This window comes from Salvelinus fontinalis, chromosome 5, assembly GCF_029448725.1.
Source record: "Salvelinus fontinalis isolate EN_2023a chromosome 5, ASM2944872v1, whole genome shotgun sequence".
Classification (NCBI taxonomy): domain Eukaryota; kingdom Metazoa; phylum Chordata; class Actinopteri; order Salmoniformes; family Salmonidae; genus Salvelinus; species Salvelinus fontinalis.
In genome coordinates this window covers 31,017,317-31,081,278 of record NC_074669.1, presented here as the reverse complement: position 1 = coordinate 31,081,278, position 63,962 = coordinate 31,017,317, and the positions used below count along the sequence as shown (strand labels likewise).

The 63,962-nt window shown below is 41.1% G+C and overlaps 2 protein-coding genes across 4 annotated transcripts; one reads left to right on the top strand and one right to left on the bottom strand.

Annotated features, from left to right (window-relative positions):
* Positions 1 to 23,905: 23,905 nt before the first annotated feature.
* Positions 23,906 to 26,340, bottom strand: LOC129855466 (proteasome subunit alpha type-7-like). Its single transcript, XM_055923169.1, has 7 exons — positions 26,121 to 26,340; positions 25,618 to 25,744; positions 25,352 to 25,476; positions 24,984 to 25,106; positions 24,650 to 24,769; positions 24,372 to 24,434; positions 23,906 to 24,271 (listed from the first exon to the last, which is right to left on the bottom strand). Exons 1-7 carry the CDS (start codon positions 26,220 to 26,222, stop codon positions 24,176 to 24,178), a joined length of 756 nt encoding a protein of 251 aa, XP_055779144.1. The 5' UTR covers positions 26,223 to 26,340; the 3' UTR covers positions 23,906 to 24,175.
* Positions 26,341 to 34,085: 7,745 nt separating this feature from the next.
* lrrc41 (leucine rich repeat containing 41) lies at positions 34,086 to 41,251 on the top strand. Of its 3 annotated transcripts, none has more exons than XM_055923165.1 (10): positions 34,086 to 34,509; positions 36,103 to 36,189; positions 36,416 to 36,480; positions 36,789 to 37,602; positions 37,830 to 38,063; positions 38,437 to 38,601; positions 38,948 to 39,049; positions 39,345 to 39,473; positions 39,932 to 40,004; positions 40,293 to 41,251. In XM_055923165.1, the coding sequence occupies exons 1-10, from the start codon at positions 34,365 to 34,367 to the stop codon at positions 40,510 to 40,512; spliced, it is 2,034 nt and encodes a 677-aa protein (XP_055779140.1). In that variant the 5' UTR covers positions 34,086 to 34,364; the 3' UTR covers positions 40,513 to 41,251. The 3 variants fall into 3 exon arrangements, with proteins under 3 accessions (XP_055779140.1, XP_055779143.1, XP_055779142.1); XM_055923168.1 differs by having other exon boundaries at positions 34,372 to 34,469; XM_055923167.1 differs by having other exon boundaries at positions 34,416 to 35,629.
* The last annotated feature ends 22,711 nt before the right edge of the window (positions 41,252 to 63,962 follow it).

Genomic DNA, 63,962 nt, shown 5'->3' with positions numbered 1-63,962 from the left:
CCATGGTAAATATCTCACTTGCTTCAGATTTTAAGAGGAAGTAGTTCATGAATATGCATCTCTCTTTATGAATCTCAATTATTCAGAATTGCTTTAGTCTTCCTGGATTTGACGAGCTGTCAGAGGAGGGAGGGGGTTGTCTTTGATCTGGAACAGCAACAGGAAGCCGGGGGGGACACATGATGATGCGCTTGTTAACATTACCGACGACAACAATCAATCATTTAACAATCACCTAATAAAACAGTAATCGCACAAATTAAAATACCCTCACACTATTTGCCCCTGCTGTAACCGGCAGTTATATGAAACAGTCTGCATAGCTGACCTCGATTAAGGGCCAACATTCATTTCTGCTATCAGATCCTGCTTTAACTGGCATACTGTCGATTTGCCTAGCTTACTGTTATGTTAGAGGTCAGCAGTCATGTCAGCTGAAATGATTCGGATCCATTTTATTCTCTCCTCCCTCTCTCCGTATTTCATAACCCGGGGTAGAGCTGCGCCTTGAGCTCCTCTCTGCCATATTTAAAGGTAATGGAATAATGAATCTCAAACACATCCTACATCCACAACTCTCCCCGACACACATTTCCAGACGCACACGCCCCAAGGGGTCACTATTCGTCCTCCAAGCGACCACCTAAAGGTGTCAACATCCAATTTAAATGACAATACGCGAGTAATGAGGCAATAAACAAAGAATCACTGATATACTATAAAAGTACACAATACAGTCAATCAACTTGGTTGGCTATAGAGTGATTCTAACCTCCTTCTAACCAACACACACATGAGACACACACATCAAACCATACCAAGAAACCAACTTGCGTATCAATTTAGTCATGGCTGCTAACATTTCTTAATGAGCCAAATCTAAAAGGAGGTCAAATCAGGAAGTGCAGTTGCTCTTTGAAGGAGGCCTGGGTAAGGTCAAAATGCCAACTTTGATGAATTATTTCTCAATTATGCTTTTAGATACAAATGTCAAATATATCTTAATACTCCTTCTTTCAATGGACCATTGTAAGGATACATTTTTGTGAAAATACCTAAAATCCTTGTATTTTTTTGTCCTGGTTTTGTATGGAATCCCTCCCTCCATGTCACAGGTTTACAATCATCAGGTGACCCATGTAAACATCAGAGTAAGGAATGGCTGTCACAGACATCAATCAGTCTGTGATATTATTAGCATGAAACTGAACTGAAAAACAAGGAAAAAGACAGTGACCTCACCGCAGACCCTTCTCTGAATCACACTAAGGGCAGAGTGCCACTGCTTTGGGCTGTAACACACAGAGCTGACTTATACTGCTCTGACCTCTTCTCTCACACACAGAATTGCCCTGTTCAATAAGTGCAATATTTCATTTTTTGGTCCTGCCAACATGACTGTAATATTTCTCAGCATGTACCAGCAGAGCTACGTGACATTGTTGACAGTGCTACAAATTGTTAGAAAATGAAATAACCATAATAATACAAACAAATATCAAAAACAAAAGGTGGAAGAGAGATGGATTGTGCTGTTTAATCACACTGTTCTCACTAAAGCAGAGACTTGAGAGAGTGTCGTAGAGGAGGGTCCTGTTCCAGGCAGAGAGACCCAAGTCATCCTCTGAACCCCAGCCCTCTGTAGTACTGACATACTGTCTGCTGGCCCCACCTAAGAGAGCAGGCAGGCAGGCAGGCAGGCAGGCAGACAGGCAGGCAGACAGGCAGACAGGCAGACAGGCAGACAGGCAGACAGGCAGACAGGCAGACAGGCAGACAGGCAGACAGACAGACAGACAGACAGACAGACGAAACCACCAAGAGATAAAACGTTCACAAAAAGAAATGGCAACACCACTATGCCAGACAGTTTCCCTTCTCCCCTGTTTCTTCTTCACATTTTGACAGACTGAGGCAATGCCTGAGAGAGCAGAAAGGAAGGCCCTGTAGCTCTACAGAGGAAAGAGAGAGGAGGCAAGAGAGGAAAAGCTCCTCAGGCAGCCGGGTTCTCTAGGTAAAGGAGTTCAAAGGCAATGGTTAATGTGTTCAATTAACAGAGCTTCATCTCTAAACCCATCGCCTGCAGGGCCAGGGAATTAAACAAACTGAGTACAATTAGAGACTCGTTAACCTAAACTAACAGTCCTGCGCATGTCTGCTATAATACTGTACAGATCTTGTCTCCCCTGAAGTTGTTTCTCAGAAGTGACATTAACGTAGGTGTTCCCCATAGAAGCATCCCTACCCACCATAAAACCACTGATAACCAAGGACCTCCATCCACTCTCTCAGAATAATCACACACAGACAGGCGAGTGGTGTACCTGTACCTGGTTTCCAGGGGAGTCAAGAGGTCACGTCCTGCGAGGTCCAATGGCAACCAGGGCAGTGAGGTTGGCTTCTCTGTGTTGCAGCTGCAGGAGAGAGAGGGTTGTAAAACCCTCTAAAGGACGGGTAGTTGAATGGTCATAAAGGAATAAGTGAAACAGTGTGAAGCTAGGGTAATTTCTATCAAACGATATACAGTAGGGTCAATAAAGTATCACACTAGCTAAATCTCAACAAATGAATATGTAAATGTTATCAAGGTCTCATAGAGACCTCACACGCTGACACACACACACACTCTATAGGTGCTTTAATTTGATTCAGCTGTGTGCCTGCCGCAGGCCTCAACTCCAACCTCAAAAACAGACTCCATTAAAATGAGCTCCAATTAGAGCTGCACCTTCTCTGGGATTTGGATGTGTGTGTGTGTGTGTGTGTGTGTGTGTGTGTGTGTGTGTGTGTGTGTGTGTGTGTGTGTGTGTGTGTGTGTGTGTGTGTGTGTGTGTGTGTGTGTGTGTGTGTGTGTGTGTGTGTGTGTGTGTGTGTGTGTCTAGGGTGAGTCTGACAGGGTGATGTGGGGAGACAGACACACACACAAAAATGAACACACATTGGCTGGGCATGGAAATGAACAGATTTTGTTGATTTCTGCTGTTGCCGTGGAGAGACCGCTGGGAACATTGTTGCTGTGAGCGATCCACCAACCAGAGAAAAAAAAAAAACTCTCAAACAGTATCTCCTCTTCTCGATCTATATAACTACACTACCTACATCTTCCTCGGTCTCATCAAGCTAGAGATCCATCCCCTATAACCCCCCAGCCAAACATTCACACTGATGTACTAAATGAACAATTACTCTGAAATATGGCAGGCTTTATAGAATTCCCAAACATTCATTCTGAAGTGTATAAACTCAGCAAAAAAAGAAACGTCCTCTCACTGTCAACTGTGTTGATTTTCAGCAAACTTAACATGTGTAAATATTTGTATGAACATAACAGGATTCAACAACTGAGACATAAACTGAACAAGTTCCACAAACATGTGACTAACAGAAATGGAAAAATGGGGGGGTCAAAATCAAAAGTAACAGTCAGTATCTGGTGTGGCCACCAGCTGCATTAAGTACTGCAGTGCATCTCCTCCTCATGGACTGCACCAGATTTGCCCGTTCTTGCTGTGAGATGTTACCCCACTCTTCCACCAAGGCACATGCAAGTTCCCGGACATTTCTGGGGGGGAATGGCCCTAACCCTCACCCTCCAATCCAACAGGTTACAGACACGCTAAATGGGATTGAGATCCAGGCTCTTCGCTGGCCATGGCAGAACACTGACATTCCTGTCTTGCAGGAAATCACGCACAGAACGAGCAGTATGGCTGGTGGCATTGTCATGCTGGAGGGTCATGTCAGGATGAGCCTGCAGGAAGGGTACCACATGAGGGAGGAGGATGTCTTCCCTGTAACACACAGCGTTGAGATTGCTTGCAATGACAAGCTCAGTCTGATGATGCTGTGACACACCGCCCCAGACCATGACGGACCCTCCACCTCGATCCCGCTCCAGAGTACAGGCCTCGGTGTAACGCTCATTCCTTTGACGATGAACTCGAATCCGACCATCACCCCTGGTGAGACAAAACCGCGACTCGTCAGTGAAGAGCACTTTTTGCCAGTCCTGTCTGGTCCAGCGACGGTGGGTTTGCGCCCATAGGTGACGTTGTTGCCGGTGATGTCTGGTGAGGACCTGCCTTACAACAGGCCTACAAGCCCTCAGTCCAGCCTCTCTCAGCCTATTTCGGACATTCTGAGCACTGATGGATGGATTGTGCATTCCTGGTGTAACTCGGGCAGTTGTTGTTGCCATCCTGTATCTGTCCCGAAGGTGATATTCAGATGTACCGATCCTGTGCCGGTGTTGTTACACATGGTCTGCCACTGCGAGGATGATCAGCTGTCCGTCCTGTCTCCCTGTAGCGCTGTCTTAGGCGTCTCACAGTACGGACATTGCAGTTTATTGCCTTGGCCACATCTGCAGTCCTCATGCCTCCTTGCAGCATGTCTAAGGCACGTTCACGCAGATGAGCAGGGACCCTGGGCATCTTTCTTTTGGTGTTTTTCAGAGTCATTAGAAAGGTCTCTTTAGTGTCCTAAGCTTTCATAACTGTGACCTTAATTGCCTACTGTCTGTAAGCTGTTAGTGTCTTAACCTGTTAGGGGTGCAGCCCGACACCGGTACACTTATGACAACATCCAGCTCAAGTGCAGGGTGCGAAATTCAAAAATATATTTTTTTAAAATATTTAACAAGTCCAAGACACCAGATGAAAGGTGCACATCTTGTGAATCAAGCCAACATGTCCGATTTTTAAAATGTTTTACAGGGAAGACACAATATGTAAATCTATTAGCTAATCACGTTAGCAAAAGACACCAATATTCTTACTCCATCAGTTTATGACTCCATCAGTAGCTATCACAAATTCGGCCAAATAAAGATAAAAATAGCCACTAACCAAGAAACAACCCCATCAGATGACAGTCTGATAACATATTTATTGTATAGCATATGTTTTTTATTTATTTTTTGCATATTTCAGGTATAATTCATAGTTTACATTTCAGCTACAATCAGAAATCGCACCGAAAGCAGCCATAATATTTACAGACACCAACGTCAAATACCTAATTACTCATCATAAAACATTTCTGAAAAATACATAGTGTACAGCAATTGAAAGACAGGCATCTTGTGATTCTAGACAATATTTCGATTTATTAAATGTTTTACAGCGCAAACAAAATGTAGCGTGATATTAGCATAGCCACAATAGCCAGAAACACTTGGGCGCCCACGACCAGTCAACATGCACGACAGATTTATTTATTTATTACCTTTATTTAACTAGGCAAGTCAGTTAAGAACAAATTCTTATTTTCAATGACGGCCTAGGAACAGTGGGTTAACTGCCTGTTCAGGGGCAGAATGACAGATTTGTACCTTGTCAGCTCGGGGATTAGAACTTGCAAATTTTCGGTTACTAGTCCAACGCTCTAACCACTAGGCTACCCTGCCGCCCCAGATATTAGAAATAGCATCATAAAATGTTTCTTACTTTTGGTGGTCTTCCGTCAGAATGTTGGATAAGGTGTCCTTTGTCCAGAATAGTCGTTATTTTGATCTGGAACGGCAAATATCCCTCTTCATATAGCATGGGCACTTGCCAAGTGACACGGATTACTCCAAAGTCAACAAAGTTAGAAAACGGAACACGGCAAAACTCCCGAAAAAGTTTCAATAATCTGATTAAACTATATTGAAAAAACATACGTTACGATGATATGGTGACATGTATCAAATCAAATCTAAGACGGAGATGTTTGTCTATCATAATGACAGCTAAAAAGAACCCATATCCGTGTCCTCTTTCGTGCGCTCCAGAAACAGGATATGGACGGTCACGTCAAACAAAGACCTTTTATTCCACCTCTGACCAAGATAGACGCGAAATTTCTTCTCTCACCGCATCTTGACAACCAGGGGAAGGCGTAGGAAGTGTTTGTAGACTCCTACGTAACACGCCCATGTATAGGCATGAGGTTGAACAGAGCATAGATTTCTGACATTTCACTTCCTGGTCAGGAAAAGTGCTGCAGAAGGATTTCTGTTTCACTCAGAGAAATAATTCAAACGTTTTTAGAAACTAGAGAGTGTTTTTTATCCAATTGTAATAATAATATGCATATTGTACGAGCAAGAATTGAGTACGACGCCGTTTGAAATGGGCACTTATAATCTGGCTACTCAATACGCCCCCTGCAGCCAAAATAAGTTTTAACAACCGTTCCACAGGTGCCAGTTCCTTAATTGTTTATGGTTCATTGAACAAGCATGGGAAACAGTGTTTAAACCCTTTACAATGAAGATCTGTGAAGTTATTTGGATTTTTAAGAATTATCTTTGAAAGGCAGGGTCCTGAAAAAAGGCTGTTTCTTTTTTTTCCCGAGTTTGTAAGGTTAGAGAAGGTAAAACAAAAAAAGCTCCCCGACTGCACTATAACTTTGTATAGGAGAACAATCTAAAATGGAGCTCACTCAGCAGAAAAAGCAGAAAAACCATAGAGCCTATTGAGCTGTGTCTTTGTTTGTGTGTTTGTGTTCTACTCATTCTTGCCTGGGACAATCCCTACTTCAACCTGTTTGGAAATCAGTTTGATTGAAGAGTAAAAGCTGACTCATGGAAGAGCTCCTGCACACCCAGTAGCTCTCCAGACACACACACACAGACTCGTGCATGCAGCGTGGCCGGTCTAGTCAGCATGTTAGTATCTTCTTAGGAACCTCTAACTCTGCAACATGTACCTTGGCGTTGCGGAGCAGTGTCTCCCTCTCCTTGTCTTCTCTCCTCTCCAGACGCTCCAGCTCTTCCAGAAAGCAGAGCTGGGAACGCACGTCACTGGTCTGCACATGACAGTAGTCCTCCTACACATGAAGAGACCATGAAGATTCTATAAAAGCTGTAGTTAAATAGTGCCATGGTTGTAGTAGATGTATTATGAGGGCATCATGTTGGTAATAATGTTGTGGTGAAGGGTTTCTTAACTTGGTGTGCAGGCTTTCGCCCCAGATCTTCGGTAGTATTTTTTGGGATCCCCAATTCAACGTTGCCAAGGCAGCGGCTACTCTTCCTGGGGTACAAAAAGGAAATAAAGCACAACAAATAAAATACGTGATATAACATAATATACAGTGGCTTCCGATAGTCTTCACCCCCCCCTAGGCATTTTTCCTATTTTGTTGCCTTACAACCTGGAATTTGAATAGATTTTTGGGGGGTTTGTATCATTTGATTTACACAGCATGCCTACCACTTTGAAGATGCAAAATATTTTTTATTGTGAAACAAACAAGAAATAAGACCAAAAAAAACAGAAACTTGAGCGTGCATTACTATTCACCCCCCCCAAAGTCAATACTTTGTAGAGCCACCTTTTTCAGCAATTACAGCTGCAAGTCTCTTGGGTTATGTCTATAAGCTTGATACATCTAGCCACTGGGATTTCTGCCCATTCTTCAAGGCAAAACTGCTGCAGCTCCTTCAAGTTGGATTGGTTTCTGCTGGTGTACAGCAATCTTTAAGTCATACCACATATTCTCAATTGGATTGAGGTCTGGGCTTTGACTAGGCCATTCCAAGACATTTAAATGCTTCCCCTTAAACCACTCGAGTGTTGCTTTAGCAGTATGCTTAGGGTCATTGTCCTGCTGGAAGGTGAACCTCCATCCCAGTCTCAAATCTCTGGAAGACTGAAAAAGGTTTCCCTCAAGAATTTCCCTGTATTTAGAACCATCCATCATTCCTTCAATTCTGACCAGTTTCCCAGTCCCTGCTGATAAAAAATATCACCACTGCATGATGCTGCCACCATGTTTCACTGTGTGGATAGGGTTCTCGGGGTGATGAGAGGTGTTGGGTTTGCGCCAGACATTGCGTTTTTCTTGATGGCCAAAAAGCTCAATTTAAGTCTCTGACCAGAGTACCTTCTTCCATATGTTTGGGGAGTCTCCCACATGGCTTTTGGGGAACACCAAACATGTTTGCTTAAAAAGCCATGGCTTTTTTTCTGGCCACTCTTCCGTAAAGCCCAGCTCTGTGGAGTGTAAGGCTTAAAGGTCCTATGGACAGATGCTCCAATCTCCGCTGTGGAGCTTTGCAGCTCCTTCCGGGTTATCTTTGGTCTCTTTGTTGCATCTCTGATTAATTCCCTCCTTGCCTGGTCCGTGAGTTTTGGTGGGCTTTTGGCAGGTTTGCTGTGGTGCCATATTCTTTCCATTTTTCTATAATGGATTTAATGGTGCTCCGTGGGATGTTCAAAGTTTCAGATATATTTCTATAACCCTGACCAGTTTGGAGAGCTCCTTGGTCTTGCTTACTTAGTGGTGTTGCAGACTCTGTGGCCTTTCAGAGCAGGTGTATATATACTGAGATCATGTGACAGATCATGTGACACTTAGATTGCACACAGGTGGACTTTATTTAACTAATTAGGTGACTTCTGAAGGTAATTGGTTGCACCAGATCTTATTTAGGGGCTCATAGCAAAGGGGAAGAATACATATACACGCACCACTTTTTTTTAACATTTTTCTTCTTTAGAATTTTTTGAAACAAGTAGTTTTTTTTTTTTTTTTCACTTCACCAATTTGGACTATTTTGTGTATGTCCATTACATGAAATCCAAATAAAAATCTATTTATATTACAGGTTGTAATACAACAAATTAGGAAAAATGCCAAGGGGGATGAATACTTTTGCAAGGCACTGTACATAATAGTACAACTAAAATTCCCACCAGATTCAGCTAATTATGGTGAAGCAGAGAGAAGAGCTTGATTAGTTGAATATTGAAAACAGGTGTGTGATGCAGGGCTGAATCGAAAGCCAGTACTGCCAGTAGCTATCCAGAAGTGGAGTTGGAGACCCCTGTTGTATTGTTAGTATATGTAATGATGCCAGAGTAGGGCAATAGGACACCATGAAGGCCATCTTGCGATGTTGTGCCACCATAGTGACTTTCTCCAGCAGGTATCTGAGATGCTCCTGTGTGGCCTGAAACATTGACTGACCACATCTGATCCCACCTCAGACACTCCAAACGCCTTGGGGGAGGGAGAGAGAGGGAGAGAGAGAACAAGAATAATAAAAAGAGAGAGAGAGAAAGAATGGGAAAGAGAGATAACTATAGATAGAAAAAAGAAAGAAAAGAGAAAGAGAGTGGAAGGGAAAGAGAGCAAGATTGATTGGCTAATCTCTCTGAGGTTAAGGTCCATTTCTATTAAACATTGCTCCCTGCTGGTGACCAAATGAATGACACCTGTCTAAGATTAAAAAGGAGTCCTGATATTTTTCACAGCAAAGGCTGTGCTTATACAGGAAACTCTATCATAAAGGCCTGATTGGTGAAGTGCTGCAGAGATGGTTGTCCTTCTGGAAGTTTCTCTCATCTCCACAGACGAACTCTGGAGCTCTGTCAGAGTGACCATCAGGTTCTTGGTCACCTCCCTGACCAAGGCCCTGCTCCTCCGATTGCTCAGCTTGGCCTGGTGGACATCTCTAGGAAGCGTCTTGGTGGTTCTAAACTCATTCCATTTAAGAATTATGGAGGCCACTGTGTTCTTGGGGACCTTTAATGCTGCAGAAATGTTTTGGTACATTTCCCCAGATCTGTGCCTCAACACAATCCTGTATCGGAGCTCTACCGACAATTCCTTCGACCTCATGGCTTGGTTTTTGCTCTGACATGGACTGTCAACTGTGGAACCTTATATACACAGGTGTGCGCCTTTCCACATCATGTCCAATCAATTCAATTTACCACAGGTGGACTCCAATCAAGTTGTAGAAATATGTCAAGGATGAGCAATGGAAACAGGGTGCACCTGAGCTCAATTTCGAGTTATTATGGGGGATTGTGTGTAGATTGATCAGAAAATCTTTTTTTTTATACATTTTCGAATAAGGCTATAACGTAACAAAATGTGGAAAAAGTCAAGAGGTCTGAATACTTTCTGAATGCACTGTACATTAAAACATTTTCCTTAAAGTATTATTTCTTGGAAGTACTAATGTTACTGTCCCCACTAGAACAACAAAATACTTAAATACATGTAATTTGCCTTTTGAAAGATTTAATTGAAATACTGTAGAATTCCCTTCATTCCTATGGAGGACTGCTTTTCTGAGGAGCGCCAATATGGCTGACCAATGGCTTCGAAGCGTGTCATTGGCCAATACATAACATCAGCAATCCAGGGTTTATATACATCATTGGCTAGGTCAGGCTCCTGTTCTGATCTGACAGGTATGTATGGGCTTGAGGATGTCACGGCAGGCTTATAGACCACACCTCCAGGCTGTTGGATCAAATAAAATTACTTTTAATTGTCACATCCTTCGTAAACAGGTGTAGACTAACAGTGAAAGGCTTACTTACGGGCCCTTCCTAACAATGCAGAGAGAAAATATAGAAAAATAATAACACGATGAATAAACAATGAGTAAAAATAACTTGGCTATATACACAAGAGAAAACAGTCTATGACCTGTGGGCAGAGGCACACACACAGACACACAAGTTTGACACTTCTAAAAGTCCAATTCAAACAGAACTACAGTCACTCATACAGAGCTTTTCAGAGAGTGGGTTATCTGTGTTCACAGTAGGAGAGGGGCATTCACACAGAGCTGTTAATAAAGTAAATAGCATTACAGAAAATCAGAATAATGTTGTGACTGCTCTCCACATTATGAGTTTTCCCTCTGAAGGTGAGAGAGCTGTATGTCTGCAGAGGATAACTGATGAGAATCCTAATTTTGGGAGCAGTAGCTGTAACCTAGTTAGTCCTCAACCTCTAACTGAATTGGGACATACCTGAGGCCTCTGCATGTTATGGGAGAGAGAGAAAGAAGACAACGTGCAGAGGAAAACCTAAGACGTGAGCTGCCTGCAACACGACAGGGACGGTAAAAATCCAATACACTTTAAAGTGGATTACTATGTAAACCTGTGGAGAAGATCTGAGGTACTTCATACAGGTTTGGACTCTACAGGACCAGATCATTTGAGTGGATATATTCCTGAGAATATAGGAGCCTTAACCAAGTCCCTGGTTGTCATGCTTGGGTGGTTGTGTTTTGTTGAATAAAAATGGATACCTTACATCCTGACAGAATCGTCTGCCTGAATCTTGGGTGAAAAAGGGTCATCGTTGAGGGGTGTAGCTTACCAGCTGAGTAAACTTGATTGGCTAGCCACTGTCAGTGATGAGATGGGCAGGCCTGGCATTGGTGGAGAGAAGTGTAGGGCCTGGAGTGGGGGCTGGAGCTTTGAAGGCTGCTGGAGCCTGTGGTTCGGGTTGGTCTACCTCCTGGATGAAGACCTGTGAGTTGGGGGTGAGCTGGGCGACTTTTCTGGAGGCATGGAGTAAGGACAGAGAGAGTGGTGGAGAGGAGAGATAGAGGATAACAGAGACAGAGAGGGAGAAGAGGTGAGGAGTGGAGAGGTGAGGAAAGGAGGAAGAGAAAGAGTAGATAGAGATGAATAAGGAAGAGAATGTCCAGTCTGTAATCTCTATTAACTTCTGTGTTCATAAGTGTAAGAAATTGAGAGTTCCGGCAAAAATAAAGTCTACACCCTCACAAAAGAAAACTCTCAGTCAATCCTGATACGTCCAAATAACCAGTGAGGAAAACCTCAAAACTGGAACGAATTCTGCTTGTACTATATCTCATTTATCCCATTCAGTCCTGGCAGATTTTCTCGGTCTACACGCAGAATCTGCTCACAGGACATTATCCGGTCCGTAATGAGCTGGTTTCAGTCTGTGGTCTGAAAATGTTGTTTTTTCTCTCCGATCACATCACCTTGAGAAAATGCACCAGGTAGGGCTGGGGAGAAGACTTGTGCTCACGGTAGAGTTGGTTAGTGAATTACTCAGGTTCAAATCTCCCATCCTGGAGAACAGAAGACAGCGTGCAAGGGAAAAGAAGAGGGAAAGAAAAGAAAATATCAACGCGACATGTAAAGTGTCCCATGTTTCATGAGCTGAAATAAAAGATCGCAGAAAGTTTCAATATGCATATTTCTCTCACATTTTGTGCACACATTTTTTACATTCCTTTTAGTGACCATTTCTCCTTTGCCAAGATAACCCATCCACCTGACAGGTTTGGCATATCTAGAAGCTGATTAAACAGCAATCTTTTTTAATAATACACACATGAGTGGCTACTCTGACACTGTCAAACAGATAAATAAAAATAACCATATATGGTTCTTAGATTAACTTCGTTTTTGGGAAAATGGTCTTGGTTTTGACCTGGCCCAGGGCCAATAAAAGAAAGGAGACACACATATTGTACTATATTAGGAGGAAATGTATAAATATTATAGGCTACAGTCGGCTACTAAATCAACTTCCAGTGCCACTGACTCATCCAATGATGAAGATAGCATGAATATGAGTAGCCTAGACTTCTCACTGTACTGGTGATGGTCTCAAGATAGGCCTGAGCTATTTTGAAAAACTTTGAAAAATGTGTAGCTTCTACTGACAAATTAGTCTTCTCTTTTCAGCAGTAGGCATTTGCTTACCAAATGTTTTTCCTACAATTATATTTAGAAATTTGCGAAAGTTTTTTAGCTATTTACTGACAGCGCTAAGAGAAATAGAATCCATAGAAATAGAAACCATAGAATGAAAGTGCCCATTTAAAATCAGGACTGACAGCCATGGAGTGGAACTAAGGCTTTTAGTTTCCCATTGGTTCTAGGAATGAAGCCATAAGTTTACTGACTGTTAAAACTGAAAGTTCATCGCGAAGAAGGGCATCTATTGATAGATGGGAGAAAAAAAACGTACATACATTAAATATCCCTTTGAGCATGGTGAAGTTATTAATTACACTTTGAATGGTGTATCAATACACCCAGTATTGATACACCATCTATTTTACCAGGAAGGAGAATGATGGAGTGCTGCATCAGATGACCTGGCCTCCACAATCCCCTGACCTCTACCAAATTGAGATGGTTTGGGGTGAGTCAGACCGCAGTGAAGGAAAAGCAACCGACAAGTGCTCAGCATATTTGGCAACTCTTTCAAGACTGTTGGAAAAGCATTCCAGTTGATGCTGGTTGAGACTATGCCAAGACTGTGCAAAGCTGTCATCAAGGCAAAGGATGGGAACTTTGAAGAATCTCGAATATAAAATATATTTTGATTTGTTTAACACTTTGTTGGTTACTACATGACTCCATATGTGTAATTTCATAGTTTTGAAGTCTTCACTATTATTCTACAATGTAGAAAATAGTACAAATAAATAAAAACCCTTGAATGAATAGGTGTTCTAAAACTTTTGACCAGTAGTGTATATACTGTATAAAAACGTGAAGAAAAAAATACAATAAATAATACTGGGCTGGATTGTGTTCTTTTTAACGTTTGCTACGCTGTGGGACGGTTTGTAAGTGTCACGCCCTGGCCTTAGTTATTTTTGTTTTCTTTATTATTTTAGTTAGGTCAGGGTGTGACATGGGGGATGTATGTGTTTTTTGTCTAGTCTAGGGTGTTTGTATTTATATAGGCGGTTTTGTAGAGTGTATGGGGTTGTGTTCAGTGTAGGTGTTTAGGAAAGTCTATGGTTGCCTAGTTTGGTTCTCAATTAGAGACAGCTGTCTATTGTTGTCTCTGATTGGGAGTCATATTTAGGCATCCATAGGCATTAGGCAGGTTGTGGGTAATTGTCTATGTCGATGTTGCATGTCAGCACTTAGTTTGTATAGCTTCACGGTCGTCGTTTTGTTAGTTTGTAATAGTGTTTGTTTCGTCTTCATTTCATTAAAGAAGATGTATTTATATCACGCTGCGCCTTGGTCCACTCTTCCACATAAAGATGATCGTGACAGTACGAAACAACACATTTCCCCAAAACGTTCTTGAACATTCTTTAACAGACTTTGAGTACGTTTGTTCAGTTTGGTGGGTGTGGTGGGGTATGGCTTGACGCAAAAAGTGACTATTTAAAGGGCAGCGGTGTGTTTTAACCTTCATATATAAATATATATATAAATATAAACTCAGCAAAAAAGAAATGTCCTCTCACTGTCAACTGTGTTGATTTTCAGCAAACTTAACATGTGTAAATATTTGTATGAACATAACAAGATTCAACAACTGAGACATGAACTGAACAAGTCCCACAGACATGTGACTAACAGAAATGGAATAATGTGTCCCTGAACAAAGGGGGGGTCAAAATCAAAAGTAACAGTCAGTATCTGGTATGGCCACCAGCTGCATTAAGTACTGCAGTGCATCTCCTCTTCATGGACTGCACCAGATTTGCCAGTTCTTGCTATGAGATGTTACCCCACTCTTCCACCAAGGCACCTGCAAGTTCCCGGACATTTCTGGGGGGAATGGCCCTAACCCTCACCCTCCAATCCAACAGGTCCCAGACGTGCTAAATGGGATTGAGATCCGGGCTCTTCGCTGGCCATGGCAGAACACTGACATTCCTGTCTTGCGGGAAATCACGCACAGAACGAGCAGTATGGCTGGTGGCATTGTCATGCTGGAGGGTCATGTCAGGATGAGCCTGCAGGAAGGGTACCACATGAAGGAGGAGGATGTCTTCCCTGTAAGACACAGTGTTGAAATTGCCTGCAATGACAACAAGCTCAGTCTGATGATGCTGTGACACACCACCCCAGACCATGACGGACAATCCACCTCCACCTCGATCCCGCTCCAGAGTACAGGCCTCGGTGTAACACTCATTCTTTGACGATAAACGCGAATCCAACCATCACCCCTGGTGAGACAAAACCGTGACATGACAGGGAAAAGCACTTTTTGCCAGTCCTGTCTGATCCAGCGACGGTGGGTTTGTGCCCATAGGCGACGTTGTTGCCAGTGATGTCTGGTGAGGACTTGCTTTACAACCGGCCTACAAGCCCTCAGTCCATTCTCTCTCAGCCTATTGCGGACAGTCTGAGCACTGATGGAGGGGTTGTGCGTTCCTGGTGTAACTCGGGCAGTCGTTGTATCCATCCTGTACCAGTCCCGCATGTGTGATGTTCGGATGTACCGATCCTGTGCAGGTGTTGTTACACATGGTCTGCCACTGTGAGGACGATCAGCTGTCCTGTCTCCTTGTAGCTCTGTTTTAGACGTCTCACAGTATGGACATTACAATTTATTTCCCTGGCCACATCTGCAGTCCTCATGGCTCCTTGCAGCATGCCTAAGGCACGTTCACGCAGATGAGCAGGGACCCTGGGCATCTTTCTATTGGTGTTTTTCAGAGTCAGTAGAAAGGAGGATGGCCTGGTGTCAAGAAGGGCAGCAAAGAAGCCACTTCTCTCCATGAAAAAGATATCAGACTGATATTCTGCAAAAGGTACAGGGATTGGACTGCTGAGGACTGGGGTAAAGTCATTTTCTCTGATGAATCCCCTTTCCGATTGTTTGGGGCATCCAGACAAAAGCTTGTCCAGAGAAGACAATGTGAGCGCTACCATCAGTCCTCATGCCAACAGTAAAGCATCCTGAGACCATTCATGTGTGGGGTTGCTTCTCAGCCAAGGTAGTGGGCTCACTCACAATTTTGCTTAAAACCTCTACTGCTTCTCTCTCCCGGATCCGGGATCCTCCTCATCAAAAAAGCTGACCAGCATAGCCTAGCCTAACGCGACAGGGATATTATATAATATAATTTTCATGAAATCACAAGTCCAATACAGCAAATGAAAGATAAACATCTTGTGAATCCAGCCATCATTTCCGATTTTTTAAATGTTTTACAGCGAAAACACAATATGTATTTCTATTAGCTAACCACAAAAGCAAAAGACTCAACCGCATATTTTCAGCATTTTTCTACCGCATAGGTAGCTATCACAAAACCGACCAAATATAGATATAATTAGTCACTAACCAAGAAACAACTTCATCAGATGACAGTCTTATAACATGTTATACAATAAATTTATGTTTTGTTCGAAAATGTGCATATTTGAGGTATAAATCATAGTTTTGCATTGCAGCTACCATCAAAAATATCACCAAAGCAGCCAGAATAATTACAGAGAGCAAAGTTAAATACCTAAATACTCATCATAAAACATTTATGAAAAATACATGGTGTACAGCAAATGAAAGATAAACATCTTGTGAATCCAGCCAATATTTCAGATTTTTTAAGTGTTTTACAGCGAAAACACAATATAGCATTATATTAGCTTACCACAATAGCCAAACACACAAATGCATTTATCAGCAGCAAAATGTAGGGATAGCAAAAACCAGCAAAAGATATAAAATTAATCACTAACCTTGACCAACTTCATCAGATGACAGTCCTATAACATCAGGTTATACAATACACTTATGTTTTGTTCGAAAATGTGCACATTTTGAGCTGAAACCGTGGTTATACATTGTGAATATGTAGCATCGATTCACCAAATTGTCCGGAGATATTTTGGACACTCACCTAATCTGACCAAAGAACTCATCATAAACTTTACTAAAAGATACATGTTGGACAGCAAATGAAAGATACACTAGTTCTTAATGCAACCGCCGTGTTAGATTTTTAAAAATAACTTTACCATAACAAACAGCTTACGTTATAGCGAGACAGCGCCCGCAAAAAGGGCGGAAAATAGGACTCAACATTTTCCACAGAAATACGAAATAACATCATAAATTGTTCTTACTTTTGCTGAGCTTCCATCAGAATCTTGTACAAGGAGTCCTAGGTCCAGAATAAATCGTTGTTTGGTTTTAGAATGTCCTCTTCTCCTGTCGAATTAGCAACCTTAGCTAGCCATGTGGCGCGAACATGCCCATCTTCTCCTGACGCAAAGAAAGGAAAATGCCAAAAGTCGCAATAAACGTTGAATAAACTGATACAACTCGGTTGAAAAAAAAAACTTTATGATGTTTTTATCACATCTATCAAATAAAAGTAGAGCCGGAGATATCCACCGTGTATACCGAACGCTTTTCAGAAGCCAATGTGGATGTCCTTCACGCGCCACAGAAGACAAAGAAATTTCCAGACCTCCAACTCCAAGAGCTCTTGTTCGACCTCAGATCAAGCTAAACACCCCATTCCACCTTCCACTACCTGTTGACATCTAGTGGAAGGCGTATGCAGTGCATGCAAATCCATAAATATAAGGCAATTCAATAGGCAGGCCCTGGAACAGAGCATAGTTTTCAGATTTTTCACTTCCTGTCTGGATGTTTGCTGCAAAATTAGTTCTGTTTTACTCACAGATAAAATTCAAACAGTTTTAGAAACTTGAGAGTGTTTTCTATCCAATAGTAATAATAATATGCATATTGTACGATCTAGAATAGAGTAAGAGGCCGTTTAAAATGGGCAAAAAATTTTCCCAATGTGAAACACAGCCATGAATAAAGAGTGGTACCAACACATCCTCCGAGAGCAACTTCTCCCAACAATCCAGGAACAGTTTGGTGATGAACAATGCCTTTTCCAGCATGATGGAGCACCTTTCCATAAGGCAAAAGTGATCACTAAGTGGCTCGGGGGAAAAAAACATTGATATTTTGGGTTCATGGCCAGGAAACTCCCCAGACATTAATCCCATTGAGAACTTGTGGTCAATCCTCAAGAGGCGGGTGGACAAGCAAAAACCCATAAATTCTGACAAACTCCAAGTATTGATTATGCAACAATAGGCTGCCATTAGTCAGGATGTGGCCCAGAAGTTAATTGACAGCGTGCCAGGACGGATTGCAGAGGTCTTGAAAAAGAAGGGTCAACACTGCAAATATTGACTCTTTGCAACAACTTCATGTAATTGTCAATAAAAGCCTTTGACACTGATGAAATGCTTGTAATTATACTTCAGTATTCCATAGTAACACCTGACAAAAATATTTAAAGACACTGAAGCAGCAAACTTTGTGAAAATGTATATTTGTGTCATTCTCAAAACTTTTGGCCACGACTGTACATGTCTACCATACCACTCGAGTATCGCTGCACATTGCAAATATGTTATTGGCACTGACCCTGGAACTGACCCTGTATATATACTGAGCAAAAACATAAACGCAACATGCAACAATTTCAACGCTTTTACTGTTACAGTTTATGTAAGGAAATCAGTCAATTTAAATAAATAAATGAGCCCCTATTCTGTGGATTTCACATGACTGGGAATATAGATATGCATCTGTTGATCACAGATGCCTTAGAAAAAAGTAGGGATGTAGATCAGAAAACCAATTAGTATCTGGTGTGATCACCATTTGCCTCATGCAGCACGACACATCTTCACATAGAGTTGATCAGGCTGTTGATTGTGGGCTGTGTAATAGAAACTCTCATTTGCAACTGTTGGACTAATGACTACACCCTGTATCAGCTAGATGCAGGCAAGAGTGTGCAAGGCGGTTTTTAATGTCACTGTCTGTCCATGTGTCACTGTCTGTCATCTCAAATGTGTCTCTTGTGTGCACTTACGTCGTAAACTTTCATTCATAGGCTAGGTTGTAGCAACCTCAAGAATATAGGGGAAATTTGAGTATCATGTAGTAGCCTAAACCTATCGCTGTTACATTGAACTGGGTGAATGGAATATGAATGACAGTCATTCAATATGATGTAATAGAAATAAGGCCATGTTCAGGAAAAAAACATTTATCCTCCCTCATCTTAAACGGCACTGACCGCCACTGCTGTGGCATTGTGTTGCGTGACAAAGCTGGCCATTTTAGAGTTGCTTTTTACAGTCCCTAGCACAAGGTGTACCTGTGTAATGATCATGCTATTTAATCAGATTTTTGATATTCCACACCTCTCAGGTGGATGGGTTATTTTGGTCAAAGAGAAATACTCACTAAAAGGGATTTAGGTTACCAATGCCATTGCCAAAATCCCGAAGTATCCCTTTAACATTGACAATATGGTCAAACTTAGCTATATTACCCATATTGTAGTTGTCAAAAACTGATTTGTTGTCAAGTTTCTAACTAGGGGTGTCTTTGCATCAACAAAGACCTAATGTGCACAACCTGTTCCCAGAACATGATGTTTGAAAGAAAATCAGTCTCAGCCTTAATTTATTTTGTTTATTCGGGATGGCGAATCCGTCCACTGACGCTCCCTGCTGAATCCGAGTCGGATCCCTTCTGCTCCTTTGATTGGTGTGTGGGCTCCCTGAGCCACACCTATTGTAGCCCCTGTGCACAGTTAACCTCGGTCTCCCTGGGAACGATCAGCAAGCGGTAAATGTACAGGTTTAAGGCTCATACAGCGCATGTGCAAAACAAAGTTTGTCATTTTCCCCCATAGATATGAGCTTGATGCTCCTTTCCAATAAATATTGAGGGTCGTATTCTGTTGACATGATGATCGATGCTTTGACTGCCTTTTTGACAATACAAATATTCTCGCTCTTATCTATAATAATCAAATTTTGTAGATTAGCCAACTCACATGGTACAGTATCTGCAAGCTGATGGCTAGAGCCCACTGGCCAAGACCAGAGTAGACAAATTTGCTATTTAACGCAATCGTTTTGGTGACAAAACTATCAGTAGTGTTGAAAATGCAATGGAAACATATTGAACATTAGACTTTTATTTGTACATGAATGCATATTTGCAACAAGTCATTTCGGTGAAAACACACCACTGGTAGAAAAATCCACATATTTTCTTGATGCGGATTTTAGAATGCTCACATTCAAATCGGTCGCCAATTGGATGGAAACCTAGCTATTGGAGCCATTCTTTGCATAACACGCTGCTCTGCTATAGTGGTACACAAAACTACAGAGTCAATTGTCCATTGAAGTTGTCTCTGGCTCTTTTGATATCAGATTCAGAACTAATGACAAAGTTTGTGGTAGTTTGAAAGGTTTTGATCCACCTTATGCCAGAGTTTCTGAATCACATGACATGACAATAAAAAAAACTGGCCTACAGACATAGCACAGATTAAAATGGAAGCTATCTATGCTTAACAAAAATATAAACGTAACAATTTCAAAGATTTTACTGAGTTATAGTTCATATTTTATTTGTTTATTTGTCAGGGACCATGTACAACATGCCATTGCATCAGACTTAGCTAGACAGCTAGTTTCCATCTGTAGTCTCCGGGCGGATAACAATCAACATTAATACAATGCTACAATATAACACACTATGAAAATATATACAATGCATTCGGAAAGTATTCAGTATTTTTTCAACATTTTGTTACGTTACAGCCTTATTCTAAAACTGATTTTGTTTTTATTCCCCCTCATTCATCTACACCCAATACCCCATAACAGATAAATCACATTTACATAAGTATTCAGACACTTTACTCAGTACTTTGTTGAAGCATCTTTGGCAGCAATTACAGCCTCAAGTCGGGTTCAAGTCCAGGCTCTGGCTGGGCCACTCAAGGACATTCAGAGACTTCGACGTTGTCTTGGCTGTGTGCTTAGGGTCGTTGTCTAGTTGGAAGGTGAACCTTTGCCCCAGTCTGAGGTGCTGCTCTGGAGCAGGTTCTCATTAAGGATCTCTCTGTACTTTGTTCTGTTCATCTTTCCCTTGATCCTGACTAGTCTCCCAGTCCCTGCCGCTGAAAAACATCCCCACAGCATGATACTACAACCATACTTCACCATAGGGATGGTGCCAGGTTTCCTCCAGACGTGACGCTTGGCATTCAGGTCAAAGAGTTCAATCTTGGTTTCATCAGACCAGAGAATCTTGTTTTTCATGATCTGGGAGTCCTTTAGGTGCCTTTTGGCAAACTCCAAGCGGGCTGTCATGTGCCTTTTACTGAGGAGTGGCTTCCATCTGACCCCTCTACCATAAAGGCCTGATTGGTGGAGTGCTGCAGAGATGGTTGTCCTTCTGGAAGGTTAACCCATCTCCATAGAGGAATCTGGAGCTCTGTGAGAGTGACCATCGGGTTGTTGGTCACCTCCCTGACTAAGGCCCTTCTCCCCAGATTGCTTGGTCGGGCGGCCAGCTCTATGAAGAGTATTGGTGGTTCAAAACACTTTCCATTTAAGAATGATGGAGGCCACTGTGTTCTTGGGAACCTTCAATATTGCAGAAATGTTTTGGTACCCTTCCCCAGATCTGTGCCTCGACACAATTCTGTCTCGGAGCTCTACGGAAAATTCCTTTGACCTCATGGCTTGGTTTTGGCTCTGACATGCACTGTCAACTGTGTGTCTTTCCAAATCATGTCCAATCATGTCCACACATTGAATTTACCACAGGTGGACTCCAATCAAGTTGTAGAAACATCTCAATGATGATCAATGGAAACAGGATGCAACTGAGCTCAATTTAGAGTCTCATAGCTAAAGGTCTGAATAGTTATGTAAATAAGGTATTTGCAAACATTTCTAAAAACTGTTTTCAATTTGTCGTTATTGGGTATTGTGTGTAGTTTGATGAGGAAAAAATAACAATTTAATCAAAAGGCTGTCACATAAAAAAAAATGGAAAAAGTCAAGGGGTCTGAATACTTTCCGAATGCACTGTATAATCAAAATATACAACAATATAATGCTTATATTACATCAGAGGTTAAATGTCCTTTGGTTCTACAGTATCTGACATCTTAAGAGTCGGAATAAGGAAATCAGTCAATTGAAATAAATGAATTAGGCCCTAATCTATGGATTATGGCTATGAATACAGATACGCATCTGTGGTAGGTGCGTTGATCAGAAAACCAGTCACTATATGTTGTGACCACCATCAACACATCTCCATTGCATAGAGTTGATCAGGCTGTTGACTGTGGCCTGTGGAATGTTGTCCCACTCCTCTTCAATGGCTGTGCGAAGTTGCTTGATATTGGCGGGAACTGGAACACGCTGTCGTACACTTCGATCCAGAGCATCCCAAACATGCTCAGTGGGTGACATGTCTGGTTAGTATGCAGGCCATGGTGGAACTGGGACATTTTCAGCTTCCAGGAATTGTGTACAGATCCTTGCGACATGGCGCCATGCATTACCATGCTGAAAAATGAAGTGATGGCGGCAGATGAATGGCACGGCAATAGGCCTCAAGATCTCATCACGGTATCTCTATGCATTCAAATTGCCATTGAAAAAATGCAATTGTGTTCATTGTCCGTATCTTATGCCTGTTCACAACGTTGACATCAGCAAACCCCTCGCCCACACGACGCCAAACACAGTCTACCATCTGCCCGGTACAGTTGAAACCGGGATTCAACCATGAAGAGCAAATGTCCCAGGGTCCATCGAAGGTAAGCATTTTCCCACTGAAGTCAGTTACAAAGGCGACGGACGATGAGGATGCAGATGAGCTTCCCTGAGATGGTTTCTGACAGTTTGTGCAGGAATTCTTCAGTTGTGCAAACCCAGTTTAATCAGCTGTCTGGGTGGCTGGTCTCAGACCATCCCGCAGGTGAGGAAGCCGGATGTGGAGGTCCTGGGCTGGCATAGTTGCACGTGGTCTGCGGTTGTGAGGCCGGTTGGACACACTCTTAAATTCTCTAAAACGGAGGCGGCTTACACGGAACCCAAACCGGCTGCGTGCGTGAGCCATCGTGCATAAATTAATTTTGTCCCCCCACACCAAACGCGATCACGACGCGCAGGTTAAAATATCAAAACAAACTCTGAACCAATTACATTAATTTCGGGACAGGTTGAAAAGCATTAAACATGTATGGCAATTTAGTCCTATTAAGATAGCTTGCTGTTGCTAGCTAATTTGCTAGCTAATTTGTCCTGGGATATAAACATTGAGTTGTTATTTTACCTGAAATGCACAAGGTCCTCTACTCCGACAATTAATCCACACATTAAACGGTCAACCGAATCGTTTCTAGTCATCTCTCCTCCTTCCAGACTTTTTCTTCTCTGGACTTTATATTGCGATTGGCAACTTTTATAAATTAGGTGCATTACCACCACCGACCTCGTTTCTCTTTCAGTCACCCACGTGGGTATAACCAATGAGGAAATGGCACCTGCTTCTATAAACCAATGAGATGGGAGGGGCAGGTCTTGCAGCGAGATCTGAGTCAGAAATAGAACTGCTTTCTATTTTATCCCTTGGCAACGCAGACGCTTGATGGCGCGCGCGAGCAGTTTTGGTGCAATAATTGAATAACATAGATTTCTTAATTTATTTTGCGACGCAAGCGGTGTAGTCAGCCTGTTATGGAAGAGAAATAAAAATGTAATTTTCAGCTCTGGTGAACATTCCTGCAGTCAGGATATCCCACACTTGTCTGGTGGATGGATTATCTTGGCAATGGAGAAATACTCACCAACAGGCATGTAAACAAATTTTTACACAACATTTTTGATAAGCTTTTTCTATGTATGTAATATTTCTGGGATCTTTTATTTCAGCTCATGAAACATGGGACCAAAACTTTACATATTTATATTTTTGTTCAGTGTATAATAATATTTTGTCACACTGTAGCCTACAAATATAGGACCCCGAGTTTTACCTGACCGGGTCATGGGATAAGGAAAAACCCCCAAGCCCCAGAAGACACATACAAATTGACACACCTCTTTTAAACCGGTGGTGAAACGGACTGTAGAATATTTTGATGATGAAATGTGATCTGTCATCTTATATTATTTAGACGTGTACAGTGGTTTTGTAATGCGTTCTTGCCTGTCTTTTCAACAATTTTTAAAAACTATTTCAAGAATTGATGCTGCCTGCAAGCCAAGCATCCCCAAAGGTGAGCACTTGAAACATTTTCAGTTTCACTACAGAAATTCTGGAAAGACTGGTACCTATTATTTGCACATAAAGGTACACTACACAACTAAATTGGCCAATGCTATCCCATTTGCAACAAATTCGTAACAACAATTCTCATCTCTTGGTTCTATTCTATTTGCTATTTAGGGTAAGCACTTGCATACAGATTTATTCCTGAGGGGGAAAGTTTTTTTTTTTTGTACTCAATTTTTGATAACATGTTAATGAGACATTTGGTCAGTTGAAAATACAAAAGGTGAATATTTTATTGTTCAATATTACATTAATAAACCGCATTATTTTTGGAGTCAAATGCTTCAGTTCAGGGTAATGTGCTAACATAAGTGAACAAAATGGTCATAGCTAATGTAACCAGACTACAAAACAAAAGAAATAGAGACAGGAGTGTGTGTTGTTGGATACAGGGGGTATTGAATGCAGTCACCCTGAATTGAAACGTATCCTATCCTCACACAAAGTGAAAACAGGTGATGTGAAAGACCAATTTGATTTATGTTGATTTCTTCTGCTTCTTCTTCTCTGCCTCCTCTTCTTTCTCCTTCTCAATTTCAGTCACAAGGGTTTCAATTTCTTTAGACTCCAAAAGCTGAGAAAGATGTACAAAACCGGGAATTAGTAATGATTACAAAATACATCCATCCAGAGAATAAATCAGTTAACTGCTTTTGAGCTATTAGTGTGTGTACCTTCAATGACTGATTTCTCCTGATTACAGCCAGCTCAATGTTCTTTCCTCCTGACTGGACGACCTGTGAGGATAGGGTCAGGAGGTTAGCATAATGTTGTTCATTACCATCAACCACCATGAGTGACTTAGTTGCCCGTTTCACACTAAAGGACCGATCCAAACCATAAAGCGCCGGCGCAGATATTCTCATTTCACAGTCCTTTCCAGCAACTATAGTGGACACGTAATCTCCATATAGTGTGGATCAGGCAAGTGCTGGTGCTTGCACTAGCCTACCTCCAACAGGGCTTTAATGGCCAGCTTTATAGCATCGTTGTCAGTGGCGATGGACTCCTCTGTGTAGTTCTTCTCCAGAAACTCCCGGACAGTCTTTGCACTGCGACCAATGGCATTAGCCTGCAGAAGAGTAGATGGATCGGTTACCAACAAAAAAAGCTAAGCAAATAACCTTACAAAATAGTTTGACTGATTAAACCACACATCCAAGGCAATATACTACACTATTTCTTCAAAACCACAAATAGGTTAAATAAAACCAGTACTAGTGTGGGCATGTGTGTTCTGCTTTCTATCCATAAAGCCAGACATGAGGCCACTGTCTGCCACACACCTTCCAGGCATGGTATGTTCCAGACGGGTCGGTTTGGTACAGCCGTGGGGTTCCATCACAGTCGAAGCCCACGATTAGAGCAGAGATACCAAAGGGTCTTCGTCCATTACTCTGTGTGTAGCGCTGGAGGAGGGGGGTTAAGAGAGAAATACATTCTTACTCAAGGTGTTTGTGTGTGAGAAAATGCCAGAGTCATGTTCATTAGGCACCAAATGGAAGAGAACTGAAACAGCGATGACTACCACTACCAATAAGAAACTCACTTTTATTTTCTGTTACAAAGTGTTTCACTACAGCGTGCCCGAATGAACACTAGAGTGGAGTGTGGCAATGATGCATTTTCATACCAGTGTGTCGATGCAGCCTACCTGTTTGAGTGTAGCGATGTGGCGTGTGATGTACTCCACCGTAACAGGGTCCTCTACAGTGAGCCTGTGGCTCTGACACTCCACCCTGGCCCTGTTGATAACTATACGAGCATCTGCCGTCAGACCTGGAAGGACAGGAGAGAGACACACGTCATACATTTCCGGCCTGTTACTCAAAACACCTACTCTTCCACACACTAAAAAGCAGGCCTTGCATCTGAAATACACAGCACATGTTAAATGATAACGATAACTATTCACATTACCTGCAAATGCCATGCACACATGATCATCCAGTGCACAGATCTTGCGTACAGTCCTCTCCTCTTGGAGTTTAGCGACAGACTTTTTCTCAACACCCAGAACGACAATGTCTTTACCACGGATGCCAACCTGCACACATTAAGAAGAATGCTTAGTCTGCATAGCTTCATATGAGGTTATGCAGATATATCATTTTTCTGAGATGAGCATAAAGACGACCTGTTCGGCAACTTTAGCTAGCTGGGATAGTTGGCAGGTTAGCAACAACATGCAAGTCATGCTGGCCCCGATGTGTAAGTAACGTTAGCTATTTGCTAGCTATGTAACTAGCTAGCTTGAAAATGAGCAAGATGCTTCTCCGCAGCTAAAACTACAATCCACTGTCAGTTCAACAAAGCAACCGAAGTACCTTAGTTAAGACTGGAAACCAAACGCAACTTCAAGTAGCTAACTAACGTTAGCCAACTAGCGTGGCTAGTTAAGCTAACTAGCTAATAACACTCACCGCAGTGGAGCCTTTTTTCACAGCCTCTTGCGCATATTCCACTTGAAACAGGTGTCCATCAGGGGAAAATACTGTTATAGCTCTATCATATCTAGCGGCCATCTCTAACCACTAAGAAAAGTTAAATAAATAAAAAATATGAAGGGTTCACCTGTTAGCTAAACAACCCGTTTAGGCTTTGGACCAATGACAGCTTTGGAATGGTACCAATTTGCGCATGCGCTTTTAGGGAAACGCTGAAAGGGCGGTGCGTTTGATCCCATCACGTCCGTTCCACCAGCAAGACCAAGCAAGACTAAACAGGCATAAATCTGTGACCTCTGTGATTTTCCTTCAAAATAAAAGTCTGTAATTAAGATCGTGAAAAATAATACAAGTGGTCGAAATTCGTAATATTTTTATGATGAAATGTTAGCAGACTTAGTTTAACAATATGAAAAAAATAATTAAGTGAACTGCCTTTATAGCACAAATTATATTATAGCATTGACCTTATTGTTGACAGCATTAAAAGTAATGGTTACTAGATAGTTGTCATGCTAACAACAGTTATAATATAACAATATAATAATAGTAATAATAATAGTAACAATCTTGTGTACTTCAGGAGACAGCAGAGGGAGTACGCCCCTATCCACATCGACTGGACAGTAAAGTTCCTCGGAGTACACATCACTGACAATCTGACAGTGGTGGATAAGGTACCCAATTGTCATACTTGAGTAAAGTAAAGATACCTTAATAGAAAATGACTAAAGTAAAAGTGTAAGTCACCCAGTAAAATACTACTTGAATAAAAGTCAAAAAGTATTTGGTTTTAAATATACTTAAGTATTAAAAGGAAAAGTATGAATGATTTCGAATTCCTTATATTAAGCAAACCAGAGCACATGATTTTAGAGTTTTTTTAATATACGGATAGCCTGGGGCACACTCCAACACTCAGACATAATTTACAAACAAAGCGTTAGTGTTTAGTGAGTCTGTCAGATCAGATGCAGTAGGGATGACCAGAGATTTTCTCTTCAATTGTGTGAATTGGACAATTTTCCTGTCCTGCTAAGCATTCAAAATGTAACAAGTACTTTTGGGTGTCAGGGAAAATGTATGGATAAGAAAGTACATTTTTTTCTTTGGGAATGTAGTGGAGTAAAAGTACAAGTTGTAAAAAAAATATAAATAGTAAAGTAAAGGAGTAAAGGACAGATACTTAAAAAAATGACTTAAGTAGTATTTTAAAGTATTTTTACATAAGTACTTTACACCACTGCAATCTGAAATGGTCCACCCACACAGACAGTGTGGTGAAGAAGGCGCAACAGCACCTCTTCAACCTCAAGAGGCTGAAGAAATTTGTCTTGGCCCCTAAGACCCTCACAAACTTTTACAGATGCACAATTGAAAGCATCCTGTTGGGCTGTATCACCGCCTGGTACAGCAACTACACCACCTGCAACCACAGGGCTCTCAGGAGGGTGGTGCATTCTGCCCAACGCATCACCAGGGGCACACTGCCTGCCCTCCAGGACACCTACAGCACCCGATGTCACAGGAAGGCCAAAAAGATCATCAAGGACATCAACCATCCGAGCCACGGCCTGTTCACCCCGCTACCATCCAGAATGCGAGGTCAGTACAGGGGCATCAAAGCTCGGACCGAGAGACTGAAAAACAGCTTCTAACTCAAGGCCATCAGACTGTTACATAGCCATCACTAGCCAGCTAGCACCCGGTTACTCAACCCTGCACCTTAGAGGCTGCTGCCCTATGTACATACTGTAGACATAGAATCACTGGGCACTTTAATAATGGAACACTAGTCACTTTAATAAAGGAACACTAGTCACTTTAATGATGTTTACATACTGCTTTACTAATTCCATATGTATATACTGTATTCTACTGTATTTTAGTCAATGCCAATCCGACATTGCTCATCCTAATATTATATATTTCTTTAATTCAATTTTTTTACTTTTAGATTTGTGTGTAATGTTGTGAATAGTGAAATACTACTGCACTGTTGGAGCTAGGAACACAAGCATTTCGCTACACCCACAATAACATCTGCTAAATATGTGTATGTGACCGATCAAATTTGATTTGATTTGAGTAATAATATTGTTGTTATAATTATAATAATACACTTTAGAAAAACACTTTAAAATCCCATTGTTAATTAGCCCATATTCGTATTGCATAATGTTCAGTACATTTTTCATATTGGACATACTTCACCGTAGTACACAATTTCCTGTCCATTGTGTTGTAGTAAAAGGGGGGTCCGTTCTACTCAGGAGCACTTCTAGTTTCCAAACCCAGAGTTTACAAACAGAGGAGCATCGCTGCTCATTTGGCGGCCCTTATAGGGTGCCCCATCAACTAAATCCAATATATTTTAAAATATTGGACATACATATAGTCAAGTTCAACCATATATGTTTCTAAGCTGATTTGTAGAATACAAGATACTAACAAATAACAAACTGCTGGGAAACAGCCATAAAAATATGAATAATTAGTAAAGGACAGAAGGGGACAATCAGTGGGGTAAGGACAGGGTTGGCTCAAGGACAGGAGTGGACAGTTGGGTTTAGTTCAGTTTAGTTATTTAGGATCCCCATTAGCTACTCTTCCTGGGGTCAACATAAAACATAGAGTACAAACACATGACAAATAGACAAGAACAACATAAGAGTTAAATATAGGAGACAAGAAGAGACAACTAAAATACTATTTACAGACTATTCATATATGAATATTCATAATGTATTCTTAGAAACAGTACAGTTAAATTAGATCTTTCGAAAGAGGAGAGACGCTGTGATACAATATGTTTTTCATCTGTTTTTTAAAGCTAAACTTGCTTTTTGCCTGAGTTACCTCTGTTGGCAGAGTATTCCACATTGGCATGGCTCTATAGATAACTGAGCGACGCAGTAAATCTGTTTTTGGTTTTGGTACCGTGAAGAAGCCCATAGTGGCATGTCTGGTGGGGATTGTATGTCTGTTTGAAGTGTATGCAAATAGATTATACAACTGGTTAGGCATTTTCAACACACAAATGTTTCTTAAAAAGACTAAAAGAGAAGTAGTCAATTTCTCCTCAACCCTCATGAAACACTATCATGCATGTTGTTGATGTTAGTTCTGTGTGCATTTAAGGGCAAGGCGTGATGCTTTGTTTTGAGCCAGCTGTGGCTTTGCTAGGTCTTTATTTGCTGCACCTGAACATCTTACCAGACAGTAATCAAGATGGGACAAGATCGAAGCCTGAGCAACTAGTACAGTAAATCTTTGTGTCAAAAAACAACATATTTTTATAACAGACATACAGTGCATTCTGAAAGTATTCAGACCCATTGACTTTTTCAACATTTTGTTACGTTAGAGCCTTATTCTAAAATAGATTAAATAGTTTTTTCTCCTCATCAATTTATATGCAATATTCCATAATGACAAAGCAAAAACACATTTTTAGAAATGTTTGCTAATTTATAAAACAAAAAAAATGGAAATGTCACACTTACATAAGCATTCAGACCCTTTACTCAGTACTTTGTTGAAGCATCTTTGGCAGCGATGACAGCCTTAAGTCTTCTTGGGTATAACGCTACAATCTTGGCACACCTGTATTTGGGGAGTTTCTCTCATTCTTCTCTGCAGATCCTCTCAAACTGTAAGTTTGCATGGGGAGCGTTGCTGCACAGCTATTTTCAGGTCTCTAAAGAGATGTTCGATCGGGTTCAAATCCGGGCTCTGGCTGGGCAACTCAAGGACATTCAGAGACTTGTCCCGAAGCCACTCCTGCGTTGACTTGGCTGTGTGCTGTGGTGGTTCATTTCTGTATTATCAAATGATTATCTGCCTTCTAGGCAGAGTTGCAAAGAAAAGCCATATCTCAGACTGGCCAATAAAAATAAAAGATTAAGATGGGCAAAAGAACACAGACACTGGACAGAGGAACTCTGCCTAGAAGGCCAGCATCCCGGAGTCGCCTCTTCACTGTTGATGTTGAGACTGGTGTTTTGCGGATACTATTTAATGAAGCTGCTGTTGATAGACGTACTCGCTGGTAAATTTGTTCTGGCTATCTTACTCCAATTTCAGACCACGGGTAACATTTTCAGATATTATAATTTTGACATAAGGTCTTTTAATTTCAAGTTAAAGTGTACTGTTAGCTAGCTAGCTAACGTTAGCTGGCTGACTCACTAACTAGCGTTATGTGTATGATCTAATAATTTGTATCTCAGAGCCACTAGTTATAGCCTAATATTAGCTAGCTAACATTGAACCTGGTTGGTTAGTCTACCTGTAGATTCATGCAGGGTAGTAACATCATGAGTTGGGATTATGGTTCATTGTTTACCTAGCTAGCTAGCTCTGTGTGACAGAGCTGTCACGATCGTCATGGGAAGAAGTGGACCAAAGCGCAGCGTGGTACGTGTTCATTCTATATATTTATTTAAAGAACACCGACAACAACAAAAGAAAATACGAACGTGACGTTCTGCAGGGCAAAATAACAACCAATGCAAAAATAAGAACCCTCAAATGAAAGAGGGAAAAAGGACTGCCTAAGTATGATTCCCAATCAGAGACAACGATAGACAGCTGCCTCTGATTGAGAACCACACCCGGCCAAACACATAGAACTAGACAACATAGAACACAACATAGAATGCCCATCCCAACTCACGCCCTAACCAACCAAAATAGAGACATAAAAAGGATCTCTAAGGTCAGGGCGTGACAGGTGTGCATACTTTCTTAAGGAATTGTACATATAGAACATGGGATTTAGTGCTTGTCAGACAAACAGTATGGACTGCCACTCCAGATATTCTTATCCTCCATGTTAAATGTGTTACTTCAGATGGTATATCAGTAAGGCGAGATCCAATATCCCCATCTCGTAGTATTGACATTCCAGCTGGTGACAACAGGCAGGCATACAGATTGAGCTCAGTAATATGCCACTCAGGCAAAACAGCAAAAAAAGGGGCACTACTGGTCACAGTTGATTTTTGATGGTTTTGAATTGAAGGCAGATGACCTGCATATATCATACTTTTCCAAGCATAACGAAAACGCAGACGGAGAGATTTATTTTCAAATTTGCCCTCGTTGACAAATTGATGGAGAAAAACTCTGTTATGCTAAGGGTTGCATTTGACCTATTTTAGCCTTTCCTAGTCAGACGTCAGCTTTAACAGAATGTCATTCTAGATTATAAAGTGCTATCCAGGAACATAGGCCTTGTTGTCCACCTTTCACTCAAGCCATCAAACAGTGGAATAGATTGAAATTGTTAAAGGTTTTACAGTTGATGGTAGAGCAACAAGTGAACTACAATGATGTGAGAAACATTGAGGACTTCCCTAAACAGGTACTTCTGGAACATTTCTTAACAAATGATCTACTCTATATTCACAGTCTAGATTTTCTAATTTGCAGCCAGTGTGATAATAAGGCAGTGGTTGATGGCAAGAATGGGAAAGATCTTATCCTTGAAGTAAGATACACTTCAGATGACGGGATCAAAGGTTATCTTGAACAGCAATTAGCCCAACAGAGCGGGACTTCTAGCATGCGCAATACTTCTTGCAATATTCATCAAAGCTATGTACTCCATGCACCACAGACACTACTAATAAAAATGGTTATGACAACAAAAAGCAATTTACCTACACATTTTACTCTGTCCAGCATACATAGCAAGCACACATATGAATTGTCTAGTGTAATGACATTTTCAGATAAATATACATTTTTGAAAAAGTACACCAAATCTTAGGATCAACTTTGGTACATTAACTGTACTCAAAGATCAAAATCTCCACTAGCCTATATCTTTGAATTAGTCTAAGATGTATTTTCTGAAGCTTCATTTGTTTTGGTAGCAAATAGAAGAACATCAGAAACAGACCACTAACTTGTGCACTGACCAATGGAATGACAAGCATTCACCTGGTGAAATTCCCAGTCCATCTAAGTGCCTACCATGTCCACTAAGTAGAGAGGATTATGATACAATAAGAAATGGAAAGTTGCTTAGTGTTGGGATTATAGATGTTTACAACAGTCAGGTGAAATCAAATAATGTATTTATGGCTCCTGCTTCTTTTGTTAGCCAAGATTTTCATAATGTCTATTGGCAAAACATAGATGTTCTGCCAAAGGTCCCAGAAGCAGTGTTCAATTGGTGGTGTTTTGAGGTAGTGATAATAGCTGTAAATGTGAGATCCTCACATTGTGTATCCATAGCAATTGACAAGAATCAGAGATGGAGCTTGAAGGCATTATGTACCAACTGCAAAAATACCTGGCCGTGCAATACTTGGCATGTCATGGAGTTCTGGTGGATAGCAGTCTCGACTATGAATTCAGTCATCAATGCCCTACATTTATAAAACATACAGATAGCAGATGTTGTGGTATCTATATGTTTATTTTCCAAAGCAGTCCTTTTTGGAGGCAGCATTAATCGATTTTGTCAAAAGGGTATGAGAGAGTGTCTGTTGTATGTGTTGACAGAAATTAAGTATTTACTTAGAACGTTGGAGCTGAATAATGTACTGAACTTTCATATGGATTTAAGATAACGTATTCATTTTTTAATGACTTGCATGAAATAACAAGTTATCTTCTGAATTATTCTTATTTATATAAATTATTTAATAAATTATTTATTTTTTATTTAAATGACTAATGAGATCAAGGAAGTCATGAATTTGAGGAAAATATAATTTTATGAAACGCCTGTTGTGTAATGAATGACTCATACAGAATTAAGTGATCTTATCAATTGTACTGGAGGGTTTATTGAAAGACAATCTTTATGGGCATAATTTGAGGTTTTGGGTCTCTATAGTTAGTGTGATCTTACTGGAAAATAATTATTTGATGTACTTTTCCAAGACTGGATGTGAAAGAATAATCATGTTCAGTTGAATGTTATATGGTGCATGATTCTCAGATATGTAATTTTGTCTTTCAGGAACTGAAAGCCTGGGACCTTTGAGATGTGATGTTCCTCGCCAAGGGCATTTGCTGAAATCACAAAAGAACCAAATGGAAGTTGTGTTGATATTCTTGTAAATATATTGTTTAAATTCATAAGCATTAGTTATAATGTTTATATTAGCAAAGTTTGAACACATAGATTTTAGGCCAGCCAATGTACAACTTGTAATTCTTAAACATTTATTTTGTGTAATTATTTTTGGGGTTGTTGTGCTTTTCTACTTGTCTAATGACTCCTCTTTTTATTGGTGTTTCCCAGCAGTTTGTGATTTGTTAGTATGTATTAGTAGAAACATGGGCAATATGCATGTCCAATATGAAAAACGATTGGATTTAAGTTGATGGGCCACTCTATAAGATAGGCCAAATGAGCAGCGACACTCCTCGGTGTAAACTCTGTGGATTTAGAAACTAGAAGTTCTCCTGAGTAGAATGGACGCCATTTTTAATGTGACACAATTTACAGAGAATTTTGTATGGTGCAATATGTATGTCCAATATGAAAAATACTTTTGGATTTAAGTTGATGGGCCACTCTATACGGGCCGCCAAATGAGCAGTGACGCTCCTCTGGGTGTAAACTCTGTGGAGTTGGACAGCTGAACTTCTAGAATGGACCAGTGTTTTACTGCGACACAATTTACAGATAGATTTGTATGGTGCAATAAACGATCGAAGTACACACAAAAAACATTGTTGACCATTTAGGCTTGACATTTATTTTATTTGATAAAATAATGACATATCTTATAGAAATACGTTTAATTATTATTCGTATGATAACGAGTATGAAATATATCGATAATTGTACATATTTTCCATCATTTTCTCCCTAATTATTCATTCACAATGTATACAGGACAGGACTATTATTCTGAAGGATTCCAAAAATACGTGATCCGGAAGTACTTCTTTATCCTTGAATACTATGACGTCTTGATAGACAATGACTAACCGGAAGTCTACAGGAACCAAACTACGACCTGTATCAATTTGAAGAGATATCTGGAGTTTTTTTTAATTCATTTTTTTTTTTTAAACCATTCGCTGGTTAGTTAGCTCGTTTTTTTGCTATCTTTTTTAGGTGTTATGCCTAAATGATGAAATAGCGCAGCTGAACTCTTGAGTATTAGCAAATATTCTCTGACTGAAATCTGTGGAGTTGATCTGCTGCATGTTTATTTAATCTGCCTCGTTTTTCATCTGAGACTGAGCATGCCTGCTCCTTACCTTGAACAAATTAGAAGAGCCAAGGAGTGGCAGGATGCCAAAGTTACTTCCACCATTACACCCACCTTGAAGAAGATATGCATCAAAACAGTGAGTCGTCACATGGATGTACTAGACAAGAAAGCTCTTGGTAAGCGTCTCATCTTCGATGCAGCCAAGGGAACCATTGTGCTGGACGAAAGACGATCTTGGTTGCATCAAAGCTAAGTGTTACTCGGCTATTTTAGCTAATGCATGTACAATACATGAATGGGCTGGTACCCAACCTAGCCCTCGAAAACGCTAGGTGGCATTCTGCCTTCTCCCTACCGTTTTCAGCCATTATTAACTTTGCCCACGACTGACTCATGTGAACTACAATCCCGACGCAATTTTAACTTTTTAGAAACGTCAATAATCATAGCTTGCAATACGACTTTTGAAACATATGGCCCATATCTTTCATCGATAAAGAATCCTTAAAATAAAAAATAAACTATATTGTAGGAGTTTTGCGGAGATCCATACAGCTATGGGTGTCTTCATCCAACGAAACTACACTTCTTGAATTACACTTACACACAGGTGTTCGGAGCATGCTACACTTAACAAAAATAAAAATGTAACATGTAAAGTGTTGCTCCCATGTTTCATGAGCTGAAATGAAAGAGTGTGCAATTGTCATGCTGACTGCAGGAATGTCCACCAGCGCTGTTGCCATATAATGTAATGTTAATGTCTCTACCATAAGCCGTCTCCAACGATGTCAACATTGTGAACAGAGTGCCCCGTGGTGGGGTTAGGGTATGGCCAGGCATAAACTATGGACAACAAACACAATTGCATTTTATCAATGTCAATTTCAATGCACAGAGATACCGTGACGAGATCCTGAGGCCCATTGTCGTGCCATTCATCTGCTGCCATCACCTCATGTTTCAGCATGATAATATACAGCTCCATGTCACAAGGATCTGTACACAATTCCTGGAAGCTGAAAATGTCCCAGTTCTTCCATGGCCTGCTTACTCACCAAACATGTCACCTATTGAGCATGTTTGGGATGTTCTGAATTGACTTGTAGACAGCGTGTTCCAGTTCCCGCCAATATCCAGCAACTTCGCACAGCCATTGAAGAGGAGTGGGACAACATTCCACAGGCCACAATCAACAGCCTGATCAACTCTATGCGTCTCACTGCATGAGGCAAATGGTGGTCACATCAGATACTGACTGGTTCTCTGATCCACACCCCTACCTTTTTTTAAAAGGTATGCATATCTGTATACCCAGTCATGTGAAATCCATATATTAGGTCCTAATGCATGTATTTCAATTGACTGATTTCCTTATATGAACTGTAACTCAGTATAGATAGGCAATTAGCACAGGTGGTTGTCTGTTGTCAAACAAGCGCTGTAACATGGAGATATGGCTGTGTGGGCACACTAATCCTATCAAGGTGTGTATCAATTTAACCTTTTTTTTGTTTTTTGAAAATGATTTCTCGCAGATATGAAAGATAAGGTCCTAATGCTTCCAAAACTGTACCTCAAGCGACGTTTGTTAATGTTCAGATTGAGCGTCGGGGCTCTTAACAAAACAGACTCCTTTGCCCAATGACTCGTATGTGTAATGACCAGCTAGAATGTTCCTTACTGACTGCATTCCTAAAGAGGATAAACAAGATAAAATGCAGTCTGAATATCCTGAAAATTAACCGTTTTTAATATTACCCATTTAGACCTACCAATCTCACTGATCAAGGAGCTCCTGCAGCATTTAAACATTGTTGATCTGGATAGAATTCAGCCTGCAGTGAACCGGAAAGGTAAGTACTGTAAAGCCTTGCTTTGGTCCATGGCGTTGTCAGCTACGCTCTCACCTTGACTGTCAGTGGCGAGATCAGCGCAGCCAAATGACTTACTGGACCAGCAGGCCTCAAATCACACTGCTGATGTTGCAGGCAGGCAGACCATTTTTCAGACTGGGTGTAGCTCATTGAGGGTAGCTAACTACTGCTATTCTATTAAACATTTTATTTGTCTGTCTTTCAGGAATCTCCACCTCCTTTGTGTGGGCAGGAATATTGAGAAGAATCTCTGGGCCTCGCAAAGGGAGTGTAAGTATCTTATCCACATAATAATCCCTTTTATGACATCTGGCTTTTTCACTATTTAAATTCCATCATGCAGTTGACTTCACTCTCCACCACATACTAAGGTGAGGCAATCCATTGAGAATGTTGAAAAGTACAAAACAAAAGCCGGATAACTAGGTCTTACTAGTTTTAGTTCCAAGGATGGCTATGTGTGTGATCTATAGTCTGAAACACTAGTTCTGAACCCTCTAACACTAGTTCTGAACTTAACCTTCTAGAGAATGTGTTCCTTTGCCCTAATTATTACGTTATTCTTGTTTCTTTTCCAGACCATACTCACCGAAGATGAATGGAGGGAGACAAGCATGCATAAGCTCTTTAACTTGGCCTTCTATGGCTTCAGGTTCGGAGGTGATACGAAATACCTCCTGAATGTCAACTTTAACTCCCTTCTCTTAGTCATGGCCAAATACATCCAGCACCTGGTTCTTCGAACATCACGACCACACGGCTACTTCTTCGCGAGGAGGTCTGTTCTGAGCGTTCTGGAGAAGGGTGTAAGGCGCATTCAACTGGGAGAGAGCACTCAGCTCAGAGAGTGGCCCAGTGATGTCTTATACACCCTGCACCGTTTACTGGACCACGGGGCAGCCCGTGATGTCATCATAAACCAGAGCCCAGATCCTCGTCTGCTGGCTTGGATTCTTCACGGCAGGGGACCTCAGAGTAAAAGCCACCAATGTCGAATGGAGTCCATGCAAGGGGAGATGGTCAAATGTTGCCAGGCGCCAAACACTGCAGGAAGCAGCGCTGGAGATGCTGAGGCAGCCAACTCCCAGGTCCCAGAGGAAGAGGAGCCTGATGAAGAAGATCATAATGGTGGGACCCCATGCAAGCGTCCAAGGTTGAGTATTGCCTCCGCGAAGGCAGAGCTTGACTTGACCAGCTCCCCATGCCAGTGTATGGTCCCCAAGCCATTGTGCCAGATGTTTATTCCCTCGGCTGGTCACTCGACAGAGATTTGCCACAAGGGGCAAATCCATTCACTAAAGATCAATGACTTCAGGGTTGGAGTCTTCCCTGTACTGCTTCCTCTCCTGCCTTCTTGGCTGTGCCTCCACTCTCTAAGCCTGCAAAGTGCTTGTAAGTGTATAATCTATACAATCTATTGTGCTTTGTGTTTATTACAAAACAAGGGTATGCTAAAAAGGACAGTTATGAAAGTGGAATGCACTCGTTGGTTGCCTCCCAAATGGCACCCTATTCACTTTATTGTGCACTACCAGGATAAGGGGAATAGGGTACTATAAAGGCTATAGGGTGCCATTTCAGACGCAGGCTAGTGTTTCTGTTGATGCCTCTGTCTGCAGGGACCTTTGAGGAGGGTGATGCGTTGAGCCTGGCAGAGTCTCTCCAGCAGCTGTCTGCTACACCAGGCTGCTCCCTGATTGAGCTGAATGTGGGGTCCCTGACCCATCCTGCTCTCATGGAGTCTCTGCTGAATGCATGCCCCACCCTCAGGTCATTCTCCATGGAGATCCACCCTGTAGCAGAGTACCACAGAGCCCCACTGAGAAGCATTCCCCAGCCAGCACACCATGCAGGTGGCCGACAATCTATTATATAGACCACCCAAAGTTATTTATATCCAACCTGTACAAAATGTTTTTGTTTTATTGTAGTTTGTGGGGCCGGTTTACCAGACATAGAGTAATCCTCGTCTTAGATTAAATGCAGATTTGAACTAAAATCAAGTTTTAGTGAGTTGTCGGGTTAGGTGAGATTAATTTAACAAGAAAAGTGAAATCTCAACATAAGAAAGGTTTAACATATTAAGACATGAGGATTGCATATGCGCATTTATAAAACAATGGTATATAAATGTTTACTTTTTAAAATTGAGTCGCAGAGAATTGGATCCAAAGAGCATTTCTTTTTGTGTTGTATTTGAGACTTGTCCCAACTTTCCATTGCTAGAACTCTCACTGGAGAAGCTGTGTGTGAAAGTACCCAAATTGAGGACCAGCGCGGAGAGTCTGATGTGTGTGTTGCTACGCTCTCCTCGCCTCGCCTCACTTCACGTCTCAGGAATCAACAGCTCAACTGGTTTCTCACCCAGCCACCTCCTCAACACAGTGGCAGGTAACATGGAGTCATTTAAAACCACTGTCAACGTAGAGTACGAGCACTACATTTCATTTGACAGTTTTGTCATTTAGATTAAGCAGATGCTCTTATCAAGAGCGCGACTTAGTCGGTGCATCCAAGTGCTATTTTCTAGCAGTTTTGTATGTGTAAGTTGATGCTGCTGTGCTCACATAATGCATATTCTAGCCCATTATCTGTTTTGTTTTTTATTAGTGTGCTTCCAATTCTTTCCGCAATAACTTCATGTACAATGCATGTGGAACTCTTCCTAGCCGTAGGAGATATTTTGGTATATTTTCTCCCATATGGTAAAATTGTTTTTGTGTTCCTGCTGTTACAGAGTCCAATCGCCACCTGAAGGACCTCACCTTGGAGGATATCAACCTGTCTGACTGTCACTGTGCAATATTCCAGCTACTGGATAACTACTGTATGTTGGAAGGTAAGGAATGATTTCCATGAAGTAGTTTTTGTATCAAATGATGTATTAAAATTCATATTTATTATTTTTTAAATTTTATCTAATATGTATGCAGCTCTAAAAAGTGGTATGCAGCATGGATATCACAAACAAGCAAAGCCTCTTGCATTTGATCAGTTTATTCTATGGATGTGTCTCAAATGGCACCCTATTCCTTATGTAGTGCACTACTTTTGACCAAAAGGGGCCTAAAGGGAAAACGGTGACATTTGGGATGCATCCTAATTCTATTCTCCTGTCTGCTCCATAATGACAGCGTTGTCATTGAAGGACTGTCGGCTTCTGGAGAAATGCAGTGACAAGGAAGATGTCGTCCGACAGCTGGTTAATTCTCTCAAAAAGGTTCCATCTCTCCAGTCTCTCAACTTGGCTCAAAACCGCCTCGGTAAGAGGCCAACTTAGCTATGTTTCACAGGTTTCGTTCAGACTTTTCTTGCTACGTCCCCCGCCCCTGCCACCTTTTTATTTAACCTTTATTTAACTAGGCAAGTTAGTTATGAACAAATTCTTATTTACAATGACGGCCTACCAAAAGGCAGGCCTCCTGCGGGGACCTGGGGCTGGGATTAAAATAAAAAATATAGAACAAAACACGCATCACGACAAGAGAGACACCAGAACACTACATAAAGAGAGACCTAAGACAACAACCTAGCATGGCAGCAACATGATAGCAGCACAAAACATGGTACACACATTATTGGACACAGACAACCGCACAAAGGCAAGAAGGTAGAGACAACAATACATCACGCAAAGCTACTACACCTCTGGATAGTATGAATTCGATTTTTGAAATAGAATGCATGAATTGAAACAACTCTTTTTATTTTGTCCTTTTAGCCAAGACTGTGACAGTTTTGGGGGAACTCTTCAAAGGACCCTCACCAAGCACAGTGAAAGAGCTGGACATCAGGCAAGTAGCTGCTATAAGCATTTCAGTAGGCTATTTTGGTATTTTGTGAAGAGGCCTAATTTGTCTTATGAGAGTTGGACTCTGTCCCTATTCTCCACACTTCCCCCAAAGTGTGCGCTTGCAAACTCCCCGTCATGGATTGGTGTAAGCATTGGCTGTGGGGAGTTTCACGTTCCACCAATGTTAAATCCATGATGTAGAGTGTACAACTGCAGACTTTGAGAGAAGGGTGGCAAATTGGAACGTAGCCATTCTGTTTCTTGTATTTCCTGTCTTTGTCGTTGATAGCTCCAACTTCATCCAGCCTCCTGAGCTGCTAGAGTTAGGGAAGTTGTTGGAGACCCACCGCCCTCCCCAGAAACTACTCCTCACCCTGAAGAGCAACCCACTGGACAGAGACATGGAGCTGAGGGACACGGCTCTGGGCACCCTCAGTCACCTTTGTGACCTCATCACCGACCACTGGAACTCCAGAGACACCATGGCTGACCACATCAGCATGATGTGAACTAGGTCTTAGGTCATGCGAATGGAGTAGTGTCAAGTTACCTCTCGGTGCTGATCTTGGGACAGTTTTCTGTGGAAGGGGAGGCTGGTCCTAGACCTCTAAATAGGGGACACTTCATCTCGTAACCTTGCGAATTCTGGGTTGTGTTCATTAGTAACACTGAAGCATTTTGCAATGGGAAAAAAATATGAGCATTGTTTATTAGACAAGTACAGATAGTACTTCCCTGTTTCACTCCAGTTCGGACCAACTGAACATGACCCTGGATAAAATGTTGTTCCTTAACCTGAAGTGAACGAACATTTGCTGCTACCCAAGAGAAGTTACTGGAAATCGAAATTGCTTCAGTTTTAAGTCTTTTGTAAGGAACTTTTATAAGGAACAATATTTTCCAGTTTACAACACTCATATATATGTTGCTGTTTTGTATGTCAAGGCTGTTGCAGGCCTAATAAGCCAAAAACAATGTGTTACATAAATACAAGTGGCCTTATATTTGGCATTTTAAATTGTGAAATAATGGCATAAGAGTTTAGTATCCTAATTGTTTTTTCAAAGATCAACAAATGCACCGTTTCCTTTATCTTGTTCAGCTGTTCATTCTGCATCTTTATTGTTGATTTTGTCATGTTCATAATGCAGCATTTGATGTATTTAAGTAGAAACGTATTTTGACCCCATTTGATTTGGTAACTTTGTCTGATATCATATTAAAACTGCAAACATTTGTGATGTAAAATTGTATTGTTTGTGCTTTTCTAATAACCAATTTCTGTGTTCATGCAAGTAAGTGACTGAATGAATCCTCACTATCAGTATCTGCAATTTGGCAGTACGCCCAGAACCTTGTTTTGAGAAAGGGATATCTCATTTTCAAAAGTCTCAGCTGGGACAGAAGAAGCCTTGTAAGGTATTGGTCTGTCACATGCATGAACCAAACATTAATAATGAATTTATTATGAATAAGCTAAATCATGCAAATATAATTTGTCTGTGAGCGGGATAGAAGAGATCTAACGGGACTGCCCCGATAGAGCTCAGTTAAGACCGGTACTTTATGCATCTACATTTGACTGTGACCTCTCCAGCTTCCTGTTAGTAAACAATGATTCATTTAAGATTAGAATTACATGACACATTTCTCTCCACCCTATGGCAAAATGTGTAGAATTGCAGCAATCTTGGTTTAAAACTGCCACATTTTCTCTGCTCTCAACCTTCAATATTTTCTCTCTGGTGTCAAGAGAGGGGCAACAATTTGACTTAGGGCCCCCAAAAGGCTTTGACTGCATGTGTGGGTATGCTGACCTGCAAGCCACTGCGGACCCTACATTTTTTGTAGCCCCCACCCTCATCAAAGTTGCCCATCCATGACCTAGAATATCTTGTTTGTTGAATTGCTTGTTGTCTTGGTTCAATAAATCCTGACATGAGTGAAAATGTCTAACGTCTTAACAAAATACTTTTATCAAGGCAAAAGTATATGATTCAATAGAAAACAAATATAAGTACATTTAGACAATATACATTAATATTTACACAGTGAATAGAACCCAAAACGGACTGGAAAGAAAGATGTGGGGACAATTACATATAGGAATTGCCTTTTCATGAAAAATAAAATAGTCTTCAATATGGTTATTACTTTGTTACACACCCTTATAAAAAGAGTACGGCGGAATGAACCTTGACAAGTAGCAGTGCCGATTTTAGCGTGTAAATCTTGGTGGGGCAAAAAAAAGTGGGATGCATGCCAGCAAAGCCACTACACAACACGAATTGCACTATAACATTGACAAATGGTGCCCACAAACTGTTTGGGCCTACATAAAACTGTCCCAACACGTTACCACTGCTAAACCTGGCTTTCAGCGGAGCCTTGTCTGGCAGCGAAACAGTTAATTCAGCCTCATTTACTGCCTTTTTTTTTTAAACAGAGGATATGGCAGACTTGCTTCTACGGACAACCCATCCCGGATCCGGGATCATTCTCATCAGAAACGCTGACTAGCATAGCCTAGCCTAGCGCCACAGGGATATCATATAATATAATTTCATGAAATCACAAGTCCAATACAGCAAATTAAAGATAAACATCTTGTGAATCCAGCCAACATGTCCGATTTTTAAAATGTTTTACAGCGAAAACACAACATATATTTATGTTAGCTCACCACAATAGCCCAACACACAACGCCATTTTTTCACCGCAAAGATAGCTTTCACAAAACCCACAAATAGAGATAAAATTAATCACTAACCTTTGAACAACTTCATCAGATGACAGTCTTATGACATCATGTTATACAACACATGTATGTTTTGTTTGAAAATGTGCATATTTATAGCTACAAATCGTGTTTTACATTGCCGCCATGGTCACAAATGGCACCAAAATGTCCGGAGAAATTTTAGACAGCCACGTAATCTAACAGAAAAACTCATCATCAACTTTGCTGAAAAAAACATGTTGCACATATAATTAAAGATACACTGGTTCTTAATGCAACCGCTGTGTTAGATTTAAAAAAAAAAATACTTTAGTAAAAATAATCAGACAGCGCTCAGCCATTCTCCGCCATGTTGGAGTCAAAAGAGTCAACAAAAATACGAAATAAAATCATAAATATTCCCTTACCTTTGATGAACTTTCATCAGAATGCAATGCCAGGAATCCTAGTTCCACAATAAATCGTTGTTTTGTTTTAGAATGTCCATTTCTTCTGTCGAATTAGCAACTTTGGCTAGCATGTGTAGCTCACGTGTCCATGAAGATTTTTACGCATGAACGAAAAATTCAAAAAGTGATAATAAAAGTCGAATAAACTGGTCACACTCAGTTGAGAATCCATCTTTAGGATGTTTATCTCATATATATCCAATAACGTCCCAGACGGAGCATTTCTTCGTGTCTACCTAACGCATTGCAGACAAAGATATGACAAACCAAAGTGCGTAGCCAAATACTGCCAATATGGCTGACCTCTCACTCCAACGACTCTCATCCCGTCCCACAGAAGGCTAGACACTTCATTCCACGTTCTACTGCCTGTTGACATCTAGTGGAAGGCGTATGAAGTGCATACAGATCCATAAATACAAGACAATTGAATAGGCGCTGCCTTTCACAGAGACCCATTTCAGAATTTTCACTTCCTGTTTGGAAGTTTGCCTGCCAAATGAGTTCTGTTTTACTCACAGATATAATTCAAACAGTTTTAGAAACTTCAGAGTGTTTGCTATCCAATAGTAATAATAATATGCATATCATATGATCTAGGACAGAGTACGAGGCCGTTTAAATTGGGCACAATTTTATCCAGAAGTGAAAAGGGCGCCCCCTATTTCCAAGAGGTTATTAAACAAATGTGGTTTCTACTGACATGAGATGTACAGTTGAAGTCGAAAGTTTACATACGCTTAGGTTGGAGTCAAAATTAGTTTTTCAACCACTCCACATATTTCTTGTTAACAAACTATAGATTTGGCAAGTCGGTTAGGACATCTACTTAGTGCATGACACAAGTAATTTGTCCAACAATTTACAGACAGATTATTTCACTGTATCACAATTCCAGTGGGTCAGAAGTTTACATACACTAAGTTGTCAGCGCCTTTAAACAGCTTGGAAAATTTCTGAAGATGATGTCATGGCTTTAAGAAGCTTCTGATAGGCCAATTGACATCATTTGAGTCAAAAGGAGGTGTACCTGTGGATGTATTTCAAGGCCTACCTTCAAACTCAGTGCCTCTTTGCTTGACATCATGGGAAAATCAAAAGAAATCAGCCAAGACCTCAGAAAATAAATTTGACCTCCACAAGTCTGGTTCATCCTTGGGAGCAATTTCCAAACGCCTGAAGGGACCACGTTCATCTGTACGAACAATAGTACACAAGTATAAACACCATGGGACCACGCAGCTGTCATACCGCTCAGGAAGGAGATGCGTTTTGTCTCCTGGAGATGAATGTACATTGGTGCGAAAAGTGCAAATCGATCCCAGAACAACAGCAAAGGACCTTGTGAAGATGCTGGAGGAAACAGGTACAAAAGTATCTATATCCACAGTAAAACAAGTCCTATATCGACATAAGCGGAAAGGCCACTCAGCAAGGAAGAAGCCACTGCTCCAGAACCGGCATGAAAAAGCCAGACTGCGGTTTGCAACTGCACATGGGGACAAAGATCGTACGTTTTGGAGAAATGTCCTCTGGTCTGATGAAACAAAAATAGAACTGTTTGGCCATAATGACCAGCGTTATGTTTGGAGGAAAAATGGGGATGCTTGCAAGCCGAAGAACACCATCCCAACCGTGAAGCAAGGGGGTGGCAGCATCATGTTGTGTGGGTGCTTTGCTGCAGGAGGGTCTGGTGCACTTCACAAAATAGACCATCATGAGGAACAAAAATTATGTGGATATATTGAAGCAAAATCTCAAGACATCAGTCAGGAAGTTATAGCTTGGTCACAAATGGATCTTCCAAATGGACAATGACCCCAAGCATACTTTCAAAGTTGTGACAAAATGGCTTAAGGACAACAAAGTCAAGGTATTAGAGTGGCCATCACAAAGCCCTGACCTCAATCCTATAGAACATTTGTGGGCAGAACTGAAAAAGCATGTGCGAGCGTGGGGGCCTACAAACCAGACTCAGTTACAGCAGCTCTGTCAGAAGGAATGGGCCAAAATTCACCCAATTTATTGTGGAAAGCTTGTGGGAGGCTACCTGAAATATTTGACCCAAGTTAAACAATTTAATGGCAATGCTACCAAATACTAATTGGGTGTATGTAAACTTCTGACCCACTGGGAATGTGATGACAGAAATAAAAGCTGAAATAATCATTCTCTCTACTATTATTCTGACATTTCACATTCTTAAAACTTCTCTAGGGTAGGGGGCAACATTCGGAATTTTGGATGAAAAGCATGCCCAAATTAAACTGCTTGCTACTCGGGCCCAGAAGATATGATATGGATATATACTGGTAGATGTGGATAGAAAACACTCTAAAGTTTCCAAAACTGTTAAAATAGTGTCTGTGAATATAACAGAACTGATTTGGCAGGCAAAAACCTGAGAAAAATCCATTCAGGAAGTAGTTTCTTTTTGGTTTTGTAGTTTTCTATTCAATGCCATTACAGTATCCATTGACTTAGGACTCAAATTGCAGTTCCTATGCCTTCCACTAGATGTCAAAAGTCTGAATGTATTCTGAAAAATGTATTCTGAAAAATGAGGAAGTAAGAGCAGTCTGAATGAGTGGACCCTGCCGTGTCACAGAGCTTTTTCATGCGTGAGACCGAGAGAGTGCCTTTCTTGTTTACCTTTTATATTGACAACGTTATTGTCGGTTGAAATATTATCGATTATTTAGGCTAAAAACAACCTGAGGATTGAATATAAACATCGTTTGACATGTTTCTGTGAACTTTACGGATACAATTTGGATTTTTTGTCTGCCTGTAGAGACTTTATCAAACAAAAGGAACATTTATTGAGTAAATGAATGTCTGCTGAGTGCAACCATATGAAGATCATCAAAGGTAAGGGATTAATTTTATCTCTATTTCTGACTTGTCTAACTCTTCTACTTGGCTGGTTACTGTTTGTAATGATTTGTCTGCTGGGCTATGTTCTCAAATAATCGTAAGGTATGCTTTCGCCGTAAAGCATTTTAAAAATCTGACACCGTGGTTGGATTCACAAGAAATTAATCTTTAAACCTATGTAAAATATGTTTTGTTTTCTGAATTTTGTTGAAGAGGTGGGACGCTACCGTCTCATGTACCCTAGAGAGGATAATCTTCTTAGGGCAAGGCCCATTTTTTCTCCACTTCCTGTCTGAATGTCATGCCCAAAGTAAACTGCCTGTAGCTCAGGCCGTGAAGCCAGGATATGCATATAATTGGTACCATTGGAAAGGAAACACTTTGAAGTTTGTAGAAATTTTAAAATAATGTGGGAGAATATAACACAATAGAAATTATAGGAGAAAACCAACCTGAAATTATTTTTTTGGAGAGACCATCCTCTTGGAAATGCAAGATAAAGATCATATTAAGAATTCCACAGGGTGTCAGCAGTCTGTGTTCAAGGTTTCAGGCTTGTAATATCAGTTTTAGCAGAAGGACACAGTCTTGGAAATTTGTGCTTGCTTGCTCCATGAAGACATTAAGCACCTGCTAAAATCCAAATCCAGTTTCCATAAGAAATATTAGAGTTTGTTTACATTTTGGGGGTATCTCAGGAGTTAATAGAAATGTATTTTGACTTGTTGAAACAAAGTTTAGGGGTATATTTTTGGATTCCTTTCTCTGCAAATTGAACGAGTGGATTACTCAAATCGATGGCATCAACTTTGGGATATAAAGAAGGATTTTATCTAACAAAACGACCCTACATGTTATAGCTGGGACCCTTTGGATGACAAATCAGAGGAAGATTTTCAAAAAGTAAGTGAATATTTCTTTGTTATATGTGAATGTACGAAACCTGTGCCGGTGGAAAAATATTTTGATGTGGTGCCGCCGTCCTCAAACAATCACATGGCATGTTTTCGCTTTAATAGCTACTGTAAATCGGACAGTGCAGTTAGATTAACAAGAATTTTAGCTGATACAAGAAACTTATATGTACCTAAATGTTTAAAATCCATAATATTTATGATTATTTATTTGCATTGCCCGCCCTCCAGTTTCACCTGAAGTTGTCCCACTAGCGGGACACCGATCCTTTTGTTCAGCACTTTTGAAATGTACAGTGACAGAATTCAGGACATGGGCCGTTCTTACAGTCTCCTCCCTGTACCAGTCAGAACCATAGGATAAATAAATTGTGCATATAAACAGACAATGAAAGCTCTTACAATATTCAATGATTACATTTCTCTAAAACAGGTTATAGACTATTTGTGCCCCACAAAGTTAGAACAGTAGGCGAAATTAAGAGGTAAAAATAGACCAAATTATTAGGGTGAGGCACATTGAACGGCGAACGCTGTTTGGTCATATAACACTATTTGAGACGTTAAATAAGCTTTTAATTTGACATGCCAAACTAAAAAATTCTATTATAGAATATTGTGTGCTAAATTTGCACGTGCAAGCCAAGCACCACAACTACTAATGTTATGTGTTTACAATACCACGTTGGTGAAAATAGACCAAATTATTAGGGGGAGGCACATGGGCTACTAACAGCTTACGACACAACATACATTTAGTATTACTTTCCCTAGCTACAGTATACATTTCTCCCTTGCATATTACATAATTTTTGCAGCAGCATACAATACATTTTTGGACTCACCTTGTAAAGGTGGCGCAGCGGTCCTTTGTGGGCAAATTTTGTCAACAAACTTTGTCATCAAAGTCTGGCATTCTCTGGATTTATGGTGGGAACTCGGGGGGAAAAAACACAGCCACTCCATTGAATAGCAGGCTAATGTTAGTGGTTTCTTTGCAACGCTTGCAGTTAGCCACTGATTAGTTTCCAAAGACTCATTGTTGAATTTGAGATTTCCAACATGTTGTGTAATCTTAATGTACAATGGCCGATGAGCACCGAAACGTTTTATCTATAATTTCTCTTCATTATTTCTCTTCATATGACAAGGATTAAAAAGGATTTGCCAGTAGATTGTCGACTTGATGACAACTGATGATGACTGCTAGCTAAGACTTTGAAAGTAAGATGTTGACATGATCAGTCCAATCAAAGCTACTGTAGATATAACGTGATTTGATGTCATTCTATCTGTGACCAATGACCTTGTGCCTTCTTGGATGGGCACTATTAACATAACTCTATGGCAGAACCCAAGGGGCTAACATTATCGAGCTCTAACCTTAGAATTGTGGATGTCGTACTGTCCCATGAGTGACAGAAAACTGTGCCAATCATGACAGAAAACTGTGCCAATCATGACAGAAAACTGAGCCAAACAGGCAAATCGCTCTGTATTTTCTGCTGGCTAGCCCCACCACCACAGAAAGCACTGAGCTAGGCTGAAACACCTGCATTTTGGAGACACTTATTCAAGAAGAGAAGACCATATTTGTATGCAGCTTAATTAACTCAATGACATTTTTTCTACATTGTTTGCAAACTGATATGTGACACGTATTAAGCCAAAATTACAAGCAAAACAAGTTAGCCCCCCCCCACACACACACACAAGTGTGGGGCTCAAAACATTTGGGGCTCTGCCACACCTGCCCTGAATGACAGGTCGCCACTGAATAATTCCATCATGAGAGAATTTCTATTTTTTTTGTGTATCCCTAGGCCCTCTCGTCCAGTAACGTTGCTCCTGTGTGCTAGTTGGCCGTCTTTGTTTCAACGCTAGGCCCTCTTGTCCAATCACTCCTGGTGCTCTCAGGCTGCCTGGCTGGTCCTTGTGGGAGCGCTGATGGAAGACGAAGGAGACACCTGCTTCCCAGGAGGCCTGCAGCACCGGATCTCTCCGGCCTCTCTTATCAGTGTGGTGTTGCCACTGGGACAGGTCACAGGCACAGTCAGAGTCCTCAGGAGGGGTACGCACCTGACGCCTGTTCCTACAACGGTACCTGGCAGGAGCACAGAGAGACAATAGTTCACTTCAGTGGCCAAATAAAACTGTTATGATTGACGTTAGTCCCTACAGACAAGACAGATGTTTTATTTTCCCACAAAGTAGAAAAGTGCAACAGCAACTTCCCAACTAACTTTTAAAAGAGTTCAGAAGGGTTCTGCCAACTGCTTCTGTTGAAATCCTAACTCTGCATGTGGGTGTACCAAGCAGGGCTCTAAAGTGTGAAGGAATATTTTGATGTGCGACCTGGAGTTTTATGTTTGGAGCACCAGTGCGACTAAAAGACAATACAATAAACAATTCAATTCGTAACAATATTTAGCCGCAATAGTTATCTACACTGCTGCCTCCCGCGGCAGCTTGGTTCCAGTTCACGGGCCACACACACCATGTCCCACCCCCTGTCACTCAAGCAGGCACCACACAGTTCCTTCACGCTGTTCATTCTCTCAGCATGCTGTCATTTCATGCACTCACAATATTCTTCCAAAAGAACGATGCTACTTTTCACGTTGCTTCTAAATATGAATCCACATGTTCTCTATTATACTATTCAGTTGCATATATTGCTCTCTGCAAAATGCGAGTTAGTTAGTCTAAAGCTGGCATGTGCCTAAAATAATGATAGCTAATCTTTAATGCTAATCGCTAGTTGGCTAGATAAATTCCTTATAGTTAAATGCACTAGCTAGGCCATGGATTGGCAACTGGCGGGCCGCAGGCCGGCCCTCAGATCAAGTATTATTTGTTTTTGAGAAAGTTGAGGTGACTAAACTGCTTGGAGTTACCCTTGATCGTAAACTGTCATGGTAAAAACATATTGATACAACAGTAGCTAAGATGGGGAGAAGTATGTCCATAATAAGGCGCTGCTCTGCCTTCTTGACAGCACTGTCAACAAGGCAGGTCCTACAAGCCATTAGTTTTGTCGCACCTGGACTACTGTTCAGTCGTGTGGTCAGGTGCCACAATAAAGGACTTAGGAAAATTGCAATAAGTTCAGCACAGGACAGCACGGCTGGCCCTTGGATGTGCACAGAGAGCTAATATTAATAATATGCATGTCAATCTCTCCTGGCTCAAAGTGGAGGAGAGATTGACTTCATCACTGCTTGTATTTATGAGAGGTATTGACATGTTGAATGCACCAAGCTGTCTGTTTGAACTACTGGTGCACAGCTCGGACAACCATGCATACCCCACAAGACATGACAAAAGAGGTCTCTTCACAGTCCCCAAGTCCAGAACAGACTATGGAAGGCGCACAGTACTAAATAAAGCCATGACTACATGGAACTCTATTCCACATCAAGTAACTCATGCAAGCAGTAAAATTAGATTTAAAAAACAGATTAAAAAAACACCTTATGGAACAACGGGGACTGTGAAGTAACATAAACATCTCTGAAACTGGAAACACTTATCTCCCTCACTAGCTTTAAGCACCAGCTGTCAGAGAAGCTCATAGATTACTGCACCTGTACATAGCCCATCTATAATTTAGCCCAAACAACTACCTCTTTACCTACTGTATTTATTTATTTTGCTCCTTTGCACCCCATTATTTCTATCTCTACTTTGCACCTTCATTCACTGCAAACCAACCATTCCAGTGTTATTTTTTACTTGCTATATTGTATTTACTTCGCCACCATGGCCTTTTTATATTTTTATTTATTTATATATATATTTTGTTTGCCTTCACCTCCCTTATCTCACCTCACTTGCTTATATTGTATATAGACTTATTTTTCACTGTATTATTGACTGTATGTTTGTTCTACTCCATGTGTAACTATGTGTTGTTGTATGTGTCGAACTGCTTTGCTTTATCTTGGCCAGGTCGCAATTGTAAATGAGAACGTGTTCTCAATTTGCCTACCTGGTTAAATAAAGGTGAAATAAAATAAAATAAATAAATAAACATAGGCACAAACACACACACACACACACACACACACGATAGCATACACACTATACACACACGTACATGTACACATGGATTCTGTACTGTATACAGTGCCTTGCAAAAGTATGCATCGCCTTGGCGTTTTTCCTATTTTGTTGCATTACAACCTGTAATTTAAATGGATTATTAATTGGATTTCATGTAATGGACATACACAAAATAGTCCAAATTGGTGAAGTAAAATGAAAAAACTATTTGTTTCAAAAAATTCAAAAAATGTAAAACGGAAAAGTGGTGCGTTCATATGTATTCACCCCTTTGCTATGAAGCCCCTAAATAAGATCGGGTGCAACCAATTACCTTCAGAAGTCACATAATTAGTTAAATAAAGTCCACCTGTGTGCAATCTAAGTGTCACATGGTCTGTCACATGATCTCAGTATATGTATACACCTGTTCTGAAAGGCCCCAAGATTTGCAACACCACTAAGCAAGGGGCACCACCAATCAAGCGGCACCATGAAGACCAAGGAACTTTCCAAACAGGTCAGGGACAAAGTTGTGGAGAAGTACAGATCAGTGTTGGGTTATAAAAAAAATATCAGAAACTTTGAACATTCCAAGGAGCACCATTAAATCCATTATTAGAAAATGGAAAGAATATGGCACCACAGCAAACCTGCCAAGAGAGAGCCATCCACCAAAACTCACGGACCAGGCAAGGAGGGCATTAGTCAGAGAGGCAACAAAGAGACCAAAGATAACCCTGAAGGAGCTGTGAAGCTCCACAGCGAAGATTGGAGTATCTGTCCATAGGACTACTTTAAGCCGTACACTCCATAGAGTTGGGCTTTACGGAAGAGTGGCCAGAAGAAAGCCACTGCTTAAAGAAAATAAATAAGCAAACACGTTTGGTGTTCACCAAAAGGCATGTGGGAGACTCCCCAAACATATAGAAGATGGTACTCTGGTTAGATGAGACTAAAATTGAGCTTTTTGGCCATCAAGGAAAACGCTATGTTTGGCGCAAACCCAACACCTCTCATCACCCCGAGAACATCATCGAGAACACCATCCGAGAAAACTATCCGCATGGTGGTGGCAGCATCATGCTGTGTGGATGTTTTTTATCGGCAGGGACTGGGGAACTTGTCAGAATTGAAGGAATGATGGATGGTGCTAAATACAGGGAAATTCTTGAGGGAAACCTGTTTCAGTCTTCAAGAGATTTGAGACTGGGACGGAGGTTCACCTTCCAACAGGACAATGACCCTAAACATACTGCTAAAGTAACACTCGAGTGGTTTAAGTGGAAACAGTTAAATGTCTTGGAATGGCCTATTCAAAGACCAGACCTCAATCCAAATGAGAATCAGTGGTATGACTTAAAGATTGCAGTACACCAGCGGAACCCATCCAACTTGAAGGAGCTGGAGCAGTTTTTCCTTGAAGAATGGGCAAAAATCCCGTAGCTAGATGTGCCAAACTTATAGAGACATACCCCAAGAGACTTGCAGCTGTAATTGTTGCAAAAGGTGGCTCTACAAAGTATTGACTTAGGGGGGTGAATAGTTATGCACACTCAAGTTTTCAGCTTTTTTGTCTTATTTCTTGTTTGTTTCACAAAAACGTTTTGCATCTTCAAAGTGGTAGGCATGTTGTGTAAATCAAATGATACAAACCCCCCAAAAATCTATTTAATTCCAGGTTGTAAGGTATAACAAAATAGAAAAATTGCCAAGGGCCGTGAATACTTTCGCAAGTCACTGTATAGATGATCTCGTTAAGAAGCAAACATGTAAAGTTGCCTTTTTCTACAGAAACAGATTGTGCCGTTCTCTAAAGAGTAGAAAGCAGATTATTCAGTCAACATTTTTATCTGTTCTTGATTATGGTGATATTATTTATCAAAGTGCAGCTGCTACTCTTTAACCTTTGGATACCATCTATCATAGTGCCCTTCATTTTGTTACAGGTGACAATTTGATACTCATCCCTGCATCCTGTATCAAAAGGTTGGCTGGACTTCGCTATAGACTCGTGCTGTTACAATCAACCCTGTTCAAATCAAATGTATTTATAAAGCTATTTTTACATCAGCAGATGTCACAAAGTGCTAATACAGAAACGCAGCCTAAAAAGCAAGCAATGAAAATGTAGAAGCACAGTAGCTAGGAAAAACTTCCTAGAAAGGCAGGAACCTAGGAAGAAACCTGGAGAGCAACCAGGGTCTGAGGGTTGGTCAGTCCTCTTCTGACTTTATTTGCCACTTACTATAGTGATTTTTATGAAGCTGAATATGTGGTCTTCATGATATAATGTTAAAATTAGGTAAAATCGAAAGTGACCAAGTAACAATTCTCAAAAGGTACAGAATTGGTGGAATAACCCAAATACATGGGAGAAACAAAGAAGCCAAATATGTTTTTATGATGAACCCAGATCTGCATTCAGTATTTACTTATAAGCCTTCTTTTTCCTATAGTAAGAACTAGTTATACATATACAGTCACAAACATTCCTTAATTAAACTAGGCCTATTGCAAATGTACAATATATGCCACTTTCTGTATTTCAATCTTAATGCTCAATTTTGTCAGGAAAATGGTTAGGTGTATGTAAAGAAATACATATCAGGATAGGCAATACATTTTCATTGAGGTTAAAAAAACTTTATTCCTTAAAGTGGTACAAAAATAGTGTCCATACGACCTTTTAGACATAACAGTAACATCAATAAAAACAACATAAACCCGACACAAGTATGAAACGCAAGAATGCAATTTGCTATGCAGGAGGCAATCATATATATTCACTTTGAGTTGTGGGGCTACACACGTTTGCATATTTTTTCTACACAACCACGCAGGATCGCCATTTGGCATAGCTAATCGTAGCTCTCGCATTGTGTACTTGTCTAGGGTATAAATGAGGGTTTAGAGCTACATCTAAAGGGAGCAGATGTGTTTGGTCTCTGATACTGTGCCAGGGACTGGCACTCATGTCTCATATAAAAAGTTAGTGGATATACCTCTCTGTGTGTGTATGCGTGTGTATGCATGTTTGTCCATGCGTGTGCGTGTGTGACTTGCTTGGAAACATTCTTGCTCTTTCACAGAGAAAACAAAGGTAACATTTAAAAAAGCATACATGGCCATTTCATAAATAATACATTTCTGATATTTGTAAGAGTGTATGTAGTGTATAACATGAAAGTGTATAACATGAAATACAATAAATAAATCATTTTTATGAAATAAATAATTTCCCTAATGTACAGTAAGGCGATATTGAGATGCATAGCATCTAACAGGGAAGTTCAGTTTGGACTTAGTGAGTGAAAGCCAAGAAAGCCAAGATGGCGCCGGAGAAGAAGGCTGACGTTTTACGTGTTCCTATCCAATTGAGTTTTTTTGTTTGTTTCTTTTCGTTGTTTGTAACGTATTTTTTTACTTATATTGTACATAATACATTTGTACTACCGTCTCTTATGACCGAAAATAACTTCTGGACATCAGAACTGCTATTACTCAACACGAACTGTCAGAATCCTTTTTTTCCTTTAACGAGTCCGATGAGCCCGACGTGAATGACATACTGCTTTCCCAGGAACATGCCCAGATCCCCATCATATGTGTGAAGAGAAGGTTGAGAAAAAGGGGCCGGAGGGCGGGCTACCTTCTGAGAATTCCTAGGTGATTGAATAAACCACCACTGCCTTCCATTCTACTAGCAAACATGCACACTTTGAAAAATTTAATCAATGACCTACGTGGAAGATTAAACTTCCAACGGAACATTCAAAACTGTAATATCTTATGCTTCACAGGGTCGTGGCTGAATGATGACATTATCAACATACAGCTGGCTGGTTATACGCTTTATCGGCAGGATAGAACAGCAGCGTCTGCTAAGACAAGAGGCGGCTGACTATGTATTTTTGTAATAACAGCTGGTGCACGATATCTAAGGAAGTCTCAAGGTTTTGCTCGCCTGAGGTAGAGTATCTCATGATAAGCTGTAGACCACACTATCTACCTAAAGATTTCATCTGTATTTTTCGTAGCTGTCTACATCCCACAGACCGATGCTGGCACTAAGACCGGACTCAATAAGCTGTATTCCGCCATAAGCAAACAGGAAAATGCTCACCCAGAGGCGGCGCTCCTAGTGGCCGGGGACATTAACCCTTTTATGCGTGAGTTCCAAATATCTCTAACGGTCGCCTCCAGCGTGAATTTTTTTATGCACTGATGTTAGAACGTTCTCTCCATTCCAGAATATGTTTGTCACGCAACAGTACATTTAATCTGTGCTGCCATCAAACTATCCAATTGAGGCACTTAGTCTGTTTTTATATATAGGCTGTTTCAACTTCAATTTCAAATGATTTTCTAACAAGTTTTTATTTTCTAAGAACAGTTTGAATTGAGGTGTGTTCCGCCTCCTCATTCATTCCAATAAAAATAGTAATTTGTACTTTTGAGGACAATTCATTTTTGGGACATTTCTGACCCAGACAAAATTCCCCAAGCACTTCCCAATTGTTTTCATGCATTCCGATTCTTGTATAGATTGTAATGGACACATATTATGTGTGTAAAATAATTTTTTGAAGGTTGTACTGATTATGATGAGCTAAGCTAATTCCAGCTGTGTGTAGCCATGTTTGTTGACAAACAATGCATTCTGGGTTTCACGTAATCGTCTGTTGGACCAAAGATGTTATAACAAAATGAGGTGAGTAAGGGCTCACTCATTTATTGAGGACTTCCGGAAATGAATGGTAGGATGTGTACGATGGTGGACGACACCCCCCCTTGAACATGCATACTATAAACAGACCAAACTAATCTTGTCTCCTCTTATTATCCTTGGTTTCTGTGAGGTAAAAAAGCATGGCAGCGCACAGAAACTACCCATCGTCGGATTACTTTCAATTTCTAGAGAGTGTTTTACTCAAATATTTCGATCAATGGTGAGTTCACCCGTGATGTGATTAATTATAAAAAGTCATTTCTATTAGCTAATTCATATTGTAGTTTGTCAGCGAGAGTTATACAAATATGACCGCTTGTGTTACGTCAATCTATCCTCAGTTAGCGCTAGGACAAATGTAGCCTACATTTTTCCGGTTTGGATGATTGTATTATGTTGTAGATACTTCTGTGAATGTCTGAACTTTGCATACAAAAATAAACTTCTCACATTTTGGACATAACTTTGTAAGGATTGTGTTTGTGCAAAATGTTTCTGAAAAAAGTGTGGCCAGCTCAAATGCTGATTGTTGCGTCATTCGAAACTGGCCGTTCTAAATAAGTGTTCTAAATAAGAGTTATAATCACACCGGTTTGATCGTATGCTACAGGGACCACAGTAGAATGATCACACCCGTGTGTTGGTACGAGTGAAAAGGTGAATGCAGAGAAACTTAAATTGGTCTTACCAAATTTCTGTCGGCATGTGCAACCAGAGGGAAAAAAACTCTGGGCCACCTTTACTCCACTAACAGAGACGCATACAAAGCTCTCCCTCACCCTCTATTTGGCAAATCTGACCAAAATTCTATCCTCCTGATTCCTGCTTACAAGCAAAAATGAAAGCAGGAAGCACTAGTGACCAATTAAAAAAGTGGTCAGATGAAGCAGATGCTAAGCTACAGGACTGTTTCGCTAGCACAGACTGGAATATGTTCAGAGATTCCTCTGATGGCATTGAGGAGTACACCACATCAGTCATTGGCTTCATCAAAAAGTGCATCGATGACGTTGTCCCCACAGTGACCATACGTACATACCCCAACCAGAAGCCATGGATTACAGGCAACATTCGCACTGAGCAAAAGGGTAGAGCTGCCGCTTTCAAGGAGCGGGACTCTAACCTGGAAGCTTATAAGAAATCCCGCTACGCCCTCCGACTAACTATCAAACAGGTTAAGTGTCAATACAGGACTAAGATCGAATCGTACTACACTGGCTCTGATGCTCGTCGGATGTGGCAGGGCTTGCAAACCATTACAGACTACAAAGGGAAGCACAGCCGAGAGCTGCCCAGTGACACGAGCCTACCAGACGAGATACACTACTTCTCTGCTCGCTTCGAGGCAAATAACACTAAAACATGCATGAGAGCACCAGATGTTCCGGAAGACTGTGTGATCAAGCTCTCCACAGCCGATGTGAGCAAGACCTTTAAACAGATCAACATTCACAAGGCCGCAGGGCCAGGCGGATTACCAGGACGTGTATTGCATCATGCACTGACCAACTGGCAAGTATCTTCACTGACATTTTCAACCTCTCCCTGTCTGAGTCTGTAATACCAACATGTTTTCAGCAGACCACCATAGTCTCTGTGCCAAAGAACACTAAGGTAACCTGCTTAAATGACTACCAACCCATAGCACTCACTTCCGTAGCCATGAAGTGTTTTGAAAGGCTGGTCATGGCTCACATCAACACCATTATCCCAGAAACCCTAGACCCGCTCCAATTTGCATACCGCCCTAACAGATCCACAGGTGATGCAATCTCAATCACACTCCACACTACCCTTTACCACCTCGACAAAAGGAACACCTATGTGAGAATGCTATTCATTGACTACAGCTCAGCGTTCAAAACCATAGTGCCCTCAAAGCTCATCAATATGCTAAGGACCCTGGGACTAAACACCTCCCTCTGCAACTGGATCCTGGACTTCTTGACGGGCCGCCCCCAGGTGGTAAGGGTAGGTAACAACACATCCGCCACGCTGATCCTCAACACTGGAGCTCCCCAGGGGTGCACGCTCAGTCCCCTCCTATACTCCCTGTTCACCCACGACTGCATGGCCAGGCACGACTCCAACACCATCATTAAGTTTGCCGATGACACAACAGTGGTAGGCCTGATCACCGACAACGACGAGACAGCCTATAGGGAGGAGGTCAGAGACCTGGCCACGTGGAGCCAGGACAACAACCTCAACCCTCAACGTGATCAAGACAAAGGAGATGATTGTAGACTACAGGAAAAAGAGGACCGAGCACACCCCCATTGTCATCAACGGGGCTGTAGTGGAGCAGGTTGAGAGCTAAAAGTTCCTTGGTGTCCACATCACCAACAAACTAACATGGTCCAAGCACACCAAGACAGTCGTGGAGAGGGCACGACAAACCATTCCCCCTCCGGAGACTGAAAAGATTTGGCATGGGTCCTGAGATCCTCAAAAGGTTCTACAGCTGCACCATCGAGAGCATCCTGACTGGTTGCATCACTGCCTGGTATGGCAACTGCTCAGCATCCAACCAAGGCACTACAGAGGATACTGCGTGTTGCCCCATACATCACTGCGGCCAAGCTTGCTGCCATCCAGGACCTCTATACCAGGCGGTGTCAGAGGAAGGCCCTAAAAATTGTCAAAGACTCCAGCCACCCTCGTCATAGACTGTTCTCTCTGCTACGGCAAGCGGTACCGGAGCATCAAGTCTAGGTCCAAGAGGCTTCGAAACAGCTTCTACCCCAAGCCATAAGACTCCTGAACATCTAATCAAATGGCTACCCAGACTATTTGCATTGCCCCTCTTTTACACCGCTGCTACTCTCTGTTGTTATCATCTATGCATAGTCACTTTAATAACTCTACCTACATGTAGATATTACCTCAATTACCTCGACAAACCGGTGCCCCCGGACACTGACTCTGTACCGGTACCCCCCTGTATATAGTCGCGCTATTATTATTTTACTGCTGATCTTTAATTACTTGTTACTTTTATTTCTTATTCTTATTTTTTTAACTGCATTGTTGGTTAGGGGCTTGTAAGTAAGCATTTCAGTGTAAGGTCTACTACACCTGTTGTATTCGGCTCATGTGACTAATACAATTTCATTTGATTTGACATATTTGCAGATCAAACACACACCAGATGCTGCAGCTTCATATAACCACAAACCAGACATGAACTGAAGGCAGAATAGAGACTGGTAATCTTCTTTGTTCACACTTTGCCAGTCCCTAAATATAATGCTGTGAACATTGAGAAAAAAAACAAAATCTCTGCACGTGTTATGGTTGAAGCACATAGTTAAAATAGGATGTAAATCTCTCTCAGTACATGCTTTGGTTATACTGTAGTACAGTTGGTGATGGGATCCGGGTAAAAAACACAAAGATTGAGACAATGAATGACATCATGAGAAGAACAATAGCAGTGTATGGATACATCTTTCAATAGACTCTTGATTGTGTGTTACTGTGAAAGCAAACAAGTCTTGAAAGACTGATCAGAACATTGCTATAATGAACGATAGTTCTCCAGATGATATCCAACTACAAAGACATTGAGGAGCTCCAACAGTTGAACAAAAATGCTTCACTTAAAAAAAATGTAACACCACTTGATATAAATCAACACTATAATGCAATATGTGTGATACATTACTACGCTGACCTTCGCCTTGTTTGTATATACCGTATCTACATGGTGTTTTATTCTCTCTACCATATGTCTCCATTTCATTGGTCAGGTGTGGAGAGGCAGCCAATCAGAAGACAATAGGTATTTATGTAGTCAAGTCAAATGTTCCTTTAACACAGCTGCAACAGAGTGGTGTACATGAAGAGTTATATTTGTCCATCACATAGATAAACAATATGATATGCGATAGGACATATATCACGATAAAAAGTATTATAAGCACATTCAGAATAACAGTTGGCAAAAGGCTCAATTAACGTTGTAATCCAAAACCTTTAGTTGACTTCGGTGATGTGCACATTCAGAGCTGAAAATAAACCATGTGTGTCAGGCAGCATGAGGTATGGCTGGGCCATGACTGACCTTGGCCCTGTGATGGCATCCTACAACACACTGTTTATAGACCTGTACAGTAAACAAGTTGGGCCAAGCTACAAAACAAGTGCCTCCGTTTCTGCAAGTCTTAATCTAGGTAGGTACAGTTGATACAGTTTTGGTATTGTTCTCGAGGCATGCATGAGTTCTGAGTTAGTAAAGTAAGAGTAGATTTGTGCTTAGTGACTGGAATCAACTGAATACCATGGTGTATGTCTATGTAATTTCATTCCCATAGCCTGTGTATAGAGACAGTGGGAGATGGGATTATATATATATATATTTTGTTGTTGTTGACAAATTGCTCAAATCTACCTTGCTATGACATTACCAAACCCTATGTGGATGAGCAGCCAATGAAGAAGTTAACATAAAAATGCGTAGAAGTTATTTTGGTCTTATTAGAGAGCCTTCGAAACCAAACTACTTCACTTCTCACTTCTTATACAGTCAGTTGCCCTGTAACCCACAATGCTTCTCTTCTGGTTTAGAGTTATGGTCCAATGGTCCAATACTTTTGCTTCATCCTCTCCTCTTTTAATATGTAACAAAATGCAGATGAGGGCAGACACCAAGTGAAGTCCACCTTCTTATGGGGCATCTTGCTGTCAGCACAGGGAGCAATTCATGTATTTAGAGAGTTGGGCCAATGCGGTTTCTGCATTTTGATGCATTTACATGACACTTCAACATTATTTGGCAGCCATGTTAGCGCCACATTAACATTACGTGGGGAATATTTCAACATTGCTATGTAACTTAATGTCTAGAATTATAACAATATTCAAAATTCTAAAAGTTGGCCTAACTCTCTAAACATATGGCTCTGACTCTTCCTAACCACTCCAGTCCCTGCCAAGGAGCTCCAGTCCTCTCCCGTCTCCAGAGCTGCGACTCCTTTGGACATAGGGATTGACAGGAAAGGGGAAGGGAAAGGAGGATACCTAGTCAGTTGCACAACTGAATGCATTCAACCGAAATGTGTCTTCCGCATTTAACCCAACCCCTCTGAATCAGAGAGGTGCAGGGGGCTGCCTTAAATTGATATCCATGTCATCGGCGTCCGGGGAGCAGTTGTTGTTGAGGGCTAACTGCCATGCTCAAGGGCAGGGTGTATTTCCATTTTGCATCCGTGCTGTTTCCCGACACAAGAATCCGTGTTAATTCAAGTAGATCCACGTCTGGAGGAGACCCAACTTTTGGGCCAAGGCTTCGATTCAGGCTCTGATCCAGCCTTTTTACCCAACATGCCCACAGTGAAGGCATCTCAGGCTCTTCTTCTCTTCACCCTAAAGCTTCTTTATGCATGTGTGTTCTGCATGTAGTCTTCTTCTTACTCTCTGCCCATCACCCCACACAGCTACAGTTAGCTGCGGACAGCCACTTGATGGTTTGCCATATAGTCTTGGCATCCATGAAGGAGACAGTCTCGTAGCGGGTGGGCCGGCAGCATGGGTAGGCACTCACTTTCCTGCTGGAGATACTTCCGTTCTCTGTCAGGGCCTTGAGGGCCAAGTCGTAGTTCTTACGGGAGCTCGAACACGTCCCCATACAGTACTTAAACAGGACAATCTCGTCCGAGTCAAAGCCCAGGCCCAGGTCTCTGACACGCATCTCCTTCTTCGCCATGCGGCAGTCCCGGCTGCTGTTCTTGGGCTTCTTGCGGGAGCCTCTTCGGGAGGGGTCGAGGTCTGGGGGCGAACGTTGCCACCTGCCCGGGTAGCTCTCTCCATCATTCACCAGACTGCGGTTCTCTACAGGAGAAAGGACATACAGTTGAAGTCGGAAGTTTACATACGCCTTAGCCAAATACATTTAAACTCAGTTTTTCACAATTCCTGACATTTAATCCTCGTAAAAATTCCCTGTCTTAGGTCAGTTAGGATCACCACTTTATTTTAAGAATGTGAAATGTCCGAATAATAGTAGAGAGAATTATTTATTTAAGCTTTTATTTCTTTCGTCACATTCCCAGTGTGTCAGAAGTTTACATACACTCAATTAGTACTTGGTAGCATTGCCATTAAATTGTTTAACTATGGTCAAATGTTTCGGGTAGCATTCCACAAACTTCCCACAATAAGTTGGGTGAATTTTGGCCCATTCCTCCTGATAGAGCTGGTGTAACTGAGTCAGGATTGTAGGCCTCCTTGCTCGCACACTCTTTTTCAGTTCTGCCCACAAATTATCTATGGGGTGAGGTCAGGGCTTTGTGATGGCCACTCAAATACCTTGACTTTGTTGTCCTTAAGCCATTTTGCCACAACTATGGAAGTATGCTTGGGGTCATTGTCCATTTGGAAGTCCCATTTGCGACCAAGCTTTAACTTACTGACTGATGTCTTGAGATGTTGCATGAATATATCCATATACTTTTCCTACCTCATGATGCCATCTATTTTGTGAAGTGCACCAGACCCTCCTGCAGCAAAGCACCCCCACAACATGATGCTGCCACCCCCGTGCTTCACGTTTGGGATGGTGTTCTTCGGCTTACAAGCCTCCCCCTTTTTCCTCCAAACATAACGATGGTCATTATGGCCAAACAGTTCTATTTTTGTTTCATCAGACCAGAGGACATTTCTCCAAAAAGTACGATCTTTGTCCCCATGTGCAGTTGCTAACTGTAGTCTGGCTTTTTCTATGGCGGCTTTGGAGCTGTGGCTTCTTCCTTGCTGAGCGGCCTTTCTCGTTTTACTGTGGATATAGATACTTTTGTACCTGTTTCCTCCAGCATCTTCACAATGTCCTTTGCTGTTGTTCTGGGATTGATTTGCACTATTGTACTATTGTATGTACAGATGAACGTAGTACCTTCATGCGTTTGGAAATTGCTCCCAAGGATGAACCAGACTTGTGGAGTTCTACAATTTTTTTCCTGAGGTCTTGGCTGATTTCTTTTGATTTTCCCATGATGTCAAGCAAAGAGGCACTGAGTTTGAAGGTAGACCTTGAAATACACCCACAGGTACACCTCTAATTGATTCAAATTATGTCAATTAGTCTATCAGAAGCTTCTATAGCCATGACATAATTTTCTGAAATTTTCCAAGCTGTTTGAATGCACATTCAAATTAGTGTATTTAAACTTCTGACCCACTGGCATTGTGATACAATTAATTATAAGTGAAATAATCTGTCTGTAAACAATTTACTTCTCTCATGCACAATGTAGATGTCCTAACCGACTTGCCAAAACTATAGTTTGTTAACAAGACATTTATGGAGTGGTTGAAAAACGAGTTTTAATGACTCCAACCTAAGTGTATGTAATCTTCCAACTGTATATGAAAACAAATGAATCATTATGATACACACTGTGCTTTTAACATATAGTGTTTTCAACTGGTAGACAGCCCTATTTGGTAAAAGCCAATTCCACATTTTGGTAAGAACAGCTCAAATAAGCTAAGAGAATCGACAGTCCATAATTTCTTTAAGACATGAAGGTCAGTCAATCCATAACATTTCAAGAACTTTGAAAGTTTCTTCAAGTGCAGCCTCAAAAACTATCAGCGATGGAAAGGAAGACCCAGAGTTACCTCTGTTCTAACTCTGTGGGCTAAATTCAAACTGACCCTCTGCAACTGAACACTGACATCTTATGAAACCTTTCCCCGAATCGAGGACGAAGACGGCATCGGTAAGGTTGGTTCAAAATTCTCTGTGCTACAACAGTACCTACCCTGTAACTCACAATAATGGATACCAAAAATATTTGATTAAATCATATTATCTGGTGTAACAATCTTTAGCTAAGAGAACTGGTTTTCATGAGGAAATTGGCATTCACAAAGAAACAGAGTAAGAAAATACAGTAAGATCAGTGTAGTAACGTTCAGGGAATACTTGTAAAGCTGTGGGATGAGTGTTGTCATGATCAAACTGCCATTCAGCTCCTCATGAGTCATCTGCTTGAAATCCAGCATAATATCTAATCCCTCGAGAGGGATACAGTTCACAGGATACAGTTTTGCTACAATGACACACGCAGGCAAATTAATTCTGTATCTAGAATCCACGGTATTGTCTGTAGGACAACAAAAAAGATTGTAGATTGAACAACAGTTGAATTGTGCCAGCATAGCATCAACAGTAGGGTAGACTAGTTGAACAGGCAGACTG

What these genes read in the sequence shown, in the direction of transcription:
- LOC129855466 (XM_055923169.1), bottom strand. Translation starts at nt 26,222, where the DNA reads ATGGCCGCTAGATATGATAGAGCTATAACAGTATTTTCCCCTGATGGA. An exon ending in ACATCGCTACACTCAAACAG is followed by an intron (nt 25,107 to 25,351) that starts GTAGGCTGCATC and finishes CCCCTCCTCCAG; the next exon opens with CGCTACACACAGAGTAATGG. An exon ending in CCATTAAAGCCCTGTTGGAG is followed by an intron (nt 24,435 to 24,649) that starts GTAGGCTAGTGC and finishes CTATCCTCACAG; the next exon opens with GTCGTCCAGTCAGGAGGAAA.
- lrrc41 (XM_055923165.1), top strand. Translation starts at nt 34,365, where the DNA reads ATGCCTGCTCCTTACCTTGAACAAATTAGAAGAGCCAAGGAGTGGCAG. An exon ending in ACTAGACAAGAAAGCTCTTG is followed by an intron (nt 34,510 to 36,102) that starts GTAAGCGTCTCA and finishes TTACCCATTTAG; the next exon opens with ACCTACCAATCTCACTGATC. An exon ending in CCTCCTCAACACAGTGGCAG is followed by an intron (nt 38,602 to 38,947) that starts GTAACATGGAGT and finishes CTGCTGTTACAG; the next exon opens with AGTCCAATCGCCACCTGAAG.